General features: G+C 49.9%; 2 protein-coding genes across 3 annotated transcripts; one reads left to right on the top strand and one right to left on the bottom strand.

Annotated features, from left to right (window-relative positions):
• The first annotated feature begins 34811 nt into the window (after positions 1–34811).
• On the top strand, positions 34812–46935 carry SNX17 (sorting nexin 17). The gene is made up of 16 exons (XM_075269389.1): positions 34812–34905; positions 35872–35980; positions 36828–36902; positions 38841–38958; positions 40903–40967; positions 42225–42335; positions 42441–42531; positions 42638–42725; positions 43122–43191; positions 43804–43896; positions 43973–44176; positions 44427–44543; positions 45379–45456; positions 45680–45754; positions 45840–45881; positions 46043–46935. The coding sequence occupies exons 2-16, from the start codon at positions 35921–35923 to the stop codon at positions 46160–46162; spliced, it is 1407 nt and encodes a 468-aa protein (XP_075125490.1). The 5' UTR covers positions 34812–34905; positions 35872–35920; the 3' UTR covers positions 46163–46935.
• A 7121-nt stretch (positions 46936–54056) lies between these two features.
• Positions 54057–69517, bottom strand: ZNF513 (zinc finger protein 513). 2 transcript variants are annotated; one of them, XM_075269388.1, is made up of 4 exons: positions 69235–69517; positions 59737–59859; positions 58773–59477; positions 54057–55190 (listed from the first exon to the last, which is right to left on the bottom strand). In XM_075269388.1, the coding sequence occupies exons 1-4, from the start codon at positions 69272–69274 to the stop codon at positions 54412–54414; spliced, it is 1647 nt and encodes a 548-aa protein (XP_075125489.1). In that variant the 5' UTR covers positions 69275–69517; the 3' UTR covers positions 54057–54411. The 2 variants fall into 2 exon arrangements, with proteins under 2 accessions (XP_075125489.1, XP_075125488.1); XM_075269387.1 differs by lacking the exon at positions 59737–59859 and having other exon boundaries at positions 69235–69374.
• Positions 69518–71703: the final 2186 nt, after the last annotated feature.

Genomic DNA, 71703 nt, shown 5'->3' with positions numbered 1-71703 from the left:
GCACTGGACAGGGGCCCGAACCAGTCCCTGACAGCCCGATCGGGCCCCTGACCAGTGCTTCTATATAGTCGGGGCCTGGGGCCCACCGGGGGATTCCCCGGTGCTCCGGCAGGCCAGTCCGACCCTGGCTGAGGGTGCGCTTGAACCCTTGTGCACACTCTGCTTCATCAAGCTAATAGAATGCATTGGCCAGCGCTCATTGAAGCAGAGCTGAATCTGTGTGCTTAGCTCAACTACTCCACCGGCGTAGTTGAGCTAAACACACACATTCAGCACTGCTTCATCACGCCAATAGAATGCATTGGCCAGCGCTGATTGGCCGGAGTACGGAATTCGGCCAATCAGCGCTGGCTCTGCTGGAGGAGGCGGAGTCTAAGGTCGGACCAGAATGGAGACAGGTGTGGAGCGATCTTAGACTCCGCCTTCTCCAGCAGAGCCAGCGCTGATTGGCCAAAGTACGGAATTCGGCCAATCAGCGCTGGCCAATGCATTCCTATGGGAAAAAGTTAGCTTGCGACAATCGCAAGCTGACAGGGATTTCCATGTAATAAAGTGACTTATATGCCCCCAGACATGCTTCCCCTGCTGTCCCAGTGTCATTCCAGGGTGTTGGTATCATTTCCTGGGGTGTCATAGTGGACTTGGTGACCCTCCAGACACGGATTTGGGTTTCCCCCTTAACGAGTATCTGTTCCCCATAGACTATAATGGGGTTCGAAACCCGTTCGAACACACGAACAGTGAGCGACTGTTCGAATCGGATTTCGAACCTCGAACATTTTGGTGTTCTCTCATCTCTATTACCGATTCATGCTGTTTTTAATGCAGTTCCATCCAAGAGTCCAGAGACCACAAGCATTGAGAATTGACCTTCAGCCTTGTCCTTTGTGCACATGGATTTTTCCAGATTCTCTGAATCTTTTGATGATATTTTGTACTTTAGATGGTCGACCATTGAAAGTCAATGCAATTTTGGATTGCAATTGAGGAACACTTTTTTAAATGGTTCTGCAATTTTTAGATGCAATTTTGGCTTCTGAGAGACTTTATCGAACACACGAACACGGGCTCAGTGTCTCTGACAGCGTCTTATCTAATTTTGGGAACAAGTAGGTGCTAAAGATATAACATACAGTAAAGGATATAAGTATTTGATCCCTTGCTGATTTTGTAAGTTCGCCCGCTGACAAAGACATGAACAGTCTATAATTTTAAGGGTCGGTTCATTTTAACAGTGAGAGAATATCAAAAATAAAATCCAGAAAATCACATTGTATAAATTGTATAAATGTATTTGCATTTTGCAGAGAGAAATAAGTATTTGATCCCTCTGGCAAGCAAGACTTAAAGGGATTCAATCAGTAAAATTGAATTTTTTTCTCCCATTTAGAACACTTTACATGTGCCATCGAGTTTTGCATATTGTCTTTTCTCCGGCCAGACTCTTCGCACCCTCCAAAGGGTACTTAGGAATCGAAAGTTTCACCAGAGTCTGCCACAAGGTTGGATGGACTTGGTTGCTCAGAATCCAGGTTGCAACCACAGAAAACAGGTGATACTTCCAGGTCTAACCTGGAAATCTATGGCAGACAGAGAGAGTAATACAATAGCTGGGCCAGAAACTAGGAGAGTACAGGAGTATCCAAAATGGAAGCAGGGGAATACCAGAAGTCAAGGTCACGTTTAACTTAAGGAGATGTTATATAAAGCCACAGAAGAGCGGTTGACCCGGATTATGTATAGGAATTGCACAAGTAGCCTAGATACTAGAAGCAATCACAGAGCCATACCTCAGCTCTCGATTGGACAGCGAGGTGGCTCAGATTGGCTCTGCATCTCAAACTTCTCGCTGGCTGAGCAGACCCAACCACAATGTGACTGGTAGGCATGACAGTCTTAAAGTGACAATCATGAGCACCACTGAACTATGGCTGCTGGTTGGTGAAACAGAAGTATGGATAGTGATCCTGGTAACAGAACACCCCCCATCTATTAGGATACAGTGGCCCCATAATCACTGCATCAAGTTTCATTGGAAATTTTCTATGAAAAATTTTAAGCAGGCGATATGCATGTATGAGCTGGCACCAAATTTCATTCCTCTGGTCCACAGCCCATCCAATGTAAGATGTACTGGAGTACACCGCTAACCCTACGAGCATTAATCATTTTTTGTACTACAATTTCTAGATCTCCATCCACCAGGAGGAGGTTTCTTGGATGAAGTAACCAGTGGCGAGTGTTTCTTGTGTCATACATTATGTATCTTAATGGAAAAAAGTAGGAACAAATGGAAAGACATGAGAATGATGACATCAACAATCTCGTAAGGACCGATAAACTTACCACTAGAGATGAGCGAGTAGTATTCGACACGGCAGTTTCGAATAGCACGCACCCATAGCAATGAATGGAGCCGGCCAGCACGCAGACAGGGCCGGCGTCCTGCTGCTTAACCCCCTGCGCCGGCTGCGTCCATTCATTCCTATGGGTGCGTGCTATTCGAAACTGCTGTTTTGAATACTACTCGCTCATCTCTACTTGCCACCCACTTGTTGACAACATATCTTAAATTGTACATTTCTGGCACAGTGAAGCTCAGACCTGCTGAACGTCTTTTGTCTGCTTTTATTTTCTGAATTATTTGGGATTTCTTCAGATTTAGCCAAACCTGAGCCTAAAGTGGGCAGAGTTTACTTGACTCAACTTCTGGACTTTCTGTACAAGTGGAGAATTAACTAGATCGAGGATGAAACCCAGAACTACAGAAAAACGGTGAAGTATTCAGGGAGATATAAGATAAGATAATCCTTTAATAGTCCCACAATGGGGAAATTTCAGTGATACAGTTTCATAGATGGTACAGTAGTATATAACAAGAGAGAAACACATAGAAGCTCATGGCAGATAGAGAAATCCTAGGAATCAGAGCAACTAAAAAGAAAGAAACACAGACACACTGCAGGATCATTTAGTTCTCTGTGCGGAGTGATGTTGATAATAATAATAATAATACGGCCGGGCTGTGGTTGGAGGACACGAAGAGGGGGTCACAGCATGTAGATATAACAGGCAGAGGTGGGGGACATAGGCAGCTATCATGATAACATGTGGCAGTTCCTTTGGTAGGTAGTGAGATCTCCTGCTCACATCTGATAGTTCGGTATCTTGTATCAGCACTATTGTCCATTAATGTCCAAAAAATGCCCCAAATGTCCTTCATCACAAGCCCTCCTCCTCCTCCTCTTCCTCCTTTCTTCTTACCACTGTGTTCTACTGCCCAAAGACGTCTGAAGCCATCCAGGTAGACAGAGTAGACACATGGGGTAGGTGGGTGATGGTTCCCAGGCTGTAACAGAGTCCCACATGTCCACAGTAAAAGAAAGAAATACCAGTCAGCTGTAGCATCTTCACACATCAGCAATAGATGCCAAAAATCATCTCCTTGAAAGAAGAAGTCCACACTTCCATGCAGGTTACTCTCCATGCTTTCTCTGCCACATGGTGACCATGCTATCCTTAGCTCCTGGTGGGGATGGTAACAGGCACATGTGCAAACAGGAAAACTCATCAGGTCTTGAGTCTTGTCCATGCTTAACAATAGAAACAAAAGGAAAAAAATACTCCAAAGGATCTTCCATTCGATATATAGCTGCTAATCCATAGTGCTAGTTTGCTTGGTTACAGGATTCTTGAAGATACAGAGAAAAACAGTGAAAAAGGAAGATAAAGGTTACTCTCAGCTTGGAGCTCTGTATCGAGGCAGCCACTCAGTGCGCCGCCATCTATAAGCAGATAAGCAAATATGACGATGATTGAAATGTTCCGTCTGTTCTTTGGTCTCAGGGTGAAATGCAGACGAGAAAGATAATTGTACCAAGTTTAGTCCAAAACTTAGAGACGAATTAAACATCTCTATCAGACACACTATTTTTTGGAGTACCATGTAAGCGAACAATAGGATCAGTCAAGATTTTGGAATTCGGGAGTTGAATCTAAGGAATCATTTTTCTGAAACGGCCTAAAACCACCGCGACAACAGAGACTCCCCAAATAAAAAATCATGACCCATTTGACACCCCCTAAAGGGTCATCTCTGACCATATTTGTAAGAAGTGTTATCATTTCAGCCGATGTCTACGTTCAGGCACCGACCACTTTATGGACATTTGATATTATATGACAAATCATTTGACAATGGTGGTTCTTTTCCTACACCAGGCTCTGAGCTCAGTAGATACAACAGTCATATCACGAATGGTCCAAAGGAAGCAGTGAAGATGTCACCACCACGTCAGTTCAGCGAGGGTTTTAAGAAATTGGACCTCACTGATCTGATTCCTCAGCATCAGATTAGTGAGGTCCAATTTCTTAACACCCTCGTTGACTTGACGTGGTGGTGACACCTTCACTTCTTACATTGGACCAACAAGAATGGGCCATCGAGATTGTATTCTCGAAAACTTTCTTTAACCCTTTCCTGCCGACGGCATTTTTTGATTTTCGTTTTTCGTTTTTGACTCCCCTCCTTCTAAACCCCATAACTTTTTTATTTCTCCGCTCCCAGAGCCATATGAGGTCTTAATTTTTGTGGGACAAATTTTTCTTCATGATGCCGCCATTAATTATTCTGTATAATGTACTGGGGAGCTGGAAGAAATTCAGAATGGGGGGGATTTGAAGAAAAAATACATTTCTGCGACTTTCTTACGGGCTTTGGTTTTACGGCGTTCACTGTGCAGCCAAAATGACCTGTCCCCTGTATTCTGTGTTTCAGTACAGTTCCGGGGATACCAAATTTATATGGTTTTATTTACATTTTGACCCCTTAAAAAAAATCCAAAACTGTTAAAAAAAATTTTTTCTAAAAGTCGCCATATTCCGACAGCTGTAACTTTTTTATACGTGCGTGTACGGGGATGTATAGGGCGTCTTTTTTTGCGGGGCCGAGTGTACTTTTTAGTCCTACCATTTTCGGGAAATGCTTTTGCTTTGATCACTTTTTATTCAAATTTTTATCAGGATCAAAACAGTGAAAAAACGGCGGTTTGGAACTTTTGACCATTCTTACCGCTACGGCGTTTACCGAACAGGAAAAATATTTTGTCTAGCTTTGTAGAGCGGGCGATTTCGGACGCGGGGATACCTGACATGTATGTGTATCACAGTATTTAACTACTTTTATATGTGTTCTACGGAAATGGGGGGGATTTGAATTTTTAATACTTTTTATATTTTTTTATATCATTTTTTTTACTTTTTTACTTTTTTTTTGCATTTATTAGACCCCCTAGGGGTATTGAACCCCAGGGGGTCTGATCACTAATGCAATGCATTACAAAGCTAATTCATTTAAAAAAATCATCCTTTCTTTTACAGGCTGCATAGACCAGCCTGAAAAAGATAGAGATATTTAACAATGTGCATGTTCTCCACCGTAAACTTTCAAGACCCCATCACATGACCACCGGCTCAGGATCTCTGACAACGTCTTATCCAGTTTTTTGGTTCCCTTAATTAAAAAGTAGGAGCTAAAAATATGACAGACAAAAATTAGACTACCGAATACGTATACCCATCTTTTACGATGCAAAGCCAATACAAAGACAGACGTAAACATAAGAACATTGGCGGCCAGTAACGAGCCGATGGTTCTGACTGCACAGATATGAGCCTCGGTGCTCGGAGATCGGGATCCCTCCATCTTCTCTTGGATCCTTCTCATGTGTTTGAGCAGAGAGACGAGGATGGCCGATGCTGATACGGAGCAGAGCAAAGAGCACAAGACACAAATCACCAGAAATATCAATATTAACCAAGAACATCTCATGGACGCCTTCATGGATACAATGCCTATGGTTGTGTTCTGTAGACACGCAGGCTTGGTGTCCAACACAGAATAAAGAATCAAGAAGAAGTATCCGAGGAGAAACGTCACAATAATCCAAGGACACAACTTAGGAAACGTTCTCTGAAGCTGAATGTATGGCCGGTGGTTAAGACTGACAATCTTCAGACAGAAATGTCCACTAAGGAGGGCCGAGAACCATAAGGTGGACGCGATCAAGTACATTAAGACATTCTCACTTTTTGCATCATACGAATTGAAAGGCAACTGGAAAAGATGTCGGGACAGTAAATGTCCTTTCTGAAGAGCGTGTAGAAGGCTGAAGACGCTGAACCCAAGAGTAAGCTGATCACTTAAGGGAAGTCTTCTGTTCTTACAGAAATCTAGAAGATTCACCACAATCATAAAGAGGTTTCCAGGAAGTGAGAGGATCACGGTCACCAAACCAACAGAGAGGAGCGTAACGCTGATAGGATCCATCTCTCCGGCAGCTCAGCCGATCTAGTAATAGGCAAATATCCCTCACACTATAAAGAGCTGAGTACTGAGGATGGAAATTCGCCATGTGACACTTGTCCTCCAGGAACATGGAAATTACTGATGATAGCAAAGACTCGGGTTTTGTATTTCACCTCTTGCCTGGTATACGAGAGATTATCATTGGTGACGTTATGGCTAATGCTATGTCCTGTGACATTGGGATTCATGGAGCTCTTATCCACTGCCCCAAAATCCCAGACACCAGTGGTGTAACTAGGAATGGCAGGGTCCCAAACGTTTGACATGATAGCGGTGTTTGTGGTGTTCACAAGCCTGCAGTCTCACTTACCGATCCCGGCTCCTGCTCACAGACGGGAAAGCACCGGTGGCCGTGAGCAGGAGCTGGGATCAGTAAATTAATAGGGCCCGTTACCTGTTTCAGTTACTCCAGCAGGTAACGGCCTATTAAAAAAAATAAAATCCGCCGCGATAGCCCCCTAATGTCCCAGACCCTGTGGCAGCCACGACCTCTGCCGCCCCGGTAGTTACGCTCCTGCTAGACACAACATCAAGAGTAAAAGGAACAATATCCAACAGCAGGCTATGACCAACAACATTGAGCGGTTGTATAGGTGGTATCATGTTGGACATACAGAGGAGCACATGGTTGACTCAATAACTGCAACGTGCCCAGGTCCTACCAAATAAGCCCAAGTCATCGCCTTCCACCACCGGGCTGGGCTGTAGGCAAAACTTGTTGTTTTGAGAGACTGAGCTTGACTTCCACCAAAAACTGGCTTTGTGTATTATGGAAAGACGTCTCCATATAGAGTATATAGAGTAGGTATATAGAGTTAGTTCAGTATATAGAGTTAGTCCAGTATATAGAGTTAGTCCAGTATATAGAGTAGGTGTGGTATATAGAGTTGGTCCAGTATATACACTAATAGACACTTATAGACACTAAGAACTAGAGACTAATAGGGGAACACTAATAACCCTTGTACTCTGCTGGGGATCAGTCACTTTTTGGAGGGGGGTCTGGATGAGACTGGTCTTCGTGCTAGTATATAGTTATATTCTATTTCTAGAGAGACAGCGAGCACTGCCGGACACGAGAGACTCTGCCAGACACAATAATAAAATATATTATTTTACAGCGCCATCCTATTCCACCTTCTTCCTAGGTCTGTAACACTAACCTGGGAGGCGGGGGCAGCGAGAAGAGGAGCGAGAATAGCGGGGACCAGACTGTGCAGGTAAGTTTTAGCTACTAGAGATATTAGCTAGTCTCCCATTAGAATGAATGGACGCAGCCGGCGCGCAGGGGGTGAAGTGGCCGGACGCCGGCACAGGCTGTGTGCCGGCTGCATCCATTCATTCCTGTGGGACCTAGCTAACATTGTTAGCTTTTCCCACAATGCTTGGCCAATAGCAAAGCATTGTGGGAAATAACCTCCGACCTTGATCCCGCCTAAAAAGATCGGGATCGGAATTCCGATCGCGATCGTGAAATTTACTCGATCGCCAATAGGAATCCGATCTTTTCCGATCCCGATCGCTCAGCCATAGTTGTGGCTCCATGAGGATTGGAGAACACTGTATTAGGATATTAGAAGGACACGAGAAACATGATTAGACATCTCATATAAATGTATACGTAGCCTTACACACAGCAACTTAAAGGAGCTCCAAACACAAACATGAGACTTCACGGGGCATCGTCAGGTATAAATAGTGACAATTAGGGTTGAGCAATCGGGATGGGGAAAGATCGGATACTGATCAATGATCGAGCAAATTTCACGATCGGGATCGGCTGCAAAATGATCGAAAATCGGATTTTAAAGACGATCCTGAAATCTACAGCCCTCACTATGTGGTTCAGCCACCTTTAAGTTTCCAATGATGGTCGCGTTCCTAGTGGGACGGCTCTACAATCTCTCAGGGTTAGTGGGATATGTCTCTACTAGATTGTGGATACAGAAAATATCAAGAAGATTTACTATCTCTCTATAATCTCTCTATAATATAAAAATGAATTTCTGTCCGTCTGTCTGTCTGTCTGTTCTCTAATGCGAACCAAACGACTGGACCGATCTTCACCAAATTTGGTACAGATCTACTTCAGGTATCCGGGAAGGTTTAAAGGGGCTCTATCACTGGGAAAAGTCATTTTTATCTAAACACATGCTTGCATAGGCTTTAGAAAGGCTATTCCACGCTTACCTATAGTATGTAGATTGCTTCAGTGGTCTCTGAATAAGTCCGTTTTTATTCATATGCTAATGAGCCTCCAGCCAGCTCAGGAAGTTCCCAGCAGCCTCCTCTCTCCCATTATCTTCTATGTGTGTGAAGCAAACAGGAAGCGAGTCATCAGCAGCAGCAGGAGCCGTCTCCCATAGAAGACAATAGAGAGAGGTGTGCACCATCTATCGTGCACTAGTCTAATTAGCATATGAATATAAACGGACTTATTCAGAAACCAGTGAGGCAATCTACATACAAAAGGTAGGTGTGAAATAGACTTTCTAAGGGCTATGCAAAGGTGTGATTAGTTAAAAATGACTTTTCCTAGTGATAGAGCCCCTTTAAGATGAGACTCCAACTCACTCGGACGTACCGTTGCTGAGATACAGCATTCCAAACACAGTGCCCCCCCCCCCCCGAGCCAATACAAACCTGCAACTCATATTCCCCTGCGTCCCACCAGCGGCACAATATGGGGTATTTTCTGCCCCTGTGTGCTGGTAGGACAGGCGGAATTTTTAATTAGCCAGACTTAACACCTGGCTAATAAGAGGGCACCTGACCCTATAAGAGGGCACCACCCCCCTCCCCCTGCGTGTTTTTTTCTGTCCTGTGTGTGGACAGGTGGGGAGGACTTGGTGTCCTCTTATAGGGCTCTTTGGGTCACTTACCTGATCCTGAGTCCTGTCCCTCGCTGGGGCTCCTGACCTAGAAGAGAGGCAGGGGGTCAGCAGGGTCTTTCTCTCCTTCCCCTCTCCCCGTCCGCTGACTCTTACCTGCAGAGTCGGCGCTTCATGGAGGGCAGGACACTCAGTCCTTGCCTTCCTAGTTTCCCACTAGTGGGGCTTGTGTAGCAGAGTGCAGCAGTTTGCAGCAGTTTGCAGCAGTTTGCAGTTTGCACTTGCAGGTGGCTGCTGAGTTTTGGACAACTTTGTCTAAGCGGAAGCTTCGGCTCCTGCCGGCGGCTCTGCGAGCGGGTAGGGGCCGGAACCTTCGGCCGGCTCCCTCGTTCCTGGACAGGGAGGGAAAACTTGCGACGCACTTCCGGCGCCGCACTTCCGGTCGCATGGCGACCGAAATTTTACAGACACTAGCTCCGGAGAAGGAGCTAGGGTTAGGGGCAGGGTAAGGCAGTCCCCTGGCCCCATTCCCCCCCCCCCCCCCTCTAGGTAAACAATTCTTTGTTCGGGAGTCTTGGGGGGGTGGGAAGGGGGCGGGGTTTCGGACGGACCCGCCCCCTTTTTTTCGGCGGCCAGCTTAAAAAGCCATTCCTCCAACGCCCGGTAAGAAACTATTATTGTGTTTCATGTGTGTTACTCCTCTCATACTGTAAATCTATTTAGGTGAACATAGCGGTCGCTATTTTCCGCTACCATGTCCTCTTCCACCACTCCTCCTGGGGACCAGAAGAGGAGGAAATCCTCGGCCAAGAGAAAGCATTTTTCCTGCCGGGATTGCGATATTCCCTTACCTGATGGTAAATGTGGTCGGGGATAGGGGCTCTCTGCAGTAGGAGGTTGCTAATTAACCTCTATATTCCAGGATACGATTGGTCACGTTGTCAGTCCTGCAGAGGGCCTCCTGCTGATGAGCCCTCCCCCAGGGACATGGTAATATGGATGAAGGAGTATATGGTGAGTACGGTGCAGAGAACAAGAGGAAAGATGGTTTCCCCACTTCTGGTAAGCTCCTCCTCCCCTTTTTTGTAGGAGGAGTCGCTAAAGGACATCCACGTGTCCATCACCCAGCTCTCCAAGAAACAGCGGACAGAAGGGCGCTCTGCTTCTCCCCCCTCCCTGGAAAGACTGCAGATGGAGGATGACTCCTGCCCATCCGTGGTGCAGTCGAGCGTGGACAGCAAACCCATATTCCCATGGGACAGAACAACCAATTTGCTGAAGGCCATCCGGTCAAGGGGCCTGGATGACTTGGGGGAAGCCTCCGTTTCTACCGCTGAAGGGCAGAGGTCCTTTCAGGTAGATGCGGCATTAATGGCCATTATGGAGCAGGAGTGGAAATTTCCTGAGAAGACTCATGTGGCCTCCAGGGTATTTAAGAATTTATATCCGGTGGATCCTGTCCAACTGGCTTCCTGGGGGCCACCCCCAAAAGTAGACCTGGCGGTAGCCAGGATGTCCAAGCGTACCATTGTGCCTCTTGAAGACGGCTTTAACTTACAGGACCTCTTGGATAGGAGGATAGACTCCACACTTAAAAAAGCGTACTCATCTGCTTCAGCTCAGACCTCTGTGGCCATTGCCTCCACCGAAGTGGCGGACTTCCTACGTGCCTGGCTGACGCAACTGGAGCGGGACATAGATACCGGCGTCGATAGAGACGAGATCTTATCGTCTATGTCCTCTATTCAGCTAGCAGATTACCTGGGAGAGTCATCCAGACAACAGTTACGTCTGTCAGCAAAAACCATGGCTCAGACCAGCCGCAAGAAGGCCACTGTGGCTCCGTCCCTGGAGGGCGGACTTACCATCCAAATACGCCCTATGCGGTCTACCCTTCCAGCCGGGGAAGGTGTTCGGGCGCAGCCTCGATGATCTAATGGAGGGCCTAGCCGAAGACAAAGGTAGAACCTTGCCGCAGGCCTCCAGAAGCAGAAGGCATCCCCCAGGTAGGGGGCGGGGTGCTCAATCTAGGGCTCAACCTCAAAGGAGGTCCAGAATACGACCTAGAGGTATGGGCAGGGGGCGCGCCAGGGATGATCCAAAAGGTAAACCTACCTTTTGAGGGTGCGCAGCTCTCTGCGGCCAATCTTGCGGTAGGTGGGCGTCTGGCCCACTTTGCCGGTGTGTGGGATCAGATCATCAAAGATCCTTGGGTCTTGCGGGTGGTGGCCCAGGGCTACGCCTTGGAATTCAAGCAGCCTCCCCGCGATCATTTCACCAGCACTCGTACCCTGCCTGCTGCCCAGCAGTCCATATTAGAGGCAGCCGTCTTGGAATACAGGACAAAGGGGGCCCTGGAGAGGGTCCCCCCTCTGGAGGAAGGCCTCGGTATCTACTCTCCAGTTTTCCTCGTCCCCAAACCATCTGGGGACTGGAGGATGATAGTAGATTTAAGATATCTCAATCGCTTTCTAAAGGGAAAACCATTCCGTATGGAAACCGTAGATTCTGTAACATCCTTCCTCCAGCAGGACGAGGTAATGGTGACCCTAGATCTCAGGGACGCCTACCTGCATGTCCCTATTTTTTGCCCACACAGGAAAAATCTAAGAATAGCTGTTCAAATAGCTGGTCGCAGAGAGCATTTTCAGTTTACCGCCCTCCCCTTTGGCATATCGTCAGCCCCGTACGTCTTTACCAAGACGGTCGCCCCCATCGCCGCCGCTCTAAGATTAGAGGGGCTCTTCGTGGTTCCGTATTTAGACAACTGGCTCATAAAAGCTCAGTCTACTTCTCTACTCCGCCAACATCTTCAGATTGCTGTATCCCACCTCCAGAAACTAGGATGGGTGATCAACTGGGAGAAATCCGAGACAGCGCCGTCCACCCGGAGGAAGTTTCTCGGATTTATTCTGGATTCCCAGGAGATGCAGATCTACCTTTCCGGCCCAAGGAAACTCAAGATAGAGGCAGCTGCCCGCTTTCTGTTCAGAACTCGGCGAATAACCATCTGGCCCGCCATGAGAGTTCTAGGCCTGATGTCTTCTTCAGCCAGGGCGGTTCCTTGGGCCTTATGGCATTTGCGTCCCCTTCAGAGGGAAGTGCTGAGCGCCTGGAACAGGTCGCCACGGGGACTGCAAAAGAAGATCTGCCTTTCTCCCGCTACCCGTCTTTCCCTCAGATGGTGGATACACCTGAAAGACGGAAGGTCTACGGTCCCTCCAGAGTGGGTCCTGCTGACAACGGATGCATCCCATCAGGGATGGGGAGCCCATTTGGACGACAAAACTATACACGGCGTTTGGGCACATCTGGAACAGGGGTCATCCAACCTGAAGGAACTTCAGGCAGTGTACCTTGCCTTGTGTCACTTCGCCCCCCTCCTCAAAGGGAAGGCGGTCAAAGTCCGGTCGGACAATATGACAACGGTCATCTATATAAACAAACAAGGCGGTACCAGATCCCGGGCCCTTCAAAGAACCACGAACCTAATCTTCTCATGGGCAGAAAAGAACCTGTCCCATCTATCCGCTGTTCACATCAGAGGCTCCCTGAACATAGTAGCGGATCAGTTGAGTCGGGGTATTTCCGGATCCGGAGAATGGTCGCTTCATCCAGGAATATTCCAGCAGATCGTCCAAAGATGGGGTCTCCCAGAGGTCGATCTTATGGCAACCCGACTCAACGCCAAGGTGCAGACCTTCTGTTCCCTGTATCAGGAGGACAACCCCTTGGCAGTGGATGCCCTGTCCATCCCATGGAGGTTCAGGCTGGTTTACATCTTCCCTCCGGTTCCCATCATACCCAGGGTATTGATGAAGATAAGACAGGACCAAGTCTCGGGCATTGCCATAATCCCGTTCTGGCCAAAAAGGACTTGGTTTGCCCAGCTCATGAGGATGAGTCAAGGCATCTATTGGAGGCTTCCCCCCCCCCCTCCCAGACCTGGTAACTCAAGGAGAGCTGCTCTGCCAGGATCTGAGGAGGTTCAACTTGACAGCCTGGAAGTTAACCAGTCCCTATTAAGGAATAGAGGACTTTCAAAGGCCGTCCTAAAGACGATTTCCTGTGCCCGCTCAGAAGCTACAAATAGAAGTTACCAAAGGATTGGTAACTTTAAAACTTGGTGCCAGGAGCACAAAGTGGACTCCGTGGATCCTCCGGTAGGTGTGATCCTGGACTTTCTTCAGGACGGCCTTGACAGGGGCCTCTCGGTTGCCACCTTGAAGGTGCATATGGCCGCCCTGTCCGCCTGTCTGGGGAGGCGGTTATCTCAAGACCCCCTAGTAAGTTCCTTCCTTAAAGGAGCGGGGAGGTTGAGACCAGCAGTATCTGCTCCCGTCCACAAGTGGGATCTCAGCACGGTCCTTTCGGCGCTATGTGGTAAGCCCTTTGAACCTCTGGAGTCGGTAGAGCTGAAGTTCCTCTCCTACAAGGTAGCATTCCTCTTGGCGATAACATCAGCCAAGAGGGTAGGAGAATTACAGGCGTTCTCCTGTGAAGAACCGTATATCAACTTCTACGAGGACAGAGTCCAGTTAAGATATCTGCCGGGATTTACCCCCAAGGTTCCCTCTGTGACCAATAGACGTCAGCTGGTCACACTTCCAGTATTCTATCCAACACCCTCCACTCCGGAGGAAGTAAAACTTCATTCACTTGATTTGTCAAGGTGTTTAAGGATTTATCTAGAGCGCACGCGCTCTTTTAGAAGATCGGAAAACCTCTTTGTAAACTTCTTCGGGAAATTAAAGGGCCTGGCGGCCTCGAAACCCACCATTTCTAGGTGGGTGAAGGAGGCCATTAAAATTTCATTTGAGATACAGGACTGATCTCCTCCGGCCTTCTTGACAGCGCACTCCACGAGGGCAGTCTCTACCTCATGGGCAGAAAGGTGCGCCTTGCCGCTTGACCAGATCTGTGCGGCGGCATCGTGGAGCTCAGACTCCACATTTGTAAAACACTATAGACTGGCTACCCAGTCTGCGGAAGCTTCGGCTTTCGGCCGTACAGTGTTGAGTTCTGTAGAACACCCACCCTAATAAGGGGACTATGCTTGCTATCTCCCCATATTGTGCCGCTGGTGGGACGCAGGGGAATGATGGGTTATGTAGATAACCTGTTTTCCCTAAGTCCCAACAGCGGCACAAGTCTCCCTCCCTGTAATTTGGTAGAGGAAAACAGACTTAATGTACATAAGTTGCTTGTATGCACTTGTAAAGATTGTATGTATGTGGGAAATACCAATATCTTTACTGTAAACATATTATATTGTATAGAGCCTATTATAGGTTACTTAATATTAACACGCAGGGGGAGGGGGTGGTGCCCTCTTATAGGGTCCAGCCAGGTGTTAAGTCTGGCTAATTAAAAATTCCACCTGTCCTACCAGCACACAGGGGCAGAAAATACCCCATATTGTGCCGCTGTTGGGACTTAGGGAAAACAGGTTATCTACATAACCCATCATTCCAACTGCAATACACACGGTCACTCCACATGCACAATACAACACTGATATCCAAACTGAGATACACGCATCAGAGGATTAGATACACAGATCAGCACACAGTCCCACACACCAGAGGATTAAATACGCACTTCTGCACACAGTTCCACACATTGAAGGATTTGATACGTGCATCTGCACACGGTTCCACATGCCGAAGGATTAGATACGCGCGTCTGCACACAGTTCCACACTGCAGAGGATTAGATACGCGCGTCTGCACACATTTGTACAAGCCATAGGATTAGATACCCACGTCTGCACACAGTGCCACAAACCAGAGGATTAAATACGCGCTTCTGCACACAGTTCCACATGCCGAAGGATTAGATACACGCGTCTGCACAAAGTACCACACGCCGGGGGATTGGATACATGCGTCTGCACACAGTACCACGTGCCAAAGGATTGGATACATGCGTCTGCACACAGTACCACGTGCCAAAGGATTGGATACACGCATCTGCACACAGTTCCACACACCAGAACATAAGATATGCACATCTGCACACAGTACCACATGCCGTAGGATTAGATACGTGCATCTACACACAGTTCCACATGCCGTAGGATTAGATACGCGCCTCTTCACACAATACCACACAGGGGAGGATTAGATACGTGTGTCTGCACACAGTACCACACTTTGGAGGATTAGATACATGCCTCTGCACACAGTACCACATGCAGTAGGATTAGATACGCGCCTCTGCACACAGTACCACAAGCCAGAGAATTAGATACACGTCTTAGCACACAGTACCACACGGGGGAGGATTAGATACGCGCATCTGCACACAGTACCACATGCCAGAGGATTAGATATGTGCATCTGCACACAGTACCACACAGGGGAGAATTAGATACGCGCATCTGCACAAGTTCTACATGCCAGAGGAATAGATACGCGCATCTGCACAAAGTACCACACGCCAGAGGATTAGATACGCGCATCTGCACACAGTACCACATGCCATAGGATTAGATACACGCGTCTACACACAGTTCCACACGCCGTAGGATTAGATACGTGCCTCTTCACACAATACAACACAGGGGAGGATTAGATACGTGTGTCTGCATACAGTACCACACTTTGGAGGATTAGATACATGCCTCTGCACACAGTACCACAAGCCAAAGAATTAGATATGCGTCTCAGCACACAGTACCACACAGGGAGGATTAGATACGCGCGTCTGCACACAGTACCACACGCCGGAGGATTAGATACACACGTCTGCACACAGTACCACATGCCGTAGGATTAGATACACGCGTCTACAAACAGTTCCACACACCGTAGGATTAGATATGCGCCTCTTCACACAATACCACACTGGGGAGGATTAGATACGTGTGTCTGCACACTTTGGAGGATTAGATACATGCCTCTGCACACAGTACCACAAGCCAGAGAATTAGATACGCGTCTCAGCACACAGTACCACACAGGGGAGAATTAGATACGCGCATCTGCACACAGTACCACACGCCAGAGGATTAGATATACGCGTCTGCACACAGTACCACATGGTGTAGGATTAGATAGGCGCGTTTGCACACAGTAATACATGCCGTAGAATTAGATACGCGTGTCTACACACAGTTCCACACGCTGCAGGATTAGATACGTGCCTCTTCGCACAATACCACACAGGGGAGGATTAGATACGTGTGTCTGCACACAGTACCACAAGCCAGAGAATTAGATACGCGTCTAAGCACACAGTACCACACGGGGAGGATTAGATACGCGCGTCTGCACACAGTACCACATGCCTTAGGATTAGATACGTGCCTCTTCACACAATACCACACAGAGGAGGATTAGATACGTATGTCTGCACACAGTACCACACTTTGGAGGATTAGATACATGCCTCTGCACACAGTATCACACCCAGAGAATTAGATACGCGTCTAAGCACACAGTACCACACGGGGAGGATTAGATATGCGCGTCTGCACACAGTCCCACACGCTAGAGGATTAGATACACGCATCTGCACATAGTATTACATGCCGTAGGATTAGATACGCGCGTCTACACACAGTTCCACGCGCCGTAGGATTAGATACGTGCCTCTTCACAGAATACCACACAGGGGAGGATTAGATACATGTCTGCACACAGTACCACACTTTCAAGGATTAGATACATGCCTCTGCACACTGTACCACAAGCCAGAGAATTAGATACGCGTCTCAGCACACAGTACCACACTCCAGAGGATTAGATACGCGCATCTGCACACAGTACCACATGCCGTAGGATTAGATATGTGCGTCTACACACAGTTCCACACGCCATATGATTAGATACATGCCTCATCACACAATACCACACAGGGGAGGATTAGATACGCGCATCTGCACACAGTTCCACACACCAGAGGATTAGATAAGCACGTCTGCACACAGTACCACAAGCCATAGGATTAGATACGCGCATCTGCTTACAGTTCCACATGCCAGACGATTAGATACGCACATCTTCACACAGTTGTACACGCCATAGGATTAGATACACGTGTCTGCATACAGTACCACATGCTGTAGGATTAGATACGCGCGTCTACACACAGTTCCACATGCCGTAGGATTAGATACGCACCTCTTCACACAATACCACACAGGGGAGGATTAGATCAGTGCGTCTGAACACAGTACCACACTTTGGAGGATTAGATACATGCCTCTGCACACAGTACTACATGTCAGATAATTAGGTACGCGTCTCAGCACACAGTACCACACAGGGAGGATTAGATACGTGCATCTGCACACAGTACCTCATGCCAGAGGATTAGATACACCTGTCTGCACACAGTACCACACGCCAGAGGATTAGATACGCGCATCTGCACATAGTACCACATGCCGTAAGATTAGATATGTACGTCTGCACACAGTTTCACTTACCGGACAATTAGATACGTGCCTCTTCATACAATGCCACACGGGGGAGGATTAGATACACACATCTGCACACAATACCACACCAACAAGGATTGGATACTTGCGTCTAAACACAGTATTGCACGGGGAAAGATTAGATACAGCTTTACTCCAGGTATCCATAAGAACTGATCACAGGTTTTTCACTGATATCCAAAATGAGATACACATAATCACATGACTCTTATGGTCATACACACAAACCACATACACAATACACCAGTGCAAAACTGGACAATTCTTATGGGGCCCCTACACAAACATAAATTGTAATATACCCGTGCGAAGCCGGGTCCTCCCTCTAGTATATATATATATATATATATATATATATATATATATATATATATATATATATCTTTATATGTATCATCAAAAAGTAATGAGGTCTGATAGAACAGGGAACAAAACAGTTTATGACAATGTACTATATAGCCGAAGCACATCCAGACGTACTGCCTTCCTTATAGACTAAGCTGCCTGGTTACGGTGAGGGTGCTCCTGTTTCTTTAAGTTTCTGCAAGCTTCCTCCTGCCAGTCTCTATGTACAAGTGCGCTTCTTTTGTCTCGCCACATGTAGTCTACGCAGTTCTCTAACTTCTCTATGTATTCCTGTTGGATACATTCCTCCCACCTATATTGTACATACACTCACCGGCCACTTTATTAGGTACACCTGTCCAACTGCTCGTTAACACTTAATTTCTAATCAGCCAATCACATGGCGGCAACTCAGTGCATTTAGGCATGTAGACATGGTCAAGACAATCTCCTGCAGTTCAAACCGAGCTTCAGTATGGGGAAGAAAGGTGATTTGAGTGCCTTTGAACGTGGCATGGTTGTTGGTGCCAGAAGGGCTGGTCTGAGTATTTCAGAAACTGCTGATCTACTGGGATTTTCACGCACAACCATCTCTAGGGTTTACAGAGAATGGTCCGAAAAAGAAAAAACATCCAGTGAGCGGCAGTTCTGTGGGCGGAAATGCGTTGTTGATGCCAGAGGTCAGAGGAGAATGGCCAGACTGGTTCCAGCTGATAGAAAGGCAACAGTGACTCAAATAGCCACCCGTTACAACCAAGGTAGCCAGAAGAGCATCTCTGAACGCCGCACAGTACGTCCAACTTTGAGGCTACAGATGGGCTACAGCAGCAGAAGACCACACCGGGTGCCACTCCTTTCAGCTAAGAACAGGAAACTGAGGCTACAAATTGCACAAGCTCATCGAAATTGGACAATTGAAGATTGGAAAAATGTTGCCTGGTCTGATGAGTCTCGATTTCTGCTGCGACATTCGGATGGTAGGGTCAGAATTTGGCGTCAACAACATGAAAGCATGGATCCATCCTGCCTTGTATCAACGGTTCAGGCTGGTGGTGGTGGTGTCATGGTGTGGGGAATATTTTCTTGGCACTCTTTGGGCCCCTTGGTACCAATTGAGCATCGTTGCAATGCCAAAGCCTACCTGAGTATTGTTGCTGACCATGTCCATCCCTTTATGACCACAATGTACCCAACATCTGATGGCTACTTTCAGCAGGATAATGCAATGCCATGTCATAAAGCTGGAATCATCTCAGACTGGTTTCTTGAACATGACAATGAGTTCACTGTACTCCAATGGCCTCCACAGTCACCAGATCTCAATCCAATAGAGGAGCATCTTTGGGATGTGGTGGAACGGGAGATTCGCATCATGGATGTGCGGCCGACAAATCTGCGACTGCAACTGTGTGATGCCATCATGTCAATATGGACCAAAATCTCTGAGGAATGCTTCCAGCACCTTGTTGTATCTATGCCACGAAGAATTGAGGCAGTTCTGAAGGCAAAAGGGGGTCCAACCCGTTACTAGCATGGTGTACCTAATAAAGTGGCCGGTGAGTGTATGTCCTGCCTGTATCCCTGTGTCATGATCTCCTGTTTGTATACATGTCCTTCTAGGTATATACGCATGCCTGTACTCCCACCTATATTTGGGCACATGTGTATCCCTGTGTCATGATCTCCTGTTTGGATGCATGTCCTGCTGACTGTTTTTGGAGTCCTGTATTTGGACACATATCCTTCACCCTGGATTTCCGTGTCTTACCTATGTCTATTTCTGGTGTAATGCATACCTCTGCGACCTGTTCTCACATCCAGGACTTCTGTTTTAGTTAATATCTCCGTTACTTGTCCTGATTTCCTGCCTCAGACTCCTGTGCCTTAGCCATGTTGTATTAGCCACATTGTGTTGTCCATGTTGTATTAGCCGTGTTGTGTTGGCCACATTGTGTTGTCCACATTGTATTAGCCACGTTGTGTTGGCCACATTGTGTTGGCCACGTTGTATTGGCCACGTTGTATTAGCCACGTTGTGTTGTCCATATTGTATTAGCCAAGTTGTGTTGGCCATGTTGTGTTAGCCAGGCCCCTCTGGCCCCAGGCCAAAACTGTAAAAGTAAATGTGTCCCTTGTAGAAACACGTGGCTTAGGCCAGGACCATAGGGGACGAAGATGCTAAGATTGGTCATCACGGAAATTCTGTAATTGTAAGGGGCAGTGGATCGTGGACCCAATGTGCTCCCAAACTGGTATGACTTAGAGCCGCCCATGGAGGAGACGTCTATGCAGCCCCCTGGGATTTATTATTTCATCCCCATACAGGGATCTGCACCACTGCAAGGAGTCTGCCAGCTCACAGAGTGTGAATACAGGCTAAAGTTAGAATACACACAATACATGCACAGACTATAAACTGAGAAAAATACAGGACTGGTAAATACTAAAACAGGACATCAGGGACGATAGAAGGGGTATATATATAATGGATGGTCCATAGGCTAAGTATACAGAACTGGAGGACATCCAAACATGAAGGACTTACATCCAAACATGGCAGCCAAGTACTAGGAAATGCTTCAGACATTGCAGATGGAAAGACGTACGTCCCAACATGGCAGGCAGGTACTAGGATATAGTTCAGACATAGCTGTTGGACGCAGAGACGCAGCAGATGGAAGGACTTATGTCCAACCATGACGGGCAGAGTCTAAGACATAGCTCAGACATGATTAATTTAAGGATCTTTGTATCCACAGAATTACAGATATGAAACAAAAGTCAGGTATACAGACAGACCAACAGCAAGCAAGCAACAGACCCTGAAGCAGAGAGCTGAGAGTCCGGCGATCCTATGAAGAGTCCTGGCTGTTTAGCTCTTTCCACCTTCCTGTCATCCTATAGATTGGACACCATAGATAGTTTCCTGTAACAAATCCTTGTGATCTATGCGCGGAGATTCTGCTGTTATTAGACGTATATTATCTCTTCCTGAACGTTATAGAGATCACTTTACCATTCTGTAAGACTTTCCTTCTCCCAAGTCTCTATACTATATGTGCAGTTCTTCCAGTTCCTCTTCCATTGTAAGGATCTTATTGAGTTCTTTCTTTATGTCTTTGGTGACATTTGTATCATCCTCTTCATTGGTTTTAGTTTCTGGTATTCTTAGACATACATTATCTCTTCCTGTACATTATTGAGATCACTTTACCATTCTGTAAGACTTTCCCTCTCCCCAGTCTCTATACTCTATGTACAGTTCTTCCAGTTCCTCTTCCATTGTAAGGATCTTATTGAGTTCTTCCTTTATGTCTTTGGTGACATTTGTATCATCCTTTTCATTGGTTTTAGTTTCTGGTATTCTTAGACATACATTATCTCTTCCTGTACGTTATGGAGATCACTTTACCATTCTGTAAGACTTTCCTTCTCCCAAGTCTCTATACTCTATGTGCAGTTCTTCCAGTTCCTCTTCCATTGTAAGGATCTTATTGAGTTCTTCCTTTATGTCTTTGGTGACATTTGTATCATTCTCTTCAGCGGTTTTAGTCAAGCTGCAGATTAATTCTCACATTTAACTGCAACCCATCACAAGGACCCGAGTCAGGTCTATGAAACCAGGCATTGAGATAACAAACCTAATGTAGGGTTTAGGAATGGCGACCTTTCTTACCCATAAGGGTCCATTCTGCATCTTCTCTGTTCCTTGTCGTTGGAGTCAAGTCTGGTTTGGGCTTCATCTTCATTTGGAGCATCTTCAGAGTTCTTATGCCATCTGGAGCTTGGCAAGTTACAGTCGTACAAGTCAGCGACCAAGCTCTATCTCAGGTTTATCACTTTATAGGTGATGTAATCCCTTATAAGAGTCAAGTTCAGTATCCAATCTTTATTAATAGGATCAGATAAAAATTTACCATCATGAGTATCTGTATGTAAGCAGGCAGGGTTCTCATGGACCATGTGTAAGATTTGGCTGGTAACATCACGATAAAGTCATGTGACAAGCTCTTTTATGGGTCAGATAGATGTACAGAGGACTCATCCATTGGTGATTTTCTCTAAAGGATCCTTGCCCTAAAGATTTCCTATTAGCTGGAGCTCTACGAGGAGAACAGAAACCTTCAAGAGATAGAACGTCAATGAGACATCAGACATGTCTGTACCATATACCATATGAAGAATTGATTCTGACCTTCGGCCATAGTCACCTCTGTATGGACAGAGAATAGGACCACGTCTTCATGTCCTCACTTTGATACGTGTGTTACTATATTACTGGTTCTGACCCATATGGCATGAACACCTCCTCAGTATCTCTCCTAGTTTGTGATCCAGTTTTTTGGTTCCCTTAATCAAAAAGTAAGAACTGACAATATGACTTATAGATATGAAGATCCCAAATAGGTTTATCATTGGTCTGCCGGTGACAAATGGTAAAAACAAAGAAGTAACCACAAGAATATTCGCCACCAGTAAAGAGGCGATGGTTCTGACTGCACGGAGATGAGCCTCGATGTTCGGAGATTGGGATCCCTCGCTATTCTCTTGGACCCTTCTCATGTGTTTATACAAATAGATGAGGATGGTCGATGCCGATACTGAGCAGAGCAAAAAGCACAAGGCGCAAGCTATCAGAAAGGTCAGAAATGATCCCAATGTCTCTCCCATAGGTAGACCTCCACTTGTTGTGTTCAACAGAGACTCCGGCATTGTATCCAGTGCAGAATAAAGAACCAACAACAAGTATCCGAGAAGAGAAGCCACAATAACCCAAGGATACACCTTAGGAAATCTTCTCTGAAGACCAATGTAGAACCAGTGGTTAATATTGACAATCTTCAGACAGAAATGTAGACTAAGGAGCGCGGAGAACCATAAGGTGGACACGATCAAGTACAATAAGACATCTGAAGCTTCCATTTCATACCAACTGGACAAGTAGAGTAGATCGTTGGACAGTGAATATCCTTTCAGAAGACCAAATAGAAGGCTGAAGACACTGAAGCCGAGGATGAGATGATCACTTATTGGAAGTCTCCTGTTCTTACAGAAATCTAGAAGATTCACGACAATAATAAAGACGTTTCCTGGAAGTGAGATGATCGCAAAAACCAAACTAATAGAGATGAAGGTCTTCACTACAGGATCCATCTCCGCTCTTCTGCAGCTCAGCCGGTGTAGAAATAGGCAAATATTCCTCGCACTATTAATAGCTGAATAAGTGTGAATGGAAATTCAATGTGATCACATCCCGAGACACTTGTCCTTCATATCGGGAAGATGGAAATTACTGATGATAGGGAAAGCAGCAGGTTTTGTATCTCATAAATGACAAGCTATTCTGGTCCTCATATCTACATACTGGTTATTTAGGAGATACAGTGATGAGCAAAAGGGTAACTGTTAGGAACCTGATGCAACAAATAACTCAGTAAGTCCCGGGCAACTAGAACGCCCAAGCGTTGGGGCAAAAACAGTCCTGGGTGTGCTACGCCCTCCTAACTGGAGCGGAACCAGGCCCCACAGTTCTTCACCAGAGCTCCTGATGGTGGAGTTGGACTTGGTAAAAGTCCGAAGCCCAGATCCATAACTGCCCAGAGAGCGATGCACACCCAAGTAGGAGGACCCAGAAGGACTCAGACACTAACTTTAGAGTGAAGTCCCAGAGAGCAGGATGGTCTGGAGTCGCAGGTGAGCAGGAGGGGAATCCATACGCGCAGATACCCAAAGAGCAGATTCATGGTCAAGCAAGCCGAGTCGATAACTGGAGGTCACGAGGGAGCTGAAGGCAGAGGCAGAAGTGTAGTCAGGGAAGCCGGGTCATACACAGGAGGTCAACAGAGTACCCAAATCAGGATCCAAAAGGGAGGTCAGGTGGAAGCCAAAGGTCACACACAGGAAGTCAGGAAGGTGCCAAATCAGAATCATGGAGGAGAGGTCTGTAAAGCAAGCCAGGCCATACACATCCAAGGAAATCCAGGTACAGGGAAAGAGGCAGGAGGTAGCAGGACAGGAGACAGGGAACTGGAGAGAGGCTCATCGCTAGGGGCGCTTAACGAATAACCAGCGTCGGGCCAGGACCAGAATGAGTCCTAAATAGCCTCAGACCCACCGCTGATCCCCCTGACCCCGAAAGTGCTGGCTCTGATGCAAGGGGAAAACCAGAACCTCCACAAACTCCAGCGGAGGACTCCGGCCTAAACTGCACCAGAACCAGCAGCCATGCCGTTGCTGGACACAGAGTGGGCCGGGAGCCTCTGCGCAGCGGAGGCCCCGACCCGTCATAACAGTAACAATGTACTGACTTTCAGGCTCCAGATCTCTCCATCCACTACGGCTTGGAACGTGAGACTCCCATCCTGTTATAGACAATCATCTTGGCTCTCTCATACATGAATGTGACTTGTAAATATTCAGTTCTGCAGATTCTCCTCATTGTCACTGTTTTGCTCCTGGTGGTGGAAATTTTTTTTTGTTCTTGTCTACTACAAATAACAACCTGTCCTCACATTCCCAATAGCTCAGGGTGTTGTTCGATGGATCCCCAAATGAAAGGTCACTGGAACATATCGAGGATTAGCCATGAAGAAGAATTCCCAAGAAACTAGAAGCAGCATCATCCAGCTCATCGATATCGGTCTCTGGGCCAAGAAAATTGCCAAATTACATCATGTGAGTGCCAGGACAGATGAAAAAATAGGTAATGAAGTCTCTCTATCAAAAGCCAAGAGGAGGATGTCCAGGTAAAATATCGGAGTCCACAAGTCGGCTCATCACAAGGTCTATCATCTCTGGTACGACAAACATGGCAGTGGAGGAGGCTTGTATGCTTCGTAACGGTGAGATCACAGACGTCCATGTAAGCGACACACGTTACACAAGCCTGGAATAATGAAAAGATGAAGAAGCCTCGGCCTCAATATCATCAGAAAAAGTATTGTCTTGAGTTTGCAGAAAAAGTGGAAAATAGAAGATTGGAACTGGGGAATTTGGTGCAAGGAGACAAAAGTCAATAGACCGGGCTCTGGTGGATGCAAATGAGACTGGAAGAAACAAGGGAAAGCCTGAAGACCAGGAGGAAGTGGAGGAAGCCTGAAGACCAGGATCAATGGCGGCCTCCATCCTGAGCTATATGTGAATATCCTCGAAGACGAGTTACTTCATACACTCATCTACTATGGGTATGAGAAGGATGACATAGTGTTCCATCAGGACAATGACACAAAGCATACGTGGAGATTAGAGAAGAGGTGACAATGAAGTAGAGGCGCTGGATTGTCCCCACAGTCCCCAGACCCAAACCCAATCCAACACTTGTGAAGAAAGAGCTGGATTCAGATTCCAGTGAGTCGACCAGTATACATCAACATTGGGAACCTGTAGAAGAGACCTGGGAACAGATTATGGTCAAGGCCTGCTTGAATCTGATCGAGAACCCAGAAGGATTTGGGTAGTGGTGAAAGCCAAAGATGGATTTAGAAAGTAATTAAAATTTAGATTTTTATTTCAGCAGTCTCATGTTCCGAGCTGTAGGTGATGGAGAGATCTGGAGCCTGGAAGTGACAAGGTCAGAGCATTGTTACCCTTTTGCTCATCAGTGTATATAGATATATAGATAGATTTGAACCCCTTCCCTTATGTATTTTTATTTCTATTATGTTTAGTACATGTCGTCATATAACACGTTTTTGAAGTTTCATACGTATCATTATTTGTAGATCATTGATATGGTGTTTTTCGTTATGGTTTTGTTCCTTTTTTTGTCTTTCTTCTTTGAGATTTTCTATAGATATGCTTTTGTTGTTTAGTCCATTGAGATTATCCGGCCTGCTCTCCCTCTTCAACCCTGCCCACCAACCTGAGTTGTGCGCATGTGCAGGGTACATGGCCAGTCCTGGCCGGCGTTCCAGCACACTTTAGGAGTCAATGGAGAGGCTTTGTGTTCCACTGCTCGGAGCGCTGTGGACGTCAGCATGGAAATGTTGTCTGTGCGCATGCGCCTGATAATAGGACACAGGTGAGGTATGCTGATCAAGGTGTCACGAACCTATAATATCCGGACTCGCACTGATCCGGCACCCCCTTAGGAAGACTGTACGGGACACGCGTTGGGGTGTCAAACAGTTTGGTTGTGGGCACCCCCTTTGTTTTTTATTGTCTTACTACCTAATACACTGCGGATTGATTTATTAAAGATGAATTTATATTTGATTATTGTGTTTTGGGGAATATTTGTTGGTTTTTAGAATACAGATATACACTGCCTGGCCCAAAAACAAAGTCGCCTTGTGCCACAAGGTACGGTTCCACCCCTGATATAATTATGAACTGTTCATGACAGGAATTTGCAGATATTCTTGAATATATATCATTGAGCTGTAGCCTGTCAAGTGCAGATCATAATTAAAGGTGTGAATTGATGTCGACCAACAGAAGAGCTACCAGAGGCAGAGATGTTAGTGCCTTCCAGAAGGGGCAAGTCATTGGATTGCATCAGGCCAACAAATCGACCAAGGAGATAGCCGAAGTAACTGGTGTCGGACAGAGAACTGCTCAGCGTATCATACGAGCATGGCGAGATGGTGGAGAACCCCCCTCCAACCGTGGAAAGTGTGAGCGGAAGACTATCCTCGAGGTCGTAGGTCCCTAAAGCGACTGGTGAAGAATAACCGCCGGAAAACCACCTCTGAGCTCACACAGATGTTCAACTCGACAGAGCGAACAATGCGACGAGAACGCAAAGGAATGGGTCTCAACAGTTGTGTCGCCACACGGAAGCCATTGGTGACAGAGACCAACAGACGTCGGCGCCTGTCATTTGCAAGAGACCACAAGGATTGGACCCTGGAGCAGTGGAGAAAGGTCATGTGGTCAGATGAATCACGTTTCACATTGTTCCAGAGTGATGGTCGTGTCCGGGTGCGACGAGAAGCACATGAAATACTGGAATGTGCTGGAAAGGAACCTGCGCTGTCACTCACCACCCCCAACGAGTCTGCATAACCTGGGCTCCCTGATACTCGAGAATTGCATCAAAATCCGAGTCTACACTACAGAACATTATAGACTCCATGCCGAGACGGAGGCGTGCTGTTATTTTTTGGCCAGGCAGTGTAGTCTATCCATAGGGAGATACACCTGATACAGGGAGCACTGCAGGACACGACAGACTCTGCCAGATACAATATGCAAAGGATATCGAAGCTGGTTTCTATGATGGCTGATATGTGTATGCTGCCAACAATCACGGGAGCAACATGACCGATCCATGGAAACCTCGAAACAGGAGGTGACTCTTATTAACCTGTCTGAATGGTGGCATGTCTGGGTCGTAATCCAGAGCAGCAGGTTCTGTGGTGAACAGAGGACAACAGTGAGCTCACTTATATATGTTACGTATGTACATCTACAAGCAACAATTTTCTCTCTGCATGTTTCGTGCGGAAACGGAGCAAAACCACACAGACCCCATTATAGTCTATGGGGTCCATGTGGCTTCTCAGCTAATCGCCTTTTAATGCATATAGGTTTCCGTTCAACGAGTTCCCAAGCGGAATACCGAACGCAAATATGATCCGGGTCTAACTTCGAAGGACTGGAGATACTCATACTTTCCAGAGCAAGATGAACAGATCTCTCCCCAGCTTTTCATGCACAGATATACAGCTCATTTCCCACTGGCAGGGGGCATGTCTGAATGAGCCACGAGCTCACTATTCCAAAGACCATGGCTTCCAGAACTGTGTCACACCTTTGGAGCCAGCGACAACCAGTGTGTAGCCATCCAATCTGAGATCCTCCAAGCTCAATGGAAACAAGAGGACTCTAACTCCCAAGCTTTTTCTCTCTTTTATTTTGACAACTGTTTTTCTTGTTTTGTTCCATTTCTTTGTCTCTTTTTTACACGTATAAGCTTTGAAACCTTTGTGTATTAAATTGTTACATTTAACGTTACTTTGTGTTGGTTTATGAACCCATTACCTTTGTAAAATGCGTTTGTTTCTGACTGCTGGGAACGGTAGTGCATGTGTCTTGGGATTCCTAATAATTCTGAATACAATAGGTGTTGGCAGCGTGTTTTGGGGGTGCATGGAGAGTATTGGGGTGTGATTTATGCTCAGATTTCAGCCTGAGTGAAGAATGAATGGAGTGAGTTAACCCCTGACAGCCGCACCCACATCACAGGCTAGGACGGTCTGTACGGGACCGTTGCAGATCAGCTGTACTGAGATAGCACGGCGGTAATATTTAGATACCGCAAGACATGCTGCTTACTGTTGGAGGCGCCTGTAAATCCTGCAATGAGAGCCCCGCTGTCTGAATACACCTGCGGGAGTCTGACACACCGACACTAAGGAAAGGCCATCAATAGCAGAAAGTGGAGAACCCCTTAAAGAACCAGGAAGAATCTAAACATAAACAAACTTATTGCAACTTGAAACAGAAGGAGATCCGCTCTGTCATTTATTTCAAGTTTTAATCTGTCGTAAAAATAATCTAGATTAAAAATGACTAAATCTTTAATGGGACAATAAACTCATTTTAGTAACAAACTTTATTGAATGTCACAAAAGTCAGACTGAACCGACACAAACCACACAACATATAGTATATAGTGATCTCCAAATGGGGTAACAAAAAAAAGTTGCAATTGTCTATTTTATGTAACCAGTAACAATCTGGGATCTGATATTATTAGGGTGCATTCACACTACAGAACGCCAGCGTGTATCAGAGCCGTACACGCCGGCGTTACAGCAGGGCTGCCGGACACTTCCCATTCATTTCTATGGGAGCCGGCATGCGAGCGCTCCCCATAGAAATGAATGGACTGCTTTTTTCCATTCATTTCTATGGAGAGCGCTCGCATGCCGGCTCCCATAGAAATGAATGGGAAGTGTCCGGCAGCCCTGCTGTAACGCCGGCGTGTACGGCTCTGATACACGCTGGCGTTCCGTAGTGTGAATGCACCCTTATACAGGATCTTTTATAATAACCACGCCCCTTGAAAAGGCCACTCCCACTTTTACAACAATCTTTCATTTGCATCTGTCAATGAGACTTCTGCCCCTCTCTCCGCAGGGATTTTGGGCCTCTCCTCTGCTCCAGTTATCTCGGGTGTGAAGGGGCCTTTTGCAGACGACATGTTTCAGCTCCTCCCAAAGATGTTCCATTTTTAGGTGCGGGCCCGTAGATGCCACTTCAGAATAGTCCAATGTTCTCCTCTTCGCCATTCTTGGGGGGTTTAGCTGTGTGTTTTGGGTCATTACCCTGTTGACCTGCGACTTAGACCAAGCTTTCTGACACTGAGCAGCACATTCCTCTCTAGAATCTCTTGATAGTCTTAAGATTTCATTGTACCCTGCACAGATACAAGACCCCCTGTGCCAGATACAGCAAAGCAGCCCCAGAACCTAACAGAGCCTCCTCCATGTGTCACAGTAGGGACAGTCTTCTTTTCAAGATAGGCTTCATTTTCCCATCTGTGAACATAGAGCTGATGTGCCTTGTAAAAAAGTTCAATTTTTGACTCATCTGTCCATAGGACATTCTCCCAGAAGCTTTGTGGTTTGTCAACATGGACTTTGGTTATTATTTCTTTTGTCAGATTCAAGTTATTTCTGTGACCATTGTGGGTTTTTCTTTCATTAAACGAGGGGAACCAACAATTTTGTCCACGTCTGTATATATTAGATCAAATCAAATCAGAAAGGATAAAAACACCACCCATGGACTATCCATCCTGTTCTAGCTACCGAAATAGAAACCATTGCATTGTCTATTTGCTTGTTCAATCGGGAAGTCATGGAAAGAGGTTGTCTGTAATGGCGCCATCTGCATACTTGGCCACTGGTTGTGGCCATGGAACCTCTTCTGAAGTGCAGGAAGGAGAACTTGGTCTCCATGTAACTGCTCTCCAGGCCTCTTCCTCCAGGAGGCTCAGAGAAAGGTCTGCCTGGTTCATTGGTATCAGCCCTCAGTCCTCCAGAGCTCAGCTCTTTTTGTCATATTGTCAAAAGTTTCATATAACCACATCTCGAAAAGGTGGCATGGTCTGGTCTCCTGGGGTAAAGGAATCTGTTATGGCTTTATTGGAGACACTTATACTCCATGTTGGATCCTGACAACTACCCTAAATCATCCACCCTACGCCCACCCATACCCACATGTCCATTGTCCACCTGCCACCAAACGAGAAGAATGACAAGACCCCAAGGACTATTATACCTCAAAACACCGTCCCACCCACCCTAAAGAGAATATCCGGTATACAAGCCAAGATCAGTATAACAACAAAACAGGCAGGTATGCGCGGAGCTCAAGAGCCTAACTAGTATGAAATAACTCATATCTGGCACATGGAGTATTGAGAACAGACCTTAAATATCCCTCCACATATGCTGATTGGTTCTTTTCCATGCTCCAATTTGACAATGAACTCAAACATTCAATATTGTGGTAAATCTACATGGAATCAGCTCTGATTAGTGGAGGAACCAAGTAGAAGTAGACAATATGGCGTGTATTACATTACTGACTATTACCCCCAACACATGAACACCGGCTCAGGATCCCTGACAGGGATAAAAAGTATCCTGGAATGGAGGTCTATCCTCTATATAGTGATGTGTCCTGGAATGGAGGTCTATCCTCTATAGTGAGGAGTCCTGGAATGGAGGTCTATCCTCTATAGTGAGGAGTCCTGGAATGGAGGTCTATCCTCTATATAGTGATGTGTCCTGGAATGGAGGTCTATCCTCTATAGTGATGAGTCCTAGAATGGAGGTCTATCCTCTATAGTGATGTGTCCTGGAATGGAGGCCTATCCTCTATAGTGATGAGTCCTGGAATGGAGGCCTATCCTCTATAGTAAGGAGTCCTGGAATGGAGGTCTATCCTCTATAGTGATGTGTCCTGGAATGGAGGTCTATCCTCTATAGTGATGGGTCCTGGAATGGAGGTCTATCCTCTATAGTGATGTGTCCTGGAATGGAGGTCTATCCTCTATAGTGAGGAGTCCTGGAATGGAGGTCTATCCTCTATAGTGATGTGTCCTGGAATGGAGGTCTATCCTCTATAGTGATGGGTCCTGGAATGGAGGTCTATCCTCTATAGTGATGTGTCCTGGAATGGAGGTCTATCCTCTATAGTGAGGAGTCCTGGAATGGAGGTCTATCCTCTATAGTGATGGGTCCTGGAATGGAGGTCCATCCTCTATAGTGATGAGTCCTGGAATGGAGGTCTATCCTCTATAGTGATGTGTCCTGGAATGGAGGTCTATCCTCTATAGTGATGTGTCCTGGAATGGAGGTCTATCCTCTATAGTGATGTGTCCTGGAATGGAGGTCTATCCTCTATAGTGATGGGTCCTGGAATGGAGGTCTATCCTCTATAGTGAGGAGTCCTGGAATGGAGGCCTATCCTCTATAGTAAGGAGTCCTGGAATGGAGGTCTATCCTCTATAGTGATGAGTCCTGGAATGGAGGCCTATCCTCTATAGTGATGTGTCCTGGAATGGAGGTCTATCCTCTATAGTGATGGGTCCTGGAATGGAGGTCTATCCTCTATAGTGAGGAGTCCTGGAATGGAGGCCTATCCTCTATAGTAAGGAGTCCTGGAATGGAGGTCTATCCTCTATAGTGAGGAGTCCTGGAATGGAGGTCTATCCTCTATAGTGAGGAGTCCTGGAATGGAGGTTTATCCTCTATAGTGATGTGTCCTGGAATGGAGGTCTATCCTCTATAGTGATGAGTCCTGGAATGGAGGTCTATCCTCTATAGTAAGGAGTCCTGGAATGGAGGTCTATCCTCTATAGTGATGTGTCCTGGAATGGAGGTCTATCCTCTATAGTGATGTGTCCTGGAATGGAGGTCTATCCTCTATATAGTGAGGAGTCCTGGAATGGAGGTCTATCCTCTATATAGTGAGAAGTCCTGGAATGGTGGTCTATCCTCTATATAGTGAGGAGTCCTGGAATGGAGGTCTATCCTCTATAGTGAGGAGTCCTGGAATGGAGGCCTATCCTCTATAGTGATGAGTCCTGGAATGGAGGTCTATCCTCTATAGTGATGTGTCCTGGAATGGAGGTCTATCCTCTATAGTGATGGGTCCTGGAATGGAGGTCTATCCTCTATAGTGATGTGTCCTGGAATGGAGGCCTATCCTCTATAGTGATGAGTCCTGGAATGGAGGCCTATCCTCTATAGTAAGGAGTCCTGGAATGGAGGTCTATCCTCTATAGTGATGAGTCCTGGAATGGAGGTCTATCCTCTATAGTGAGGAGTCCTGGAATGGAGGTCTATCCTCTATAGTGAGGAGTCCTGGAATGGAGGTCTATCCTCTATAGTAAGGAGTCCTGGAATGGAGGTCTATCCTCTATAGTGAGGAGTCCTGGAATGGAGGTCTATCCTCTATAGTGAGGAGTCCTGGAATGGAGGTCTATCCTCTATATAGTGATGTGTCCTGGAATGGAGGTCTATCCTCTATAGTGATGAGTCCTGGAATGGAGGTCTATCCTCTATAGTAAGGAGTCCTGGAATGGAGGTCTATCCTCTATAGTGATGAGTCCTGGAATGGAGGCCTATCCTCTATAGTAAGGAGTCCTGGAATGGAGGTCTATCCTCTATAGTGATGTGTCCTGGAATGGAGGTCTATCCTCTATATAGTGAGGAGTCCTGGAATGGAGGTCTATCCTCTATATAGTGAGGAGTCCTGGAATGGAGGTCTATCCTCTATAGTGAGGAGTCCTGGAATGGAGGTCTATCCTCTATAGTGATGTGTCCTGGAATGGAGGTCTATCCTCTATATAGTGAGGAGTCCTGGAATGGAGGTCTATCCTCTATAGTGAGGAGTCCTGGAATGGAGGTCTATCCTCTATAGTGATGTGTCCTGGAATGGAGGTCTATCCTCTATAGTGAGGAGTCCTGGAATGGAGGTCTATCCTCTATATAGTGAGGAGTCCTGGAATGGAGGTCTATCCTCTATAGTGAGGAGTCCTGGAATGGAGGCCTATCCTCTATAGTGAGGAGTCCTGGAATGGAGGTCTATCCTCTATATAGTGATGTGTCCTGGAATGGAGGTCTATCCTCTATAGTGATGTGTCCTGGAATGGAGGTCTATCCTCTATAGTGATGTGTCCTGGAATGGAGGTCTATCCTCTATATAGTGAGGAGTCCTGGAATGGAGGTCTATCCTCTATATAGTGAGGAGTCCTGGAATGGAGGTCTATCCTCTATATAGTGAGGAGTCCTGGAATGGAGGTCTATCCTCTATAGTGAGGAGTCCTGGAATGGAGGTCTATCCTCTATATAGTGAGGAGTCCTGGAATGGAGGTCTATCCTCTATAGTGAGGAGTCCTGGAATGGAGGCCTATCCTCTATAGTGAGGAGTCCTGGAATGGAGGTCTATCCTCTATATAGTGATGTGTCCTGGAATGGAGGTCTATCCTCTATATAGTGAGGGGTCCTGGAATGGAGGTCTATCCTCTATATAGTGATGTGTCCTGGAATGGAGGTCTATCCTCTATAGTGATGAGTCCTGGAATGGAGGTCTATCCTCACCTGTATTACCCTCCTCCTCCTCATGTGTCACCTGTATTACCCTTCTCCTCCTGTGTCACCTGTATTACCCTCCTCCTCCTCATGTGTCACCTGTATTACCCTCCTCCTCCTCATGTGTCACCTGTATTACCCTCCTCCTGTGTGTCACCTGTATTTCCCTCCTCCTGTGTGTCACCTGTATTACCCTCCTCCTCCTGTGTGTCACCTGTATTACCCTCCTCCTCCTGTGTGTCACCTGTATTACCCTCCTCCTCCTGTGTGTCACCTGTATTACCCTCCTCCTCCTGTGTGTCACCTGTATTACCCTCCTCCTCCTGTGTGACCTGTATTTCCCTCCTCCTGTGTGTCACCTGTATTACCCTCCTCCTCCTGTGTGTCACCTGTATTACCCTCCTCCTCCTGTGTGTCACCTGTATTACCCTCCTCCTGTGTCACCTGTATTTCCCTCCTCCTGTGTCACCTGTATTACCCTCCTCCTCCTGTGTGTCACCTGTATTACCCTCCTCCTCCTGTGTGTCACCTGTATTACCCTCCTCCTGTGTCACCTGTATTTCCCTCCTCCTGTGTGTCACCTGTATTACCCTCCTCCTCCTGTGTGTCACCTGTATTACCCTCCTCCTCCTGTGTGACCTGTATTTCCCTCCTCCTGTGTCACCTGTATTACCCTCCTCCTCCTGTGTGTCACCTGTATTACCCTCCTCCTCCTGTGTGTCACCTGTATTACCCTCCTCCTGTGTCACCTGTATTACCCTCCTCCTCCTGTGTGTCACCTGTATTACCCTCCTCCTCCTGTGTGTCACCTGTATTACCCTCCTCCTCCTGTGTGTCACCTGTATTACCCTCCTCCTCCTGTGTGTCACCTGTATTACCCTCCTCCTGTGTCACCTGTATTACCCTCCTCCTCCTGTGTGTCACCTGTATTACCCTCCTCCTCCTGTGTGTCACCTGTATTACCCTCCTCCTGTGTCACCTGTATTACCCTCCTCCTCCTGTGTGTCACCTGTATTACCCTCCTCCTCCTGTGTGTCACCTGTATTACCCTCCTCCTGTGTCACCTGTATTACCCTCCTCCTCCTGTGTGTCACCTGTATTACCCTCCTCCTGTGTCACCTGTATTTCCCTCCTCCTCCTGTGTGTCACCTGTATTACCCTCCTCCTGTGTGTCACCTGTATTACCCGCCCCCTCTTCCTGTGTGCCGGAACCTTTCTCTCGCTCCGTGTTGCTCTCGGACAGTCCTCAGTGCGGAGCCTGGAGGCGGAAGTGCCGGGAGGAGAGAATATTCCGGGCGGAGAATACGAGGACCCCGGGCCGTGTAGCGGGAGAGAAGAGACAGCCGGGGCTCAGCGTGACAGGTGAGGGAAGGAGGAGAAGCTGTCTAATGTCTGACCGACTGCTGACTGTCTATCTGTCCTTACTATCTCTCTCTCTCTTTGTCTCATTCTCTCTCTGTCTCTCCTGACCATCTCTCCCTCTCTCTACATACTAGCTCTCTCTCTCCTGTCTCTCTCTCTCCTGACTGTCTCTCTCTCTTTGTCTCATTCCCACTGTTCTCTCTCCCTCTCTCTACGTACTAGCGCTCTCTCTCTCTGTCTGTCTCTCTCCTGTCTGTCTCTCTCCTGTCTGTCTCTCTCTGTCTGTCTCTCTCCTGTCTGTCTCTCTCCTGTCTGTCTCTCTCTCTGTCTCTCCTGACCATCTCTCCCTCTCTCTACATACTAGCGCTCTCTCTCTCTCCTGTCTCTCTCCTGTCTGTCTCTCTCCTGTCTGTCTCTCTCCTGTCTGTCTCTCTCCTGTCTGTCTCTCTCCTGTCTGTCTCTCTCCTGTCTGTCTCTCTCCTGTCTGTCTCTCTCCTGTCTGTCTCTCTCCTGTCTGTCTCTCTCTCTGTCTCTCCTGACCATCTCTCCCTCTCTCTACATACTAGCGCTCTCTCTCTCTCCTGACTGTCTCTCTCTCTCTCTCTCTCTCTCTCTCCTGACTGTCTCTCTCTCTCTCCTGGCTGTCTCTCTCTCTTTGTCTCATTCCCACTGTTCTCTCTCCCTCTCTCTACGTACTAGCGCTCTCTCTCTCTGTCTGTCTCTCTCCTGTCTGTCTCTCTCTCTGTCTCTCCTGACCATCTCTCCCTCTCTCTACATACTAGCGCTCTCTCTCTCTCTGTCTGTCTCTTTCCTGTCTGTCTCTTTCCTGTCTGTCTCTCTCCTGTCTGTCTCTCTCCTGTCTGTCTCTCTCTCTGTCTCTCCTGACCATCTCTCCCTCTCTCTAGGTACTAGCAGTCTCTCTCTCTCCTCATTTCCTTATATTTTACATGCTGTCTCTTCCTGTAGGTTGTCTCTGCGCTCTCTGGTGTTGGTCTGCGCTCTCTGACCTCCCATCATGCATTTCTCTATCCCTGAGACTGAGACCTGTAACACGGAGTCGGGCGGTCAGTACGTGGTGAGTGTCTGGTGCCGATCCTGTGCAGGTCAGAGGTCGCTCCTCTCATAGTTCCTCCGGATATCTGCTTCCTGTTTATCCTGTCAGTGAGTGCGGAGGAGGAATATATACTGTCTGATGAGTATATACTGGAGGCAGGGAGGGGATTAGAGTGTCCGATGAGAGCGGGGGAGGGGATTAGAGTGTCCGATGAGAGCGGGGGAGGGGATTAGAGTGTCCGATGAGAGCGGGGAGGGGATTAGAGTGTCCGATGAGAGCGGGGAGGGGATTAGAGTGTCCAATGAGAGCCGGGAGGGGATTAGAGTGTCCGATGAGAGCGGGGGAGGGGATTAGAGTGTCCGATGAGAGCGGGGGAGGGGATTAGAGTGTCCGATGAGAGCGGGGAGGGGATTAGAGTGTCCGATGAGAGCGGGGAGGGGATTAGAGTGTCCAATGAGAGCCGGGAGGGGATTAGAGTGTCCGATGAGAGCGGGGAGGGGATTAGAGTGTCCAATGAGAACGGGGAGGGGATTAGAGTGTCCGATGAGAGCGGGGGAGGGGATTAGAGTGTCCGATGAGAGCAGGGGAGGGGATTAGAGTGTCCGATGAGAGCCGGGAGGGGATTAGAGTGTCCGATGAGAGCCGGGAGGGGATTAGAGTGTCCGATGAGAGCGGGGGAGGGGATTAGAGTGTCCGATGAGAGCCGGGAGGGGATTAGAGTGTCCAATGAGAGCCGGGAGGGGTGTGGTCTGTTATAGTAGCAGTCACATGGTTAGCCTCTTCAGTACGTCTTGGTTGTGATGTGATTTCCAGGTCCTGAGGATGAGGATCGGCACGTGTAGTCATCTGTGGTTTTCTCTTCTTTCAGGCGTACAACATTCATGTGAACGGGGTCCTACACTGCCGGGTGCGCTACAGTCAGCTGCTTGGTCTCCACGAGCAGGTGAGGGGCAGGAGGAGATCCTCGGGGGCGGGATAAGGCCGCCCTGTGCACACTCCTGTCCTCAGACTGTCCCCAGCTCTTATGGCAGACTCTTTTATGTCGCCCGCGCTCTCCCGTCTTCCTTGTCGTGTCGCCCGCGCTCTCCCCTCTTCCTTGTCGTGTCGCCCGCGCTCTCCCCTCTTCCTTGTCGTGTCGCCCGCGCTCTCCCCTCTTCCTTGTCGTGTCGCCCGCGCTCTCCCCTCTTCCTTGTCGTGTCGCCCGCGCTCTCCCCTCTTCCTTGTCGTGTCGCCCGCGCTCTCCCCTCTTCCTTGTCGTGTCGCCCGCGCTCTCCCCTCTTCCTTGTCGTGTCGCCCGCGCTCTCCCCTCTTCCTTGTCGTGTCGCCCGCGCTCTCCCCTCTTCCTTGTCGTGTCGCCCGCGCTCTCCCCTCTTCCTTGTCGTGTCGCCCGCGCTCTCCCCTCTTCCTTGTCGTGTCGCCCGCGCTCTCCCCTCTTCCTTGTCGTGTCGCCCGCGCTCTCCCCTCTTCCTTGTCGTGTCGCCCGCGCTCTCCCCTCTTCCTTGTCGTGTCGCCCGCGCTCTCCCCTCTTCCTTGTCGTGTCGCCCGCGCTCTCCCCTCTTCCTTGTCGTGTCGCCCGCGCTCTCCCCTCTTCCTTGTCGTGTCGCCCGCGCTCTCCCCTCTTCCTTGTCGTGTCGCCCGCGCTCTCCCCTCTTCCTTGTCGTGTCGCCCGCGCTCTCCCCTCTTCCTTGTCGTGTCGCCCGCGCTCTCCCCTCTTCCTTGTCGTGTCGCCCGCGCTCTCCCCTCTTCCTTGTCGTGTCGCCCGCGCTCTCCCCTCTTCCTTGTCGTGTCGCCCGCGCTCTCCCCTCTTCCTTGTCGTGTCGCCCGCGCTCTCCCCTCTTCCTTGTCGTGTCGCCCGCGCTCTCCCCTCTTCCTTGTCGTGTCGCCCGCGCTCTCCCCTCTTCCTTGTCGTGTCGCCCGCGCTCTCCCCTCTTCCTTGTCGTGTCGCCCGCGCTCTCCCCTCTTCCTTGTCGTGTCGCCCGCGCTCTCCCCTCTTCCTTGTCGTGTCGCCCGCGCTCTCCCCTCTTCCTTGTCGTGTCGCCCGCGCTCTCCCCTCTTCCTTGTCGTGTCGCCCGCGCTCTCCCCTCTTCCTTGTCGTGTCGCCCGCGCTCTCCCCTCTTCCTTGTCGTGTCGCCCGCGCTCTCCCCTCTTCCTTGTCGTGTCGCCCGCGCTCTCCCCTCTTCCTTGTCGTGTCGCCCGCGCTCTCCCCTCTTCCTTGTCGTGTCGCCCGCGCTCTCCCCTCTTCCTTGTCGTGTCGCCCGCGCTCTCCCCTCTTCCTTGTCGTGTCGCCCGCGCTCTCCCCTCTTCCTTGTCGTGTCGCCCGCGCTCTCCCCTCTTCCTTGTCGTGTCGCCCGCGCTCTCCCCTCTTCCTTGTCGTGTCGCCCGCGCTCTCCCCTCTTCCTTGTCGTGTCGCCCGCGCTCTCCCCTCTTCCTTGTCGTGTCGCCCGCGCTCTCCCCTCTTCCTTGTCGTGTCGCCCGCGCTCTCCCCTCTTCCTTGTCGTGTCGCCCGCGCTCTCCCCTCTTCCTTGTCGTGTCGCCCGCGCTCTCCCCTCTTCCTTGTCGTGTCGCCCGCGCTCTCCCCTCTTCCTTGTCGTGTCGCCCGCGCTCTCCCCTCTTCCTTGTCGTGTCGCCCGCGCTCTCCCCTCTTCCTTGTCGTGTCGCCCGCGCTCTCCCCTCTTCCTTGTCGTGTCGCCCGCGCTCTCCCCTCTTCCTTGTCGTGTCGCCCGCGCTCTCCCCTCTTCCTTGTCGTGTCGCCCGCGCTCTCCCCTCTTCCTTGTCGTGTCGCCCGCGCTCTCCCCTCTTCCTTGTCGTGTCGCCCGCGCTCTCCCCTCTTCCTTGTCGCCTCCCTCCTTTATCGTCTGATCTTCTTTCCTTCTGGTTACAGCTCAGAAAAGAATACGTGAACAATGTGGTTCCTCTATTTCCACCCAAAAAGCTTTTCACCCTGACACCCTCTGAGGTGGAGCAGAGGCGGGAGCAGCTGGAGAAGTACATGCAGGCAGGTGAGTGACTCCGCCCATACAGGACATCACCTGACCGCCCAGGACAGTGCGGAGACCGGATCTGTAGGGAGTACGGCGCAGACAGTGCGGAGACCAGATCTGTAGGGAGCACGGTGCTGACAGTGCGGAGACCAGATCTGTAGGGAGCACGGTGCAGACAGTGTGGAGACCAGATCTGTAGGGAGCACGGTGCTGACAGTGCGGAGACCAGATCTGTAGGGAGCATGGTGCAGACAGTGTGGAGACCAGATCTGTAGGGAGCACGGTGCTGACAGTGCGGAGACCAGATCTGTAGGGAGCACGGTGCAGACAGTGTGGAGACCAGATCTGTAGGGAGCACGGTGCAGACAGTGCGGAGACCAGATCTGTAGGGAGCACAGTGCTGACAGTGTGGAGACCAGATCTATAGGGAGCATGGTGCGGACAGTGTGGAGACCAGATCTGTAGGGAGCATGGTGCGGACAGTGTGGAGACCAGATCTGTAGGGAGCACGGTGCTGACAGTGCGGAGACCAGATCTGTAGGGTGCAGAGACCAGATCTATAGGGAGCACAGTGCGGACAGTGCGGAGACCAGATCTGTAGGGAGCACGGTGCAGACAGTGCGGAGACCAGATCTGTAGGGAGCACGGTGCAGACAGTGCGGAGACCAGATCTGTAGGGAGCACGGTGCAGACAGTGCGGAGACCAGATCTGTAGGGAGGACAGTGCGGAGACCAGATCGGTAGGGAGCACAGTGCGGACAGTGTGGAGACCAGATCTGTAGGGAGCACGGTGCGGAGACCAGATCTGTAGGGAGCACGGTGCGGAGACCAGATCTGTAGGGAGCACGGTGCTGACAGTGCGGAGGCCAGATCTGTAGGGAGCACGGTGCAGACAGTGTGGAGACCAGATCTGTAGGGAGCACGGTGCAGACAGTGTGGAGACCAGATCTGTAGGGAGCACGGTGCAGACAGTGTGGAGACCAGATCTGTAGGGAGCACGGTGCAGACAGTGTGGAGACCAGATCTGTAGGGAGCACGGTGCAGACAGTGCGGAGACCAGATCTGTAGGGAGCACAGTGCGGAGACCAGATCTGTAGGGAGCACGGTGCGGACAGTTTGGAGACCAGATCGGTAGGGAGCACGGTGCGGACAGTGCGGAGACCAGATCTGTAGGGAGGACAGTGCGGAGACCAGATCTGTAGGGAGCACGGTGCGGACAGTGCGGAGACCAGATCTGTAGGGAGCACGGTGCGGACACCAGATCTGTAGGGAGCATGGTGCAGACAGTACGGAGACCAGATCTGTAGGGAGCACGGTACAGACAGTGTGGAGACCAGATCTATAGGGAGCACGGTGCATACCAGTGCGGAGACCAGATCTGTAGGGAGCACGGTGCAGACAGTGTGGAGACCAGATCTATAGGGAGCACGGTGCGGAGACCAGATCTATAGGGAGCACGGTGCGGACAGTGTGGAGACCAGATCTGTAGGGAGCACGGTGCTGACAGTGCGGAGACCAGATCTGTAGGGAGCACGGTGCGGACAGTGTGGAGACCAGATCTGTAGGGAGCACAGTTCAGACAGTACGGAGACCAGATCTGTAGGGAGCACGGTGCGGAGACCAGATCTGTAGGGAGCACGGTGCAGACAGTACGGAGACCAGATCTGTAGGGAGCACGGTGCGGAGACCAGATCTGTAGGGAGCACGGTGCAGAGACCAGATCTGTAGGGAGCATGGTGCAGACAGTACGGAGACCAGATCTGTAGGGAGCACGGTGCAGACAGTGTGGAGACCAGATCTGTAGGGAGCACGGTGCGGAGACCAGATCTGTAGGGAGCATGGTGCAGACAGTACGGAGACCAGATCTGTAGGGAGCACGGTGCGGAGACCAGATCTGTAAGGTGTCGTTCCGTTATTTTCCACATTTGGTAATGACTGTGACTCTCCTTCTTGTCTCTGTAGTGCGGCAGGATCCGGTGCTGGGATCCAGTGAGATATTCAACAGCTTCCTGCGACGCTCCCAACAGGTCAGTTCTGTTCAGTCCACCATGACTGTAATCCTACCTAGATGACCCCTCCCCCCGCTGAGCCGCAAGTCCTACGTAGAATCTGCTTTCGCCTGGTTCCCGGTGGTCAGTTCCCTGTGCTGTCACCTGGTCCCCGGTGGTCAGTTCCCTGTGCTGTCGCCTGGTCCCCGGTGGTCAGTTCCCTGTGCTGTCGCCTGGTCCCCGGTGGTCAGTTCCCTGTGCTGTCACCTGGTCTCCGGTGGTCAGTTCCCTGTGCTGTCGCCTGGTCCCCGGTGGTCAGTTCCCTGTGCTGTCACCTGGTCTCCGGTGGTCAGTTCCCTGTGCTGTCGCCTGGTTCCCGGTGGTCAGTTCCCTGTGCTGTTGCCTGGTCTCCGGTGGTCAGTTCCCTGTGCTGGCGCCTGGTCCCCGGTGGTCAGTTCCCTGTGCTGTCGCCTGGTCTCCGGTGGTCAGTTCCCTGTGCTGTTGCCTGGTCTCCGGTGGTCAGTTCCCTGTGCTGTCACCTGGTCTCCGGTGGTCAGTTCCCTGTGCTGTCGCCTGGTTCCCGGTGGTCAGTTCCCTGTGCTGGCGCCTGGTCCCCGGTGGTCAGTTCCCTGTGCTGTCACCTGGTCTCCGGTGGTCAGTTCCCTGTGCTGTCGCCTGGTCTCCGGTGGTCAGTTCCCTGTGCTGTCGCCTGGTTCCCGGTGGTCAGTTCCCTGTGCTGGCGCCTGGTCCCCGGTGGTCAGTTCCCTGTGCTGTCGCCTGGTCTCCGGTGGTCAGTTCCCTGTGCTGTCGCCTGGTTCCCGGTGGTCAGTTCCCTGTGCTGGCGCCTGGTCCCCGGTGGTCAGTTCCCTGTGCTGTCACCTGGTCTCCGGTGGTCAGTTCCCTGTGCTGTCGCCTGGTCTCCGGTGGTCAGTTCCCTGTGCTGTTGCCTGGTCTCCGGTGGTCAGTTCCCTGTGCTGGCGCCTGGTCTCCGGTGGTCAGTTCCCTGTGCTGGCGCCTGGTCCCCGGTGGTCAGTTCCCTGTGCTGGCGCCTGGTCCCCAGTGGTCAGTTCCCTGTGCTGTCGCCTGGTCCCCAGTGGTCAGTTCCCTGTGCTGTCGCCTGGTCCCCGGTGGTCAGTTCCCTGTGCTGTCACCTGGTCCCCGGTGGTCAGTTCCCTATGCTGTCGCCTGGTCCCCAGTGGTCAGTTCCCTGTGCTGTTGCCTGGTCCCCGTTGGTCAGTGCGGTCTCCATGTTGCGGGTTATGTGCTCTTTTCCACCTGCGCTTTGTTCTCTCTCAGGAGACCCAGCAGATTCCCACAGAGGAGGTGCAGCTGGAGGTTTTTCTTTCCAATGGTCAGAAGGTGAAAGTGTCCATTCTGACCTCTGACCAAACGGAGGATGTGCTGGAGGTGAGTGCTCCTTCGTGGTCACCTATTGTCATACTAAACCCCCCCCCTTTCTCTCCTGACTTTGGTGACACCAGCTGTATGACCACTTGTCTTCCATGTCCGCAGGCTGTAGCTACTAAGCTGGACCTCCCGGAGGACCTGATCGGATACTTCAGCCTCTACCTGATAAAGGACGGAGCAGACGGATCGTTCTCATGTGAGTACTGGGGGGTGCACAGCTCTGATAGACCGCCGGTCACACTCTCGTCCTGCTGTCCTGCTCGCTCTCTTCCTGTCTTCAGGATTGTCTTCTTTGCTTGCAGTTGTCAGGAAGCTGCAGGAGTTTGAGCTCCCCTACGTGTCAGTCACCAGCCTGAGGAACCGAGACTATAAGATCATCCTACGGAAGAGGTCGGCACCGATTGTCACCACATGGCGTTCCTGAGCCTGGGGGGGGAGGGGTGATGGCGATGAATGCGGATCACTGATGGAGAGGAGAATGATGTGTGGGTGATGAGGATGACAGTGATGATGAGGAGGAGGAGGAGGATGCATGGTGCTGGATGATGATGATGATGCATGGTGCTGGATGATGATGAAGATTCTAAGGATGATGGTGCTGGATGATGATGAGGAGGAGGATGAAGAGGATACATGGTGCTGGATGATGATGATGGTGCTGGATGATGATGATGGTGCTGGATGATGATGGTGCTGGATGATGATGATGATGTTGGTTTTGGATGATGATGATTTCCTTTCTTCTGCTGGGATTTGTTGCCATGTTTGAGTTTTTTCTTCTTCCAGTTACTGGGACTCCTCTTATGATGAAGACATCATGGAGAAGAGAGTGGGGCTGAACCTGCTGTACGCTCAGGTGTGACACAGATCATCGCCCTCTTATCTTGGGCTGGTAGACATGTCACGTCACCAGCCGTTCTGTGGGGGGCGCTGTTGTTGGATGTGTTAATGGTGGGTGTGAATGGAACAGCAGACACCGAGGGCTCTGCTGGGGGTGTATATAGATGCCGAGGGCTCTGCTGGGGGTGTATATAGATGCCGAGGGCTCTGCTGGGGGTGTATATAGATGCCGAGGGCTCTGCTGGGGGTGTATATAGATGCCGAGGGCTCTGCTGGGGGTGTATATAGATGCCGAGGGCTCTGCTGGGGGTGTATATAGATGCCGAGGGCTCTGCTGGGGGTGTATATAGATGCCGAGGGCTCTGCTGGGGGTGTATATAGATGCCGAGGGCTCTGCTGGGGGTGTATATAGATGCCGAGGGCTCTGCTGGGGGTGTATATAGATGCCGAGGGCTCTGCTGGGGGTGTATATAGATGCCGAGGGCGCTGCTGGGGGTGTATATAGATGCCGAGGGCTCTGCTGGGGGTGTATATAGATGCCGAGGGCTCTGCTGGGGGTATATATAGATATACGTGTTGTACAGATTTGAGAATTGTTTGGGTCACATGACCACGTTCTTCATCACAGACCGTCAGCGACATTGAGCGCGGTTGGGTACAAGTCAACAAAGAGCAGCTGCGGCAACTCAAGTCTCTCCAGGAGAAGGTCTCCAAGAAGGAGGTAGGTCCCTCGGAGGAGCGGTGTGTGGGGTTCACATACTTATGGCGGTGTAGTGATGCTGACCGCTCTCCTGCAGTTCATCCAGCTGGCGCAGACACTGAAGTATTACGGTTATCTGAAGTTTGAGCCGTGTATCACCGACTTCCCGGAGAAGGGTTGTCAGGTCATCGTCAGCGCCGGCAACAACGAGCTCAACTTCCAGGTCAAGCTTCCCAACGAGCAGATGAAGGAGGGAAGCTTCAAGGTGACGCGCATGAGGTGCTGGCGTGTGACATCATCGGTGAGTGTGACATCACCTGTGGTCCATGTATAAGGAGGTCGCATCGTGTTATCTCTTGAACAGTGACATCATTCCCCACAGTCCGGGCTGTAGATTGGTGAATGACATGATGTGACGCCCCCTTGTGTTTGGTTCCAAGTATTCTACTTTGTATGACCCACAGATGTGTGACTATCCGTACTGATGATGTCGTGTCAGGTCCTCTCTGGTGCAGTCAGACATGTACTGACCACAATCCGTTTCTGTACAGGTCCCATTCAGCAATGGTACGGGGAGCCCCAACAAGTCGGAGGCTCGCCTGGAGCTGGCCTTCGAGTACCTGATGAGTAAAGACCGTCTGCAGTGGATCACCATCTCCAGCCCGCAGGTGACTGCTTGTCGGGGCAGAGACAATGATGACGTCATTTAGTTCAGTTTTAAGGGTTTGTCCAAAAAGTGAAATGTATGACAGTAGTATAGACTCGCAGCACAGACACACAATGATGGCAGCACATCCACACCGGTGCTGGTCGGTACAGTCACATCCACACCGGTGCCGGTTGGTACAGTCACACCCACACCGGTGCCGGTCGGTACAGTCACACCCACACCGGTGCCGGTCGATGCTGTCACATCTATATTGATATCAGTCAGTACAGTCACATTTATATTGGTATCAGTCAGTTCAGTCACACCCACACCGGTGCCAGTCGTCGCAGTCACCTCTGCATTGGTATCAGTCGGTGCAGTCACATTCACACCGGTGCCTGTCGGCGCAGTCACCTCTACATTGGTATCAGTCGGTGCAGTCACATTCACACAGGTGCCTGTCGGCGCAGTCACCTCTACATTGGTATCAGTCGGTGCAGTCACATTCACACCGGTGCCTGTCGGCGCAGTCACCTCTACATTGGTATCAGTCGGTGCAGTCACATTCACACCGGTGCCTGTCGGCGCAGTCACCTCTACATTGGTATCAGTCGGTGCAGTCACATTCACACCGGTGCCTGTCGGCGCAGTCACCTCTACATTGGTATCAGTCGGTGCAGTCACATTCACACCGATGCGTGTCGGCACAGTCACATCCTGTCACTATGGTAAACACATAAGGGATTCTCTTTGTGTAATGACTTTCTCACTGTGTGTCTGGGGATCTACTGAGGATCGGTCAGGGATCTAGTGCCATCCCTTGTGTCTAACCTGCGTCTGTCCTTCTGCCTCAGGCCATCATGATGAGCATCTGCTTACAGTCCATGGTGGACGAGTTGATGGTCAAGAAGTCTGGAGGAAGCATAAAAAAGGTAAAATGGCCCCTGGAGGGGGGGGGGGGGTCTGCCTAAGTCACAAGTGGGACAGTCGTATAATATCGACATCACTGGGAGGGTATAGGATGGGTCATTACAGATTTGGGTGGGTGGGTTAGGTATCAGGTGCATGTTCTGTGTGGTCTGTCCAGTGGGTTGTTGGTAGGAGTCTGCTCTATGGGGGTGTCCTACTCTGAATTACACTTCTACCTCTTTACAGATGTCACGGAAGAGACAGTCCTGTTCGGTGCGGCGTTCGGACAGTCAGCAGGCAGTAAAATCGCCACCAGTGTTGGTGAGAGAGGAGATTTTACATCCACTCCCTTCCCCCCCCTCCCCTCTGACTACACCATATCTGACGCTCTTTACTGTGTCCACAGGATTCTCCAGATGGAAGCCGAGAGCCCATCGTCAAGTTGTCAGTAAGTGTTGTAGCTGAAGCCTTGTTATGGGCGTCCATCTTAGTCCGCCATGTTGGGAGGTCCATCACCATTGAGCTTTATGGGGAGGAGTGGTCTATAATCTTCTGTGGCCCTCCGTATATCTCGCCGGTTTACCGGGTGTCTGTCATGTCTTCCCGCAGAGTAAGCTCAGCTCCGTCAGCCTCCGTGGAATCAGCAACTCCACCTCAAACAATGACATCAGTGCAGAGGATTTCCACGGAAACTACGCCTTCGAGGGCATCGGCGATGACGACTTGTGAAGCTTCGCCTCTGCATCCCAGGAGTTGCCTTTATTGGGACTTTCGCCTCCATCGTGATTGTCAGCGAGGCTGAGGCTTCATCACAGACAAGGGCGGATGGAGACGCGCTCTCCACCAGCAGACTAAGGGGGCGGAGCTCTCCTGCTGTGCTGGGGCCCCTGCTACCGACACTAATACTCCTATGTAGCGCTCAGCTTGCACTTATAATTCAGAGATTTGCACAGAGTGGGGGCCAAACCCCAATATTTCTAATGAGTTTAACCCTTTATCCGCCTCTGCTGCTGAGTGAATGAATGTTGGTATTAGCAATATTCCGTATAGAACAGCAGAACCACAAGGGTTAATATGTATAGCTATACGCGCACACATATCTTATGTAACCGCATTTCCCAGTCATGGTGCCAAATTCTGACCAAATGAACTTTAATTCAAGAGCTGAAAACCAGCAGAAATTACATCTGCGGAGCGGCTCGCGTGCCAATCCCATGACGTGTCATAAAGCTTTTCTATGCCAGCGACAGATGGAATGAAGCTGCTGCAGGAGACGTGTGCGTCGCGTTGTAGGATGCCTCCGACCTCGTGAATGGATGGACCGCTGAATGCGTCGTCTGCCTCCTGAACTGCCGTATTAGGACTAGCTGACTGTGTACATAGATAACGATGATTGGTGAGGAAGGAGACGTCTGTCACATGATCAGCCGCTTGTACTTTGCCGTTTACACATTGAGCCGATCAATTATCTTCCAACAATAAATGACCTGTTTACAGTAAAACTCAACAGTGCCTGCTTGTGTCTGGTGGTCAACTCTGCCTGGTGTGGCTCCCTCTCCCTAGTGCCTGGTGGTCAACTCTGCCTGGTGGCTCCCTCTCCCTAGTGCCTGGTGGTCAACTCTGCCTGGTGTGGCTCCCTCTCCCTAGTGCCTGGTGGTCAACTCTGCCTGGTGTGGCTCCCTCTCCCTAGTGCCTGGTGGTCAACTCTGCCTGGTGGCTCCCTCTCCCTAGTGCCTGGTGGTCAACTCTGCCTGGTGTGGCTCCCTCTCCCTAGTGCCTGGTGGTCAACTCTGCCTGGTGGCTCCCTCTCCCTAGTGCCTGGTGGTCAACTCTGCCTGGTGGCTCCCTCTCCCTAGTGCCTGCCTGTCCTTGTGTCTGGTGGTCAACTGTGCCTGGTGGGGCTCCCTCTCCCTAGTGCCTGGTGGTCAACTCTGCCCAGTGGCTCCCTCTCCCTAGTGCCTGGTGGTAAACTCTGCCCAGTGGCTCCCCTCTCCCTAGTGCCTGGTGGTCAACTCTGCCTGGTGGCTCCCTCTCCCTAGTGCCTGCCTGTCCTTGTGTCTGGTGGTCAACTCTGCCTAGTGGGGCTCCCTCTCCCTAGTGCCTGGTGGTCAACTCTGCCCAGTGGCTCCCTCTCCCTAGTGCCTGGTGGTCAACTCTGCCTGGTGGCTCCCCTCTCCCTAGTGCCTGCCTGTCCTTGTGTCTGGTGGTCAACTCTGCCTGGTGGGGCTCTCTCTCCCTAGTGCCTGGTGGTCAACTCTGCCCAGTGGCTCCCTCTCCCTACTGCCTGGTGGTCAACTCTGCCCGGTGGCTCCCCTCTCCCTAGTGCCTGGTGGTCAACTCTGCCTGGTGGCTCCCTCTCCCTACTGCCTGGTGGTCAACTCTGCCTGGTGGCTCCCTCTCCCTACTGCCTGGTGGTCAACTCTGCCTGGTGGCTCCCCTCTCCCTAGTGCCTGCCTGTTCTTGTGTCTGGTGGTCAACTCTGCCTGGTGGCTCCCCTCTCCCTAGTGCCTGCCTGTCCTTGTGTCTGGTGGTCAACTCTGCCTGGTGGCTCCCCTCTCCCTAGTGCCTGCCTTTCCCTGGTGTCTGGTGGTCAACTCTTCCTGGTGGGACTCCCTAGTGCCTGGTGCTGTTGTGGGGTTATAGCGCATTTACCTCTTTAATGTTGGATCCCTAAGTTCCCTGTCGCCTGTACCAGCGACTCAAGACCCACATTGTGCTGCTGTTAGGACGAAGGGAAACAAGATTATCTTCATAATCCCTTGTTCACTCATACAATCCCTTCCTGATCTGTAGGATGATGATCTCACTCTGTAGTGATTGTATTGTAAGGTCTGTTCCATAGTCTGGTTGTATGGACATGTTTTCCCCAGTAAATGGCCTTTCTTAATGGTGAAAGGGGTGGGGGAGGGGTGACTTGGTTTGTTCAAAGGGTAGGGTTGTTTTGCCTATACGAGTTTAAGGCTAGGTTCACATCTGCATTCAGGGAGTCCGCTTGGGGACCCCATAATAGGAAACCTAATCCGCTTTAAAAAGTGGTTCTCCGCGGAAACCCACTGACCCGAATAAAAAAAAAAAAACGCTGGGAAAGACCAGTCATGGCTTTCCCATTGCAAAGGTTGAAAACCATCTACAAACAGGTGTCAAAAAATGACTTATTAGAGATGAGCGAGTAGTATTCGATCGAATACCTCGCTGCCATAGGAATGCGTGTAAGCGGCCGAACACCAAGGGGTTAAGTGCTTCGAAGATTTGGCCGCTTACACGCATTCCTATGGCAGCGAGGTATGGTGGATGATTTCCATAAGCCAAAGAGGTTCAGAAGTACAAGTGAATTCTCTAGACCTCATGTTCAGACCAGGAGTCTTCTATTTCAGCACTTTGTGTATTCACTAAGATTGTACTTGCTGTGACTTTCCGATTGAAGCGATCGTTTCATGGTTAGATGACTGGTGAGGGCTTCATCGCGATAAAGACTTCTCGTAGAGTCCCCGCTCCGTGTGCTTCCCCGCACAGAGCTTTCTACAACAGGACTGTCACCAGGAAGAAAGTGGAGAATAGAATGAGGACCGTTATCTCATCCTCGGACCATACGCCGCAGATTGACCCTGGGAAGGAACACTCGAGCATTTATTTGGTCTCTTCAACAAGAATAGAAGATTCAGTTCTTGTAACAATCTATTAGCCCTCTGTACAAGGAGAGTGGCCACAAAATCGTACGTACACAAGCGGGGTACCATGCTGTTTTGACTTCAACTCTATTGTGCACCAATATAGTACCCAGAACTCTTGAGTAAGTATGGATTTGGTGAGTGCGCTGGATCTTTCCTCCCTCGGTGAGTAGTCACGGTGCAAGCTCTTGTCAGCATTGCAAGATCCCGACATTATTTAAGTCTGGTCTGGTTGAGGTATTCTCGTGCTTGGCCGGGTAGCGGACTCGTTGCACACTATAGGAGTTTTTGCTGGGGTAGCATTAGTTCCTTCTTTAGTAGTTTTATTCCTTGGCTACATAGGCTTCTTTCTGACAGATGCCATCTCCTACCCGCCCATGATACCACGCCCATGTGGAAAATAATTTTCGTCGTTTGCCCTACTATCGATTTTTCCAAGCTAAAACCAACACTCAAGAAAACAAAGACATTTCCTTCCCTACTACCTCCAAAAAATACAAGAATATCGCAGCTGCAGCACAATTTCAGAGGCACAAAAATGTTTCAAAAGCTAGAAACAACCTTCTTTAAAGGGATCCTATCCTATCATACAATAAATAAGCGGCCATTTTCTTGTGGCCTGTAGGCATGCGCAGATGGCTCGGCCCGAGGCCTACAAGTTTGACCGCCTGCACCGGACGAAGACGCGTGAAGAGGACGTTCCTGAAGAAGATGGAGGCGGTGCTGGAGAGTTCTCTCGCAGCATTGAGGACGCCTCCAGTGCTGTTTGAGCGCTGAGGACCGCCCCCAGTGCTGCAAGAGAACTCATTTGCATACCGACGAAAACTGGGATTTGTACCAATGAATTTGTTTACTTACGCTGGGTTCACACCAGCGTTCGGGTCTCCGTTATCAGGTTTCCGGAAATCTGTCAGACAGTGTCCGGCCGTGAGCACCAGTAAGCGTTTTAAGCTCTCTGTGGCAAAACTGTTTTTTTTAAACCGGACACAAAGTCCTGCATGTCCGACTCTGTGTCCAGTTAAAAAAAAAAAAAACGGTTTCGCCGGAGAGCATAAAACGCTCACGGCCGAACAACTTTTCAGTTTGAAACATGACTGCAGGTTTCTGTCCCCTGCCCAGTTTCGTGAAGGAAACCCAAACCTGCATAACGGAGACCCCGGGCGCAGATGTGAACGAGCCCATATCCAAAGAGTATAAACTCTAGAATTAGAGAACTACGGCAGCTGTCGATCTGAGGGAAGCTTACATACACATTCCAATTTTTCCAGAGGCGCAGGAGACATTACTGTATAGCTATTCCAGTTCGGTGGACGTAAATCATCTCACCTCCAGCTTTTCACCAGGTTGATTTACTCAGGGATTTTGATCAACACAGTTCAGATGAAGACTAGAATCTAGAACCTCCTTCTATGTGTCAGGAACCTGATCCTCCAGAGAACTTGCACTATTCAGGTAGCCACGAGTTTCTGGTCACCTTACCTAATCGATAGAGGTGGTCCTCTGGGCAAAATTCCATATTCAGATATTACAGAACAATATCTTCAGACACTGAAAAAGAACCCCAAACAGTGGAAGATGTCATGGCGACCAGGAATAGCTCCATGACCAACAAATTTTGTTCTCTATACAGAAAAGACCATCCCTGGGCCACAGATGGTTCATCTAGATGTTTCCTCTATTTCCTATAATTGTGAAAGTATTGGAAGAAAATCCAAGACAGAAGCCAGTGGTTATCGCTGTTCCTTGCTGGCCCAGAAGGGATTGTTTTGCTTTTGCCATTACTTTGAGATGCTCTTTCCAATTGCTCAGAAACCTAAAAAGTGGAGGTACCACCAGAAACCACAAGCTCTACACTCGAGCCTTAGACTGAGTGTAGACTGAGATAACTTGATTGCAAGTCGCCTATTTGATGTATTGATACCATCCTTGCCGTTCATAAAACATCTTCTAAGATCTACAATAGGGTTTGACATATTTTGCTGTCCTCGTGTGAACTCCACAAGTCTTCTCATAACATGGCTATGGCGTTGCAGTTTCTTCATGAAGGTTACGACAAAGGACTTCTACCCAATGCCTTGAAAGTCCATAAGCCATGAATGCTGTCCAAACATCCTGTACCGTCCACATCGCTGACAGGGCGTAACAGATTGAGATCTTCAGTTCATGTAGTTCTCAGATATCTCTCTCGTTCTCAAGTAAACCCTTGGAAAACGCCAAACGAAGGAATCTTTCAAGACACTTTTATAATATCTATCAGCCAGTTATATCGGTGAAATCCAGGCGCATTACTGCGGAGAGCCACCTTTGGAAATTATTCGCATAGTCGCCCTTTGTACCATGCCAAAGCTCGCTCCTTGTTTTTAACCTATGTTAATTGTGTTGCCCGTTTTCTTCCACTTTCTTATTTTTTTCTTCAGGGGATCTCCTCCTACTCGATATGAAAAGAAATATCCTACGTTCAGACAATCGGCCGTCCCTTTTCTCTGGTTCCATGGCCCCAACAAGACAAAAAGAATTAATGAATCGACCTTATACCACTGGACCAAAGATCTCATTAACTAGTCATCTCCAAAGGGATTAGATTCACCCTCACATCTCAAAGCTTACTTGACTAGACCTAAGGCAAGATCCTGGGCCGAAAGATCCAAATCTTCAACCGGTCGCTTGGTCATTCCCATGAACATTTATCAAGCCAACTGGCTGTGACGGCTTCAGACGTTTCAAGTCTTTGGAGATCCCAGTGCTCCAATCACCAAAACTGATTCTTAATTCCCATAAATATATCTGCAAGACGTACACAAAATAGAAAATTTGCTCACCTTAAATTTTCCGTTCCTGGCATCCAAAGCAGCACAATTTTCCCTACCCAGTAAATTTTATGACTACAAAGTACGTTCTTCTGGGCTCCTTCCTGGAGTATCTTATAGAAGTGTCGGTTAGTTCTATATGTTACTCATTAAAGGGGCTCTATCAGCAAAATCATGCTGATAGAGCCCCACATATGCGTGAATAGCCTTTAAAAAGGCTATTCAGGCACCGTAAAAGTTATATTACACTACCCCCCCCCCCATTTTAAAATAAAACCCTAAAAAAGAATATGATCTACTTACGCATCGTGCACGCTGGGCGGGCGTTCACGGTGCACCGTCTTCTTCATCCCCGCCTCTTCTTCCTCCGATGTCCTCGGGTCCCGTCCTCCTCCGGCGCTCGCGAACTGACATTGATATAAAAAAAATGGCCTGGGCGCATGCGCAGTAGCATGCGGCTTCTACTACGGCTACTGCTCATGTGCACAGGCCATTTTTTTTTATCAATGTCAGTTCGCGAGCGCCGGAGGAGGACGGGACCGGAGGACATCGGAGGAAGAAGAGGCGTGGATGAAGAAGACGGCGCACCCTGAATGCCCGCCCAGCGTGCACGTTCGGTAAGTTTATCACATTCTTTTTTAGGGTTTTATTTTAAAACGGGGGGGTAGTTTAATATAACATTTACGGTGCCTGAATAGCCTTTTTAAAGGCTATTCACGCATATGTGGGGCTCTATCAGCATGATTTTGCTGATAGAGCCCCTTTAACCCCGTGTTTTCAATCAGAGCTTTGGTGCTGAACCAGAAAGGAATATACTGTATAAAGCCTCCGCCATTGCCGTGTCTGACAGGCCAACACCTGGATCATCTGACTGGTGTGAACCTGGCTATAGAGGGGGAAGGTGGGATGCTTCAAGAAAAAATAAGAAAGCAGGAAGAATCTCCGAAAGAATGAAGCCCTTCAATTCTAGAGAGTGAGAGGGCCGTCAGCTTTTGGAAAATATAGGCAAGTTAGTTGGGTGAGTGTGGGGAGAAATACCTAATCTGGTAAGACCCTGTTCTCACCCTTTTTGACTCGACTTCCCCAAGGGATCACCTGGGTCACCCTTTCACTGACTGTCGCTCAATAGTAAGACTATGTTGGTGAAGGAGGAAGACATGAATAACAAGTGACATTCCCCCCAGCCACCCTCTCCTAATCATAGCTTGTAGGCAACACTTTCTTCGACACAGTGTCCTTTTCCTGGTGGCACCAGCTATACCGGCAGTTCTCTGTGACCCCCAATGACATGGGTCAGGGGTCTCCCATCGATGCACGTTTGCTGCAGATGCACACAGTAATGCGGGGACCTTCCCTAGGTCATAAAATTGACTTTACTGCTTGACTTCATCCACATAACATTGCTCACATAAATCGTAAAGGCATTTGGACCAGTCTCCTGTATGCTGGATCCTTCACCGGATCTTAAAAGGCTTGTGCCATTAAGGACAAATCCTCTATCCTGTCGATAGATGATAAGTGTCAGATCGCTAGGTGTCCAACCATGCCACCAACCTCTGAATGTAGCGCTAGTACGATTGCACAACCGCCAATCCATTTATAACTATGGGGCTCATGGGATTGCAATCTCCACCAGCTTCATAAAAGGAAACAGCACTTTCAGTTCCCCGTAGGGTTGAGCGATTGGGAAAGATCGGATCCCGATCGGCGATCGAGTAAATTTCACGATCGCGATTGGCTGGAAAATGATTGAAAATCGTATTTTAAAAACAATCCTAAAATCTCAAGATCGGCTCAACCCCACTGTATAAATAATATTCAATTAGGGTTGAGCGATCAGGATTGGAAAAGATCAGATCCCGATCGGCGATTGAGCAAATTTCATGATCGGGATCGGCTGGAAAATGATTGTAAATCAGATTTTAAAAACGATCCTGAAATCTCAAGATCGGCTCAACCCTAGTTCCCCGTTCTTCTGTCAGCAGAGAGACTCAGTGGCTGAACCCCCAATATTCTGACAATTAACCCCAAGCCTGTGTAATGTACGACCCCTGGTGCAATGCACATCTAAATACTGAACTGTTGTAGTAGTGGGGTAACACACGGATGGCATCTGCACATCAAGGAGATGGACATCACCCGACCTCCACTCAATGACAACCAGAAGATATTAGGAGCATTTACTGAATAAATATGTATTAACACAAGGGGAATGTCTGTGTTTGAGCCAATTCTATCCGACTACAACGTCCTCAACGTCATCCCAGGTCTGAAATAGGCTCCAGCCTTGAAAACGTGCGTTGGACTCTACCAGTGTGTTCATGACCAACGTTCACCAGGGAATTGACCTTAAGTGATAAGTTTCTCCAGCATGGCAGAGGATGAGTGTTGTGATCCACAACATGGAATTGTCTAGCACTAATCGAGACAGGCACGAGTCGGCCATGCAATACACCATATTCACACTATGCATAACGGGGACACTGACACATGACAGAGATGTTTACGCTGCCGTTTCAGAAGCAGCAGACAGGGAGGAGCATTTGCTAAAGATGCTGCCATTTAGGGGAGCCTGGGAGTCACTCAGGCCATCAGAGTGACCATGGGTCTTCTGGTGGCGCTTGTAGTTGTCCCAGTGTCCTGTAGTGTAGTGGCATTGCGCGCAACGAAACGGTTTCTCTCCCGTGTGTCTCAGCATGTGCCGCTTAAGGTTCATACTCTGGTTGCAGCTATAACTACACAAACCACAGCGAAACGGTTTGTCGCCCGAATGAATACGTCCGTGTCTCTTCAAGTTGGCAAGGTTACCACAGGCATAGTCACAGAGCTGGCACTTATATGGTTTTTCACCAGTATGCACCCTTTGGTGTCGCTTCAGGTTGTCATAATGAGCAGAAGCGTAAGAACACAGTTGGCACTTGTAAGGCTTCTCGCCGCTGTGGGTCTTCATGTGTCGGGACAGATGGTTCGGGTAATGAGTCACAAATGAACAGAGGACACAGGAGAAGCCTTTGCCGGGACTTCCAGATGATGGAGGGGCATTACAACGAGGGCAGTAATGTCCTTCAGTCACATGATCATCCTCATCTTCCTCCTGGGGACAGCCTTCATTCAAGACCATACCACAGGAACGACAGGTGAATGGAAAGAGCAGCTCTGGGAGACCGTCTGTGGTGGGAGGTGGTTGCGGTGCGGGAGCGTGATTCAGAAGAGCACAGGTTGGCAAGAAGATGTCAAGGTCGTTGGTTGTCACGGGAAGAGCCAAGACTGCAACTGAGACATCTGCAAAAACAGCAAAAAGAAAGTATTACACATGGGATGTGACGAGATCTGCCTCTCCATGTAGGCCACGTGACGAGGGCCACCGGCTGGATCTCACTGCTATGCTATATACAGAGTCATGTCTACAGATTATGGAGTCCCTGCACTTAGAGAATGGCCGCCTTATGTATTCACTTCATAGCAAATCCACAAATCTCACATATGAAACAGATTCATGTTTACTAGAAGAACCTTGTGCTTCATAACACCGATCCCAAAGAGGAAATTACTGTAACTATCAGCTGGTCTCAGCTGTCTCAACGATCAGGTAATGGGTCAGCACTGAAGGATTGAACCTGGTCACTATTTGTTTATTTCCACCGAAAAATTCCATATATCTGGTCAGTTTTCTGAATATACACCCGTTGGCTCAGAAATGTTGGCTCAGAAATATCTGTAAATTATGACGTGTGGACTGACTGGACTCTGAGTCTTCACCACGAATACGTTGGTGGTACCGCACTCCTTTCGTTATGTTCGGGTGTCAGTGGGAGGTTTCTTCAATCTGTAATACCAAGAAAGTAGAAAACACTAATATTGTACACACTGAATTGGTGTGCCGTGATGTCTTCATTCATAAACTCTGAGTCTTGCCACAAAAGGCCTAAAATGGTTACCTCCACCAATCTATAAAAAGGGATACCTTTGGGTAGTGTACCTCTTGATGAGAGATCGATGACTGCTAGACAAGCCTCTACGATGCCCCGGAAGACATTTTGCAGTTAGCAGACTTTAACAGGGGGCACATCATTGGACTGAGAGAAGTAGGGTGGTCATTTCGACAAATTTTCCTTCATCTGACCTAGCTGTTAAGAAGCGTTAAGAACAATGGTTAGATGAGGGCACACACGGCAAGCAGGCCTCTCCTGTTTTGGGGTTAGTATTGGTTTATGTCGGGGAGGTGTTTTTGTTTGGTTAGCCAGGACCACCAGGTCGACCAGCTTAGCGTTCCTTGATAACTACGGGTTGATCTGTATTTTCCCAAGTTTCGTTTTAGAACTGCAAATCACAAAGTAATTTAAGAATTTTTTCCTTAATATTAGAGTTTTTAACATTTTCTCCCTCTACCTGATCCAGGGAAACATCCACAGATTAGTTTCAAATTTGTGTATTTGATACAAAGGAAATAAAAGAATGGCCATCAGGTAAGTGCACTGGACGCTTTTAGGTTTAACCAGACCTATGACCTGCTCTGAGGACCTCTCATCTGGTCATACTGGTATTATAAGCTCCTACCACCATGGTACAGGTCATCTCACCATCACCTCCATCGTCTGCTATAAGGACCTCTCATCTGGTTATACTGGTATTATAAGCTCCTACCACCATGGTACAGGTCATCTCATCACCGCCATCATCTGCTCTAAGGACCTCTCATCTGGTTATACTGGTATTATAAACTCCTACCACAATGGTACAGGTCATCTCACCATCACCTCCATCCATCGTCTGCTCTGAGGACCTCTCATCTGGTTATACTGGTATTACAAGCTCCTACCACCATGGTACAGGTCATCTCATCACCGCCATCATCTGCTCTAAGGACCTCTCATCTGGTTATACTGGTATTATAAACTCCTACCACCATGGTACAGGTCATCTCACCATCACCTCCATCCATCGTCTGCTCTAAGGACCTCTCATCTGGTTATACTGGTATTACAAGCTCCTACCACCATGGTACAGGTCATCTCACCATCACCTCCATCCATCGTCTGCTCTAAGGACCTCTCATCTGGTTATACTGGTATTATAAACTCCTACCATCATGGTACAGGTCATCTCACCATCACCTCCATCCATCGTCTGCTCTAAGGACCTCTCATCTGGTTATACTGGTATTATAAGCTCCTACCACAATGGTACAGGTCATCTCACCATCACCTCCATCCATCGTCTGCTCTAAGGACCTCTCATCTGGTTATACTGGTATTATAAGCTCCTACCACAATGGTACAGGTCATCTCACCATCACCTCCATCCATCGTCTGCTCTGAGGACCTCTCATCTGGTAATACTGGTATTATAAGCTCCTACCACAATGGTACAGGTCATCTCACCATCACCTCCATCGTCTGCTCTAAGGACCTCTCATCTGGTTATACTGGTATTATAAGCTCCTACCACAATGGTACAGGTCATCTCACCATCACCTCCATCCATCGTCTGCTCTAAGGACCTCTCATCTGGTTATACTGGTATTATAAACTCCTACCATCATGGTACAGGTCATCTCACCATCACCTCCATCCATCGTCTGCTCTAAGGACCTCTCATCTGGTTATACTGGTATTATAAGCTCCTACCACAATGGTACAGGTCATCTCACCATCACCTCCATCCCATCGTCTGCTCTAAGGACCTCTCATCTGGTTATACTGGTATTATAAGCTCCTACCACAATGGTACAGGTCATCTCACCATCACCTCCATCCATCGTCTGCTCTAAGGACCTCTCATCTGGTTATACTGGTATTATAAGCTCCTACCACAATGGTACAGGTCATCTCACCATCACCTCCATCCATCGTCTGCTCTGAGGACCTCTCATCTGGTAATACTGGTATTACAAGCTCCTACCACCATGGTACAGGTCATCTCACCATCACCTCCATCCATCGTCTGCTCTAAGGACCTCTCATCAGGTTATGCTGGTATTATAAACTCCTACCACCATGGTACAGGTCATCTCACCATCACCTCCATCCATCGTCTGCTCTAAGGACCTCTCATCTGGTTATACTGGTATTACAAGCTCCTACCACCATGGTACAGGTCATCTCATCACCGCCATCATCTGCTCTAAGGACCTCTCATCTGGTTATACTGGTATTATAAGCTCCTACCACCATAGTACAGGTCATCTCACCATCACCTCAATCCATCGTCTGCTATAAGGACCTCTCATCTGGTTATACTGGTATTATAAGCTCCTACCACCATGGTACAGGTCATCTCACCATCGCCTCCATCCATCGTCTGCTCTAAGGAACTCTCATCTGGTTATACTGGTATTATAAGCTCCTACCACCATGGTACAGGTCATCTCACCATCACCTCCATCCATCGTCTGCTCTGAGGACCTCTCATCTGGTAATACTGGTATTATAAGCTCCTACCACCATGGTACAGGTCATCTCACCATCACCTCCATCCATCGTCTGCTCTAAGGACCTCTCATCTGGTTATACTGGTATTACAAGCTCCTACCACCATGGTACAGGTCATCTCATCACCGCCATCATCTGCTCTAAGGACCTCTCATCTGGTTATACTGGTATTATAAGCTCCTACCACCATAGTACAGGTCATCTCACCATCACCTCAATCCATCGTCTGCTCTAAGGACCTCTCATCTGGTTATACTGGTATTATAAGCTCCTACCACCATGGTACAGGTCATCTCACCATCGCCTCCATCCATCGTCTGCTCTAAGGACCTCTCATCTGGTTATACTGGTATTCTAAGCTCCTATCACAAGACTATAAGCAGAAAAGATGACTGATTAACTCATTCCTACAGGAGCGAGTCTACAAACTGACCATTGGGTGCACTGCTTCCACGACCTTTCTCATCCCCATCCTCTTCTCCATCTCCTTCGTCTTCCTCTTTCTTTACACCCTGGTGTTGCCTTTCGAGTCCTCTCCGTCGATGTGCTAGAAGATGGCGTTTGAGATTGCGGCTCTGGTTGCAGCGGTAAGTGCACAGATTGCAGATGTAGGGTTTCTCTTGGGTATGGACCCGCTGATGCCTCTTCAGGTTGCCTGGACTACTGCAGGAGAAGGTGCAGTGATCACAGCGGAAGGGCTTCTCACCCGTGTGCGTCCGTAAATGGCGCTTCAGGTTAACTAACTGTGCAGAGGCGTAAAGGCAATGAGGACACCGGAAAGGCTTCTCGCCATTGTGAGTCTTCATATGACGCTTGAGGTGACTGGAGTAATGAGTGGAGAACGGGCACAGACGACAAGAAAAGAGCAGTCTATCCTTCTGTGTCTCTGCGCTCAGAGATGGATGATTGACCTGGAGAGTCGCTGGATCTTCATCCACAGAGGATGACGACAAACAGGGTAAACACTGGTGAGCGAGGAACACGCAACGGCTATGGGGGTCACACTGTTCACATGGAGAAGGTGTGGACGCCATCGCCACCTCCTCAGGATCACTGTCCGCACTGAGAGGCCGATATCCTGAATATTCATCTTCACTCAAGGAATAACATGGAATCTCCATCTTGCCAACCATCGAATCTGTAGGGACACAGAACACAGGATAGCAGACAAAAAATGGACATAGGAACATGTAAGATCATCACAGGGCGTAGAACTCGTATGGTCAGCAGTGTAGGCCCTCCGTCCATAAGCAGCACTCTCAGCTTTCTCCATGGCTGCCAGCCTATGGTCAGCTCTCTTCGAAGGTTGCACTGTCTATCTCCCCAAGGACAGCATAGTCATCTCTAGTTAGCTCCAACACCTGTAGACACTAAGCTCTGGACCAGACGTCACTCACCTTCAGCCTCCTTGGAGAGGGACAGGAGCTGCTCACTGCTGTCTGAGAGCTCCAGATCATCCACAAGTAAGAGATCGGACTCCAGGACCAGACTGCCGGCATCCAGAGGCTCCTCACTTCCCCCTGACACAGAGAGAGCCCATTACCATCTGTCCCGACATTGCTCATGGCAGACATATATAAAGCACAGGCCTCACTCATACCAATGGGAAGGCAGGTCAGCAGGGATTCGGCAAGACATGGAGTATAGACATTGGGTACACATGAGCAGGACATGGGGTACAGATACAACACAGTACACAAGCAGGACAAGGGGTGCATAAGTATCGGGACACATGAGCAGGACATGTGGTGTATACAGTAGAACATGGCTTGCATACATGTCATTCTCCAGGTCTGTGGGTGCTTGCTTTCTTTCGGGGTGTCTGCTTTCCTTGATGAAGGGTCTCCTGTATCGGTCCTGCTGTATTCTACTTATTACTCTTACATGTATATCTCTCTGCACATATAGTTTTATATCTGGGGTTTATATCTCCAGCACACTCCAAAAATCCTGAAAGATCACACTAAGGCGTATTTTTGGAGAAACATGGTAATTCCCGGGGTACTTGGGCTGTGTACAGGTAGGCTATATACCTATTGCATGTAAACAGGTTAGATATATAATTCTCGGGGTACAGTGGTGTATACATGTAATTCTCTGACTGACTGTATATGAGTAAATCTTGTCATACCTTGACATATACATGTAATTCTCAGGGTACTCGGGTGTATACGTGTCATTCTCGGGGTACTCGGGTGTATACGTGTCATTCTCGGGGTACTCGGGTGTATACGTGTCATTCTCGGGGTACTCGGGTGTATACGTGTCATTCTGGGGGTACTCGGGTGCATACGTATCATTCTGAGGGTACTCGGGTGCATACGTGTCATTCTCGGGGTACACGGGTGTATACGTGTCATTCTGGGGGTACTCGGGTGTATACGTGTCATTCTGGGGGTACTCGGGTGTATACGTGTCATTCTGGGGGTACTCGGGTGTATACGTGTCATTCTGGGGGTACTCGGGTGTATACGTGTCATTCTGGGGGTACTCGGGTGTATACGTGTCATTCTGGGGGTACTCGGGTGTATACGTGTCATTCTGGGGGTACTCGGGTGTATACGTGTCATTCTGGGGGTACTCGGGTGTATACGTGTCATTCTGGGGGTACTCGGGTGTATACGTGTCATTCTCGGGGTACTCGGGTGTATACGTGTCATTCTGGGGGTACTCGGGTGTATACGTGTCATTCTCGGGGTACTCGGGTGTATACGTGTCATTCTGGGGGTACTCAGGTGTATACGTGTCATTCTGGGGGTACTCGGGTGTATACGTGTCATTCTGGGGGTACTCGGGTGTATACGTGTCACTCTCGGGGTACTCGGGTGTATACGTGTCATTCTGGGGGTACTCGGGTGTATAGGTGTCATTCTGGGGGTACTCGGGTGTATACATGTCATTCTCGGGGTACTCGGGTGTATACGTGTCATTCTGGGGGTACTCGGGTGTATACGTGTCATTCTGGGGGTACTCGGGTGTATACGTGTCATTCTGGGGGTACTCGGGTGTATACGTGTCATTCTGGGGGTACTCGGGTGTATACGTGTCATTCTGGGGGTACTCGGGTGTATACGTGTCATTCTGGGGGTACTCGGGTGTATACGTGTCATTCTGGGGGTACTCGGGTGTATACGTGTCATTCTCGGGGTACTCGGGTGTATACGTGTCACTCTCGGGGTACTCGGGTGTATACGTGTCATTCTGGGGGTGCTCGGGTGTATACGTGTCATTCTGGGGGTACTCGGGTGTATACGTCTCATTCTGGGGGTACTCGGGTGTATACGTGTCATTCTGGGGTTAATCAGGTGTATACGTGTCATTCTCGGGGTACTCGGGTGTATACGTGTCATTCTGGGGGTACTCGGGTGTATACGTCTCATTCTGGGGGTACTCGGGTGTATACGTCTCATTCTCGGGGTACTCGGGTGTATACGTGTCATTCTCGGGGTACTCGGGTGTATACGTGTCATTCTCGGGGTACTCGGGTGTATACGTGTCATTCTGGGGGTACTCGGGTGTATACGTGTCATTCTCAGGGTACTCGGGTGTATACGGGTCATTCTCGGGGTACTCGGGTGTATACGTGTCATTCTGGGGGTACTCGGGTGTATACGTGTCATTCTGGGGGTACTCGGGTGTATACGGGTCAGTCTCGGGGTACTCGGGTGTATACGTGTCATTCTGGGGGTACTCAGGTGTATACGTGTCATTCTCGGGGTACTCGGGGGTATACGTGTCATTCTGGGGGTACTCGGGTGTATACGTGTCATTCCGGGGGTACTCGGGTGTATACGTGTCATTCTGGGGGTACTCGGGTGTATACGTGTCATTCTGGGGGTACTCGGGTGTATACGTCTCATTCTCGGGGTACTCGGGTGTATACGTCTCATTCTCGGGGTACTCGGGTGTATACGTGTCAGTCTCGGGGTACTCGGGTGTATACGGGTCATTCTCGGGGTACTCGGGTGTATACGGGTCATTCTAGGGGTACTCGGGTGTATACGGGTCACTCTCGGGGTACTCGGGTGTATACGTGTCATTCTGGGGGTACTCGGGTGTATACGTGTCAGTCTCGGGGTACTCGGGTGTATACGTGTCATTCTGGGGGTACTCGGGTGTATACGTCTCATTCTCGGGGTACTCGGGTGTATACGTGTCATTCTGGGGGTACTCGAGTGTATATGTCTCATTCTCGGGGTACTCGGGTGTATACGTGTCACTCTCGGGGTACTCGGGTGTATACGGGTCAGTCTCGGGGTACTCGGGTGTATACGGGTCAGTCTCGGGGTACTCGGGTGTATACGTGTCATTCTGGGGGTACTCGGGTGTATACGTGTCATTCTGGGGGTACTCGGGTGTATACGTGTTATTCTCGGGGTACTCGGGTGTATACGGGTCACTCTCGGGGTACTCGGGTCAGTCTCGGGGTACTCAGGTGTATACGGGTCATTCTCGGGGTACTCGGGTGTATACGGGTCAGTCTCGGGGTACTCGGGTGTATACGGGTCAGTCTCGGGGTACTCGGGTGTATACGGGTCATTCTGGGGGTACTCGGGTGTATATTTCTCTTTCTCGGGGTACTCGGGTGTATACGGGTCAGTCTCGGGGTACTCGGGTGTATACGGGTCATTCTGGGGGTACTCGGGTGTATACGGGTCAGTCTCGGGGTACTCGGGTGTATACGGGTCATTCTGGGGGTACTCGGGTGTATACGTGTCATTCTGGGGGTACTCGGGTGTATAAGTGTTATTCTCGGGGTACTCGGGTGTATACGGATCACTCTCGGGGTACTCGGGTGTATACGGGTCATTCTGGGGGTACTCGGGTGTATACGTGTCAGTCTCGGGGTACTCGGGTGTATACGGGTCACTCTCGGGGTACTCGGGTGTATACGGGTCATTCTGGGGGTACTCGGGTGTATACGTGTCAGTCTCGGGGTACTCGGGTGTATACGGGTCACTCTCGGGGTACTCGGGTCATTCTCGGGGTACTCGGGTGTATACGGGTCATTCTGGGGGTACTCGGGTGTATACGTGTCAGTCTCGGGGTACTCGGGTGTATACGGGTCATTCTGGGGGTACTCGGGTGTATACGTGTCAGTCTCGGGGTACTCGGGTGTATACGGGTCACTCTCGGGGTACTCGGGTGTATACGGGTCATTCTGGGGGTACTCGGGTGTATACGTGTCAGTCTCGGGGTACTCGGGTGTATATGGGTCACTCTCGGGGTACTCGGGTGTATACGGGTCATTCTGGAGGTACTCGGGTGTATACGTGTCAGTCTCGGGGTACTCGGGTGTATACGGGTCAGTCTCGGGGTACTCGGGTGTATACGTGTCAGTCTCGGGGAACTCGGGTGTATACGGGTCATTCTGGGGGTACTCGGGTGTATACGTCTCATTCTCGGGGTACTCGGGTGTATACGTGTCATTCTCGGGGTACTCGGGTGTATACGTGTCATTCTCGGGGTACTCGGGTGTATACGTGTCATTCTCGGGGTACTCGGGTGTATACGTGTCATTCTCGGGGTACTCGGGTGTATACGGGTCATTCTCGGGGTACTCGGGTGTATACGTGTCATTCTGGGGGTACTCGGGTGTATACGTGTCATTCTCGGGGTACTCGGGTGTATACGTGTCATTCTCGGGGTACTCGGGTGTATACGTGTCATTCTGGGGGTACTCGGGTGTATACGTGTCATTCTGGGGGTACTCGGGTGTATACGGGTCATTCTCGGGGTACTCGGGTGTATACGGGTCATTCTCGGGGTACTCGGGTGTATACGGGTCATTCTCGGGGTACTCGGGTGTATACGTGTCATTCTGGGGGTACTCGGGTGTATACGTGTCATTCTCGGGGTACTCGGGTGTATACGGGTCACTCTCGGGGTACTCGGGTGTATACGGGTCACTCTCGGGGTACTCGGGTGTATACGGGTCATTCTCGGGGTACTCGAGTGTATACGGGTCATTCTCGGGATACTCGGGTGTATACGGGTCATTCTCGGGGTACTCGGGTGTATACGGGTCATTCTCAGGGTACTCGGGTGTATACGTGTCATTCTGGGGGTACTCGGGTGTATACGTCTCATTCTGGGGGTACTCGGGTGTATACGTCTCATTCTGGGGGTACTCGGGTGTATACGTCTCATTCTGGGGGTACTCGGGTGTATACGTCTCATTCTGGGGGTACTCAGGTGTATACATGTCATTCTCGGGGTACTCGGGTGTATACGTGTCATTCTCGGGGTACTCGGGTGTATACGTCTCATTCTCGGGGTACTCGGGTGTATACGTGTCAGTCTCGGGGTACTCGGGTGTATACGGTTCAGTCTCGGGGTACTCGGGTGTATACGGTTCAGTCTCGGGGTACTCGGGTGTATACGGGTCACTCTCGGGGTACTCGGGTGTATACGTCTCATTCTCGGGGTACTCGGGTGTATACGGGTCAGTCTCGGGGTACTCGGGTGTATACGGGTCATTCTCGGGGTACTCGGGTGTATACGGGTCACTCTCGGGGTACTCGGGTGTATACGGGTCATTCTCGGGGTACTCGGGTGTATACGGGTCATTCTCGGGGTACTCGGGTGTATACGGGTCAGTCTCGGGGTACTCGGGGGTATACGTCTCATTCTCGGGGTACTCGGGTGTATACGGGTCAGTCTCGGGGTACTCGGGTGTATACGTGTCATTCTGGGGGTACTCGGGTGTATACGGGTCATTCTGGGGGTACTCGGGTGTATACGGTTCAGTCTCGGGGTACTCGGGTGTATACGGGTCAGTCTCGGGGTACTCGGGTGTATACGGGTAAGTCTCGGGGTACTCGGGTGTATACGGTTCAGTCTCGGGGTACTCGGGTGTATACGGTTCAGTCTCGGGGTACTCGGGTGTATACGGGTCACTCTCGGGGTACTCGGGTGTATACGTCTCATTCTCGGGGTACTCGGGTGAATACGGGTCAGTCTCGGGGTACTCGGGCGTATACGGGTCACTCTGGGGGTACTCGGGTGTATACGTCTCATTCTCGGGGTACTCGGGTGTATACGGGTCAGTCTCGGGGTACTCGGGTGTATACGTCTCATTCTCGGGGTACTCGGGAGTATACGGGTCAGTCTCGGGGTACTCGGGTGTATACGGGTCACTCTCGGGGTACTCGGGTGTATACGTCTCATTCTCGGGGTACTCGGGTGTATACGGGTCAGTCTCGGGGTACTCGGGTGTATACGGGTCACTCTGGGGGTACTCGGGTGTATACGTCTCATTCTCGGGGTACTCGGGTCTATACGGGTCATTCTCGGGGTACTCGGGTGTATACGGGTCAGTCTCGGGGTACTCGGGTGTATACGGGTCATTCTCGGGGTACTCGGGTGTATACGGGTCAGTCTCGGGGTACTCGGGTGTATACGGTTCAGTCTCGGGGTACTCGGGTGTATACGGTTCAGTCTCGGGGTACTCGGGTGTATACGGGTCACTCTCGGGGTACTCGGGTGTATACGTCTCATTCTCGGGGTACTCGGGTGAATATGGGTCAGTCTCGGGGTACTCGGGCGTATACGGGTCACTCTGGGGGTACTCGGGTGTATACGTCTCATTCTCGGGGTACTCGGGTGTATACGGGTCAGTCTCGGGGTACTCGGGTGTATACGTCTCATTCTCGGGGTACTCGGGTGTATACGGGTCAGTCTCGGGGTACTCGGGTGTATACGGGTCAGTCTCGGGGTACTCGGGTGTATACGGGTCATTCTCGGGGTACTCGGGTGTATACGTCTCATTCTCGGGGTACTCGGGTGTATACGGGTCAGTCTCGGGGTACTCGGGTGTATACGGGTCACTCTGGGGGTACTCGGGTGTATACGTCTCATTCTCGGGGTACTCGGGTGTATACGGGTCATTCTCGGGGTACTCGGGTGTATACGGGTCATTCTCGGGGTACTCGGGTGTATACGGGTCACTCTGGGGGTACTCGGGTGTATACGGGTCAGTCTCGGGGAACTCGGGTGTATACGTCTCATTCTCGGGGTACTCGGGTGTATACGTGTCATTCTGGGGGTACTCGGGTGTATACGTGTCATTCTGGGGGTACTCGGGTGTATACGTGTCATTCTGGGGGTACTCGGGTGTATACGGGTCATTCTCGGGGTACTCGGGTGTATACGGGTCATTCTCGGGGTACTCGGGTGTATACGGGTCAGTCTCGGGGTACTCGGGTGTATACGGGTCATTCTCGGGGTACTCGGGTGTATACGGGTCACTCTCGGGGTACTCGGGTGTATACGGGTCATTCTCGGGGTACTCGGGTTTATACGTCTCACTCTCGGGGTACTCGGGTGTATACGGGTCACTCTCGGGGTACTCGGGTGTATACGTGTCACTCTCGGGGTACTCGGGTGTATACGTGTCATTCTGGGGGTACTCGGGTGTATACGGGTCATTCTCGGGGTACTCGGGTCAGTCTCGGGGTACTCGGATGTATACGGGTCATTCTCGGGGTACTCGGGTGTATACGTCTCACTCTCGGGGTACTCGGGTCAGTCTCGGGGTACTCAGGTGTATACGGGTCATTCTCGGGGTACTCGGGTGTATACGGGTCAGTCTCGGGGTACTTGGGTGTATACGTGTCATTCTCGGGGTACTCGGGTGTATACGGGTCATTCTCGGGGTACTCGGGTGTATACGGGTCATTCTCGGGATACTCGGGTGTATACGGGTCATTCTCGGGGTACTCGGGTGTATACGGGTCATTGTAGGGGTACTCGGGTGTATACGGGTCAGTCTCGGGGTACTCGGGTGTATACGTGTCAGTCTCGGGGTACTCGGGTGTATACGTGTCAGTCTCGGGGTACTCGGGTGTATACGGGTCAGTCTCGGGGTACTCGGGTGTATACGGGTCACTCTCGGGGTACTCGGGTGTATACGTGTCATTCTCGGGGTACTCGGGTGTATACGGGTCACTCTCGGGGTACTCGGGTGTATACGGGTCACTCTCGGGGTACTCGGGTGTATACGGGTCAGTCTCGGGGTACTCGGGTGTATACGTCTCATTCTGGGGGGACTCGGGTGTATACGTGTCAGTCTCGGGGTACTCGGGTGTATACGGGTCAGTCTCGGGGTACTCGGGTGTATACGGGTCATTCTCGGGGTACTCGGGTGTATACGGGTCACTCTCGGGGTACTCGGGTGTATACGGGTCATTCTCGGGGTACTCGGGTTTATACGTCTCACTCTCGGGGTACTCGGGTGTATACGGGTCACTCTCGGGGTACTCGGGTGTATACGTGTCACTCTCGGGGTACTCGGGTGTATACGTGTCATTCTGGGGGTACTCGGGTGTATACGGGTCATTCTCGGGGTACTCGGGTCAGTCTCGGGGTACTCGGATGTATACGGGTCATTCTCGGGGTACTCGGGTGTATACGTCTCACTCTCGGGGTACTCGGGTCAGTCTCGGGGTACTCAGGTGTATACGGGTCATTCTCGGGGTACTCGGGTGTATACGGGTCAGTCTCGGGGTACTTGGGTGTATACGTGTCATTCTCGGGGTACTCGGGTGTATACGGGTCATTCTCGGGGTACTCGGGTGTATACGGGTCATTCTCGGGATACTCGGGTGTATACGGGTCATTCTCGGGGTACTCGGGTGTATACGGGTCATTGTAGGGGTACTCGGGTGTATACGGGTCAGTCTCGGGGTACTCGGGTGTATACGTGTCAGTCTCGGGGTACTCGGGTGTATACGTGTCAGTCTCGGGGTACTCGGGTGTATACGGGTCAGTCTCGGGGTACTCGGGTGTATACGGGTCACTCTCGGGGTACTCGGGTGTATACGTGTCATTCTCGGGGTACTCGGGTGTATACGGGTCACTCTCGGGGTACTCGGGTGTATACGGGTCACTCTCGGGGTACTCGGGTGTATACGGGTCAGTCTCGGGGTACTCGGGTGTATACGTCTCATTCTGGGGGGACTCGGGTGTATACGTGTCAGTCTCGGGGTACTCGGGTGTATACGGGTCAGTCTCGGGGTACTCGGGTGTATACGGGTCAGTCTCGGGGTACTCGGGTGTATACGGGTCATTCTCGGGGTACTCGGGTGTATACGGGTCACTCTCGGGGTACTCGGGTGTATACGGGTCATTCTCGGGGTACTCGGGTTTATACGTCTCACTCTCGGGGTACTCGGGTGTATACGGGTCACTCTCGGGGTACTCGGGTGTATACGTGTCACTCTCGGGGTACTCGGGTGTATACGTGTCATTCTGGGGGTACTCGGGTGTATACGGGTCATTCTCGGGGTACTCGGGTCAGTCTCGGGGTACTCGGATGTATACGGGTCATTCTCGGGGTACTCGGGTGTATACGTCTCACTCTCGGGGTACTCGGGTCAGTCTCGGGGTACTCAGGTGTATACGGGTCATTCTCGGGGTACTCGGGTGTATACGGGTCAGTCTCGGGGTACTTGGGTGTATACGTGTCATTCTCGGGGTACTCGGGTGTATACGGGTCATTCTCGGGGTACTCGGGTGTATACGGGTCATTCTCGGGATACTCGGGTGTATACGGGTCATTCTCGGGGTACTCGGGTGTATACGGGTCAGTCTCGGGGTACTCGGGTGTATACGGGTCAGTCTCGGGGTACTCGGGTGTATACGGGTCAGTCTCGGGGTACTCGGGTGTATACGGGTCAGTCTCGGGGTACTCGGGTGTATACGGGTCAGTCTCGGGGTACTCGGGTGTATACGGGTCAGTCTCGGGGTACTCGGGTGTATACGGGTCAGTCTCGGGGTACTCGGGTGTATATGGGTCAGTCTCGGGGTACTCGGGTGTATACGTCTCACTCTCGGGGTACACAGGGGGGCCCGGGCTCACACATTCATACACAGACACCCGCAGGCGTCCTCACATTTCACCGGCTGGGGGTTGGACTGCTTCCTCCTCGGCATGGCTCCGCCCTCGACCGGTACTTCCGGCGCCGCTCTCGGTATTTCCGGTGTGCTGAATTCCTCGGCTCGGCTCCCTCATGTGTTTCCGGCCGGAATAAGCGTCTCGTCACTTCCGGCTGCTGGGCGCTGACTTCCGGTGGTGTGGCGGTGTATGCCGGGAGTTGTAGTTCTTCCCCCCTCGGGTACGGCGGTGTCTGTGTCCCGGTGCCCGGAGGCTTCTCCAGTAATGGCGGCTCTCCTGACGTCTCCACACCACGGGAGCAACTGCCATGGCAACCACCGTAGCAACCGGCAGTGCTGCCATGTGATTGGTCGCTGAGGCCACACCCTCTCCTCACATCCCTTCAGCAGCCTCAGTGTATCGCGATAGAGCTCCGCCCCTTGTATTTGTGACGTCATATTCATACATAAGTGACGTCAAAGTGACGTAAACTGCATATGTATAGACTGCCAGGCATTATACTATAGCAATATGTCTATTATATAAGGAACACGAGGGACATTAGTGTGTGTAATACCGCCATATAGTGCTATACCCCTGTACAGTGCTCATATAATACTGTAATGTGGTGCCATACCCCTGTATAGTGCTCGTATAATACCGTAATGTGGCGCCATACCCCTGTACAGTGCTCGTATAATACCAGAATGTGGCGCCATACCCCTGTACAGTGCTCGTATAATACCGTAATGTGGCGCCATACCCCTGTACAGTACTCGTATAATACCGTAATGTGGTGCCATACCCCTGTATAGTGCTCGTATAATACCGTAATGTGGCGCCATACCCCTGTACAGTACTCGTATAATACCGTAATGTGGCGCCATACCCCTGTACAGTGCTCATATAATACTGTAATGTGGTGCCATACCCCTGTACAGTACTCGTATAATACCGTAATGTGGCGCCATACCCCTGTACAGTACTCGTATAATACCGTAATGTGGTGCCATACCCCTGTATAGTGCTCGTATAATACCGTAATGTGGCGCCATACCCCTGTACAGTACTCGTATAATACCGTAATGTGGTGCCATACCCCTGTATAGTGCTCGTATAATACCGTAATGTGGCGCCATACCCCTGTACAGTACTCGTATAATACCGTAATGTGGCGCCATACCCCTGTATAGTGCTCGTATAATACTGTAATGTGGCGCCATACCCCTGTACAGTGCTCGTATAATACTGTAATGTGGTGCCATACCCCTGTACAGTGCTCGTATAATACCACAATGTGGTGCCATACCCCTGTACAGTGCTCGTATAATACCGTAATGTGGTGCCATACCCCTGTACAGTGCTCGTATAATACCGTAATGTGGTGCCATACTCCTGTACAGTACTCGTATAATACTGCAATGTGGTGCCATACCCCTGTACAGTGCTCGTATAATACCACAATGTGGTGCCATACCCCTGTACAGTGCTCGTATAATACCGTAATGTGGCGCCATACCCCTGTACAGTGCTCGTATAATACCACAATGTGGTGCCATACCCCTGTACAGTACTCGTATAATACCGTAATGTGGTGCCATACCCCTGTACAGTGCTCGTATAATACTGTAATGTGGTGCCATACCCCTGTACAGTGCTCGTATAATACCACAATGTGGTGCCATACTCCTGTACAGTGCTCGTATAATACCGCAATGTGGTGCCATACCCCTGTACAGTGCTCGTATAATACCGTAATGTGGTGCCATACCCCTGTACAGTGCTCGTATAATACCGCAATGTGGTGCCATACCCCTGTACAGTGCTCGTATAATACCGCAATGTGGTGCCATACCCCTGTACAGTGCTCGTATAATACCGTAATGTGGTGCCATACCCCTGTACAGTGCTCGTATAATACTGTAATGTGGTGCCATACCCCTGTACAGTGCTCGTATAATACTGTAATGTGGTGCCATACCCCTGTACAGTGCTCGTATAATACCGTAATGTGGTGCCATACCCCTGTACAGTGCTCGTATAATACCGTAATGTGGTGCCATACCCCTGTACAGTGCTCGTATAATACCGCAATGTGGTGCCATACCCCTGTACAGTGCTCGTATAATACTGTAATGTGGTGCCATACCCCTGTACAGTGCTCGTATAATACCGTAATGTGGTGCCATACCCCTGTACAGTGCTCGTATAATACCGCAATGTGGTGCCATACCCCTGTACAGTGCTCGTATAATACCGCAATGTGGTGCCATACTCCTGTATAGTACTCGTATAAATACCGTAATGTGGTGCCATACCCCTGTACAGTACTCGTATAATACTGTAATGTGGTGCCATACCCCTGTACAGTGCTCGTATAATACCGCAATGTGGTGCCATACCCCTGTACAGTGCTCGTATAATACCACAATGTGGTGCCATACCCCTGTACAGTGCTCGTATAATACCACAATGTGGTGCCATACCC

Source organism: Leptodactylus fuscus, chromosome 3 (assembly GCF_031893055.1).
Source record: "Leptodactylus fuscus isolate aLepFus1 chromosome 3, aLepFus1.hap2, whole genome shotgun sequence".
Classification (NCBI taxonomy): domain Eukaryota; kingdom Metazoa; phylum Chordata; class Amphibia; order Anura; family Leptodactylidae; genus Leptodactylus; species Leptodactylus fuscus.
This window is presented reverse-complemented; position numbering and strand designations above follow the sequence as displayed.

What these genes read in the sequence shown, in the direction of transcription:
- SNX17 (XM_075269389.1), top strand. Translation starts at nt 35,921, where the DNA reads ATGCATTTCTCTATCCCTGAGACTGAGACCTGTAACACGGAGTCGGGC. An exon ending in TGCTTGGTCTCCACGAGCAG is followed by an intron (nt 36,903 to 38,840) that starts GTGAGGGGCAGG and finishes TTCTGGTTACAG; the next exon opens with CTCAGAAAAGAATACGTGAA. An exon ending in GGAGAAGTACATGCAGGCAG is followed by an intron (nt 38,959 to 40,902) that starts GTGAGTGACTCC and finishes TTGTCTCTGTAG; the next exon opens with TGCGGCAGGATCCGGTGCTG.
- ZNF513 (XM_075269388.1), bottom strand. Translation starts at nt 69,274, where the DNA reads ATGCCGAGGAGGAAGCAGTCCAACCCCCAGCCGGTGAAAT. An exon ending in CCTCTCCAAGGAGGCTGAAG is followed by an intron (nt 59,478 to 59,736) that starts GTGAGTGACGTC and finishes GTGTCCCTACAG; the next exon opens with ATTCGATGGTTGGCAAGATG. An exon ending in TGGAAGCAGTGCACCCAATG is followed by an intron (nt 55,191 to 58,772) that starts GTCAGTTTGTAG and finishes CTGTTTTTGCAG; the next exon opens with ATGTCTCAGTTGCAGTCTTG.